Below are 68,453 nucleotides of genomic sequence, written 5' to 3'. Positions count from 1 at the left end.
TGGTCGTGGCAGGACTTGACATATCTTGCAGCAGGTTTGAGCTTCTTGACTTTTCTCCCAGTATGTATGAGATCTTGTCCTTTTGTTGAAACTGGTCAAAGTCTTTGTGTAAGTTTGTAAACTGGGGGAAGAATGTTTCTCTGATGTGTGTGTAGTTGGGACAGGAGAGGAGAAAGTGCAGCTCTGTTTCCACTTGATTGTGTGTGCAGTGTGGACACAGTCGCTCTTCTCTCGGTGTCCATGTGTGTCTGTGTCTGCCCGTCTCTACAGTGAGCTGGTGATCACTGAGTCTGTACATGCTCAACACTTTTCTTAGTTTAGGGTCTGATACGCTTGTGAGGTATTCTGACACTTTATATTCTCTCTTTAGTGACAGATAGCATTCCAGTTTACTTTGCTGAGCTGTTGCTTCTGTCCAGTGTTTGAGATATTTCTCTTTTTGTCTTTTCATCATTTGGTTTAGTCTGGCTGGGGTTTGGGGTTGACTTGGGCATGTTTGGGGTTGTAGAGTTAGTTGTGAGATCAGTTGGATGAAGGGGTTTCTCTCTGGGCTCAGCTCTTGATGACTTAAGGCTTTGTGATGGAGTGTGTCTGTGTCGCTGTTCTTAAGGTGTGTGTAGAATTTTAAAGCTCTTTTTTGTATTTTAATGATTAGAGGATACAGTCCTAATTCTGCTCTGCAGGCGTTGTTTGGAGTTTTTCTCTGTACCCGTAGAATGTTTTTACACATTTCTGTTTGCAGAATCTCTATTGGGTGTTTGTCCCATCTGGTGAACTCTTGGTGGGCGAGAGGACCCCAAACCTCACTTCCATACAGCGCGATTGGTTCTATAATTGATTGTATTATTTTCAACCAGATTACGGTTGGGATGTCAATTTTAATATTCTTTTTGATTGCGTAAAAGGCTCTTCGTGCCTTGTCTCTCAGGTCATTCACAGCCTTGTTTAAGTTTCCGGTGTTACTAATGTTTATACCGAGATATGTGTAGTTCTTGGTGTGTTCTAGGGGCACGTTGTTTAGTTTGAAACGGTGATGTTGATTTTGGCTACTGGGCTTTTTTTGGAATATCATGACTCGAGTCTTCTTAAGGTTAACCGATAGGGCCCATGTTTGGCAGAAAGTGTGCAGGGTGTCCAGATGTTGCTGTAGACCCTCTCTCTCTCTCATTCTATCTCTCTCTCTCTCTCTCTCTCTCTCTCTCATTCTATCTCTCTCACTCTCTCATTCTATCTCTCTCACTCTCTCTCACTCTCTCTCTCTCATTCTATCTCTCTCTCTCTCTCTCTCTCTCTCTCTCTCTCTCATTCTATCTCTCTCTCTCTCTCTCTCTCTCTCTCTCTCTCATTCTATCTCTCTCTCTCTCTCTCTCTCTCTCTCTCTCACTCTCTCTCACTCTCTCTCTCTCTCATTCTATCTCTCTCTCTCTCTCTCTCTCTCTCTCTCTCATTCTATCTCTCTCTCTCTCTCTCTCTCTCTCTCTCTCTCTCTCATTCTATCTCTCTCACTCTCTCATTCTATCTCTCTCACTCTCTCTCACTCTCTCTCTCTCACTCTCTCTCACTCTCTCTCACTCTCTCTCTCTCTCTCTCTCTCTCTCTCTTTCTCTGTTTGTGCGTGTGTGTGTGTCTAGTATTCTCTTTTTGCACTAGTTCTATGAAACTTTGCTTGTTTAGCATAAAAGTGCACACATGTAAGAATCCCTCACACAGAAGTTTAGAGAAACCCAAACTACAAACATAATGAAAGATTTTACTGTTAGTTTGATGTGTGTGTGTAAATTCAGACTCCAGACTGCTGTAAACACAAGTGTGTGTGTGTGTGTGAGAGTGTGAGTGTGAGTGTGTGTGTGTGAGTGAGTGTGAGTGTGAGTGTGAGTGTGTGTGTGTGTGTGTGTGTGTGTGTGTGCATAAGTACATGCTAGTGTGTGTTTCATTCTTCATCAGATTGTGTGTGTAGTGATACTGACTGACAATATTTCATATTTAGATTTTTATTCCGATAAGAAAGAGTTATGTGATTGTTCACTCACCTCCTCTTGTGTCAAACTCAGGTGACTGTCTTCCATGAAACAAAAACAATTTTAGAATTAGATTTGGTCTTCTATAGAGGAATGAAAATATCAAATAACCATGATGACACGAGCAGATACGAGTTGTTGTTTCAGAGTTCTCTTTATTTCAGTGTTATCACACACACACACACACACACACAATGTCAGACATTTGGAAAAACAAAAGGGAGAAAAATACACAAAGGAAAAAAGCAATTTGGGTTAGACAATAAAATACAAATGAGTGGCTTGTATTATTGCTGAAAATATTGTCTAGACGAGTGGAGTTAAGTGTCAGCGTTTATTTTATGTGAGGAATAAAAACATTCACAGTTTCACTTGTTTACTGATTGAAGGGGAAAGTACAGACACACATGATGAGGAAGTCTGTCTCACAGCTCTATTAAAACACATTATAATACACTTTTATCTGCTATTTCTATGAAAAATCACTGGGCTTTAAATAAAGCTGTCTGTAAATGACTGATACATCACATCATAACCAACAACAGACTTTATATCAACTCAACATGAATATGAGACATAAGAGATGAGATTATTATTGTGTGTGTGTGTCAGCAGCGCTTCAGATTCTTATACAGCAGAACACATGTCATGAGAAGTTAATCAGTGTGTGTTAATATGAACAGACAGGAATGATTCTTTTACACAAACATGAGTTTTCACTCAAATTTTATCCAATATTGGTCTTTAAAATATTTCCTCACCTCTCTCTCCCACACTCACACTCTTTCTCTCTCTCTCTCTCTCTCTCTCTCTCTCTCTCTCTCTCCCTCCCTTCCTCTCTCTCTCCCTCCCTTCCTCTCTCTCTCCCTCCCTTCCTCTCTCTCCCTCGGTCTCTCTCTCTCTCTCTCTCTCTCTCGCTAGCTCGCTCTCTCTTTCTCTGTAAGAGAGATATAAGACAGACAAGAGATGAGGTGAGAACACAAACACACATCTCTGAGAAAAGCTCTGCTGGAGGCTGATAGGGTCTGATGAGGTCGTGATGATGTTGGAGCTCAGAATACGCCATCTATCTTTATTTATGTAAAACTGTTACACAGAATTCTGCAGATTTTTCCAAAAGTGCATATTCCATATGACCCTGATATAAAGTAATGTCATATGAAATGAAAATAAACTGCACATTGTCATGTCTGTGAGTTAAGTCCATTTATTATCAAAGTATTTGTCAGTCATGCAGCGATTTTAGTGGAAAATGTCAATAATTGCATTGCAGGCTGATTTAACGCGTGACCCTATAGGGTCAGAAGAGGTTGTGGTGATGTTGGGTTCTATAGGGTCTATAGGGTGTTGAGTTCTATAGGGACTGGTGAGGTCGTGTGAATATGTAAATGTGAACAGAGTCTGTCTCATTTACTGTCATCATGGAAAATCTGTTGCAGGTTGACATGCGTGTGAAAGAAAGAGAGAGTTGTGACACCTGTCAGACGAGACTGGCTTGTTTGTGTGTGTGTGTGTTTGTCAAGTTAACTTTATTTAGCGCATTTTACAATTTTCATTGTTACAAAGCAGCTGTACATGAAACATAATGACTATAAGCAAAACATTAAAGTGATACAAGTAAAAACAAAAAGAGTGAACACACACAGACACGCACACAGGTTCATACACACACACATGCATAAAACTCCACACGCACAGTACACAATTTACACACACACGCACACACACACAGGCAGCGTGGTTATCACACATTTAAGAGAAAGCCGTGCCGCTAGATTTCACTGACTGGACCTTTAAGATGGAAAAACAGGGTTCTACAGGTGTTGGAGACGTAGCTCTCAAATGACAGATTACTATTGAATAAAACGTCAAGATTCTTTGCTGACAATGAGGTTTTTATGGAACATCAGTCAATAGTTATAAACACTATTCTTGGTTGTTACATTCGGCGGTTTTTGGTCCAATAAGTAACACTACTGTTTTGTCCAAGTTAAGTTATAAGACTTGTTACTCGTACAGTACAGTGTGTGTGTGTGTGTGTGTGTGTGCGTGCGTGCATGCATGTGCACATGACATTTGGCACCCAAACACAATATCAGAATCATTCATTCAAAAGCTGATCAGCTCATATTATGTGAAATGATTTACATTCCGCTGATATAGTTTATAAAGTGATTAAAACAATGAAGTCACACTATATAAAGTAACACTGACATATAAATGATTAAGATGTCAACTTTTCGTTCTGTTTTTGAAGAATGTGTGTATCACTCCGCAATGCAAGAGTGTTGTCATGGTGCCATAATGCGGTTGCTTTATATCTGAGTAAAAATAAATAAATGATTGATAAATGATTTTGACACGTAAGATCAGAAATAATGTAATAAGAGAAACGATGATGTCTGGTCTGAGAAATGAATTTTCAATCTGAGCTCATCTGAAGTGATAAATCATTTATTCATCATTAAAGTCACTTTGATTTATTGATATTTTATTGAATAGAAGGATTATTATTAATGGCGGATTAAAGCCGCAGAGATCGAGCTGGGTGCTTCATTAATGCTCGTGAATATTTCAAAGCTTGAATAAATTAACATTTTGTGTAATGTTAAAATGAGGTGAAGTAATAACATCACAGCGAGTGTATTTTAATGACTGAGGCAGGTGCTGAACTGCTGGAATGTATGTGTGTTGTGTGTGTGTGTGTGTGTTGTGTGTGTGTGTGTGTGTGTGTGTGTGTGTCTGTTTGTCTGTCTGTGTGTGTGTGTGTGTGTGTGTGTGTCTGTCTGTGTGTGTGTGTCTGTGTGTGTGTGTGTCTGTCTGTGTGTGTGTGTGTGTGTGTGTGTGTGTTTGTGTGTCTGTCTGTGTGTGTCTGTCTGTGTGTGTGTGTGTGTGTGTGTGTGTGTGTGTGTGTGTGTGTGTGTGTGTGTGTGTGTGTGTGTGTGTGTGTGTGTCCGTGTGTGTCTGTGTGTGTGTGTGTGTGTGTGTGTGTGTGTGTTCAGGCATTATTTCCTCCTTCTTCACTAGTGAATTGAAATAATTTCTGCTAAATCTCAGAAGTAAATAAATAAGTGTATGTCTCTACATTAAGGGTTTTAAATATGTTAGTCTGCTAGAACCGGAGAATTAGGCTGAAATTGTATTTTGCATAAAGAAAAGAAAGTCTGTTGCGAGAATTCCTTCGATTTTCATGTCAATAATTATTATTTTGTAATACCAAAAAATATTTCAACTTCACGGATCACATCCTTACATCACTTCAGTTATTTTGAGAATAAAAATAAATTACGTAATGACCCCGAAGTTGCCGTGAGGTCTAGATTTGACTTATTTGGGAAATATGTTCGACATGTTTCTTCATGTGTGTTTGATTGATCCGTTTTTTCACAGATGGTCAGATATGTTTGTCAGTGTCTTCACTTTTAGTGATGTTAATCATCTGGATCTATTTGTTCAGTTATATGTTCATATATTAATATGGAACTTCAGGTGTTCTGGGATGCAGCACACACACAAACACCTGGACAAAACTACCCACAAACCCCTGCGTGACCCTCAAACCCGACAGCCTCAGGAGCTTCATGGCACACGTGCGTGATTTGGAGATTGACACAGAATGTTTGAATGCAGAAATAGAATCAAACAATCTTTTAACAGACCTCACATTCTCATCACGTGTGCAGAAATCATTCATTAATGGAAGCATTAGTCTATAATAACTGTGTGTGAGTGTGTGTGTATGTGAAAATGACAGGATTACGTAACAGATCAATCTGCGCCGCTGTCCAATCAAAATCGAGCTCTTTACAACCATTATGGGCTTTTATGGGCACGTTTCCGGCCAAACACTGGCGTATTGTCATGGCGACGGGCGCGCGCAGGTGTGGCGCAGTTACGTGCTCAGAGGTTGATCCGCGAGCACGGCCTCTGGTCGCCCTGGCAACCGCATACCTGACAAACAAGACTTTGATAGACACATTCCTCAGGATCTCCCGGGAAAGAAACGGTTTGTTTTTTGTGTTGCCGTGGTGACGGTGAGCAGGTGCACGCGTGACTGATATCGACTCCGCCCCCACATGACGCACGTGTAAACCGCCACGAGGAACCCACGGAACGAGTCTTGTTTTGTCTGCGTGATAGTGGGGACTCCGGAAGGGAGGGGCAGGGAAAGCCCTGTGTGTGTGCGCGTGCGTGTGATTCAGGATCACCATGAGGATATTTGTTCTCATGTCACACAATGTGTGCATGTCATCATCTCAGACATCATGCTTGAAACATGAGCCTGTGTGACGTTTACAGAACAATGACAGTCGCAGTGATGTGTGAAGTTTGTGATGTGACGCGATGAGAGAATCACGTCATCATTCTGAAGCTTCTTCACACATCTCACGTCCATCTAAATGAAGCAGTTATCCTTTACAAGTTTGCATAGAATTGATCCTGTTAAGCATGTTTTAGGAAAGTTTAAACTTGACATTTCATATATCTGTGAATTCTGAAGATTATTTTGGGAAGAATGGTGGAAATGAGTGTTTTTGATGAATTTTGTTATTTAGAAAATGATCATCTACAAAGTAATGAACAATACATGATACTGTTATTTATTATATTAGGTCAATATCATATACATAAAATGAAGTGGGCCTTATGTAAACCAAACATTTCACATTTTATCAATGATTTTAAATATATGTCATAACATTGGAACAAATGGATAACAAAAAAGCTCTGATTTATAAGCAATTCACTTTATTTAGTGAACTTTTTCTGTATTGTTTCTCTTTCTTAATCTCTGGCAATGTGACTGTTGTATTGTATCTGTGGCAGTAAATAAATAAATAAAATCTCACATCCATCACAGAAACTCAAGAAATGTGATGTTTCCTTTTATTCATTCATTTATTTTATTAGTCAAACGTCAGTCCTGAACTTTTGAATACATTTAAATAAAACGTTTAAATAAATGTAAATGTTTTTTTGCAGTCAGGTACTATAACACCTGTGATGTTAAACGTGTTTCAGGGCTGAATTGACAGAAAGTGATTCGATGTAATGACATTATAGCAAATAACAAACCGTTTACTTTTTTTATATATTCATAGAACTGGTCAAAGATCTTTGAAACATTCCAGCCGGCCTTCGGTCAGATCATTGTAGGAGATCATTTGTCACTGAATATTGTCCAGATCCTCAGATTTAAGATTGAACTAAAAACATTCACATGTGACAGATATGATGACAATGATTTGAATATGCAAACGTTATTTTACATTTGCATTGATTCATATCATCACATAGATCTGATCTGATTTCATCCTTCAGCACAAAACTTCAGGACGTTTATAAAGAACTAAACTGTAAGAAATAAAATAAATAGTGATTTATTTCTGTCTGATACCTGGCACATGATCTGATGATTGTGTGTGTTATCAGATGTGTTAGTAAACGCTGCTGCTCGCTGATGTCATTTATTATTCTTCATTCTCATTTAGAGTCAAAGAATCACAATGAACCCATGAATAAAATATGGAAAAAACACGATGAGAAATCACTTCTTTGCTAAAACATCATCATATCAGCTGAAGTCAAGTTTTATTAACAGATGAGAGATGACGAGGGAAACTATCACAGATGTTTGTGTGGGATCTTTGCGTCCTCTAGTGGAAGAAAAAACTCAACACTCCAAATCACTGAAACACTTCGTTTTATTAAACCCACAAAAAGTGTCCTGTGTGGATGTCAGATCAGAGTATATCATCATTCACTCAACATTGAGACACGTTCCTCAGGTTGAATGTCAACAGAGTCCATCCATTTAAACTATAGACATCATGTTTTAATATATGACCCAAGAAAGATTTTCAGGACATTCAATTATTTGTAACATTTTTAAGCAAAAGCATTGTATACAAAAAATGTATAAAGCAAATGTATGTGTACATATGAGGAGTCTGTTTTTGTTTATTGTTCATTGCATGTAATATCAATCAAACTGCAGCTAGGTTGTTTTGAAGTAATTATAACTAAACAAATACATCTAACTTACACAAAAAAACTTCATTTCTGTTTTTGCAAATAAACTCTCTATATATACAGACTGTAACTTTATCATAAAACAAATAAATAAAGAATAAATAGAGAATCATTATTTCAGTAGTCTGTGCTTCAACAGGCATGTGATGAAAATGACATCATGACACAAACCTTCAGTCAAATCTTTACCATGAGCTGTGATGTCCGAAACCAAAACAAAAATCATTCAAAACCATTTAAATTGAACTTTTAAAACAAATCGACAAACATCATGAAATATTTGCATTTGAATATTGACTGAATAAAAGTGTATGTCACCAACACACTGAGCTCGACTGATCTGAATACATCACAATCAACTTAACATGAAACAAAAGAAAAAACAAGAGGCACATATATGTAAATGTCAAATGTAAATATACTGTAAATGTCTGTTATAGGCCAGAACTTTAAACCAGGAATTCAATGTCATCACTGTTCTGCAATTACATATAATGATACATAATCAGACGCATCACACACATGATGGTGCAACTCGACATCAGGAGACGTGCTGCATGTAAAACCTCAAACCTTTATGTTTTTTTGAGAAGACTTTGTTCAAGCATTGATGATGTCACAGTGTCTTCAGCTCCTCACCTCGCTGATAATGAGCACAGATCCTAAAGGATCACATTCCAAAGGGATCAAGCTTGACAACTCCGCTTCCACCCAAACTCAATCACAAGACTGGAATTGAAACCATGCTGATGCGTCAGAGAGTTCCAGAGATGATGATGCTGCTGATGATGGAAAAACAGGCGGCACACATTGAGAAGGGTCAGTATGTGACACTGAAGTGTGAGAGCCGCTCGACCTCACGACAATGAGACTCCAGCTAATGAGAAGCTTCAGCGTCATCATCCACATTTAAAACATGTCAAGACCCCGCAGGACTTTCTAGGAGCCCTGCAAGATTCTTCACAGGCCCATATAAACCCCGCTCACTCCACAGTCGGCAAACCCAACCCGGACGACACAGACATGAGAGGTTCATCGTATTCCCAGAAGACTCTGAGCGTCAGCGGATCCAGCAGGATGAGGGTCCAGAGCCCGTCGCCCTCTCGATGCCGCGGGTCATCTTACAGCCGCGGCCGGGCCGGATTCCAGAGTCAGGCCGTGGAAGTCGCTACGGAGATCCATCAGCATCACGCCAACGAGAAAGAGGAGATGCAGGAGCTGAACGTGCGCTTCGCCGGCTACATCGAGAAGGTCCAGGCATTGGAGCAGAGAAACGCCACCCTAAGAGCCGAGCTGGAGAGCCTGCAGGGCCGGTTTAAAGGAGGTCCTGCCGGACTCGGAGAGGAATACGAGCAGAAGTTTAAAGAGATGAAAGACCTCATCGAAGCTCTGACGGCCGAGAAGGGAGCGGCTGACATCGAGAGAGGATACATCGAGGAGGAGGTGGAGGTCTGGAGACTGAAGCTGGAGGAAGAGCTGGCCCTCAAAGGTGAGACTGAGCAGAGACATTGAACAAGGTTCCATTTGAAGAGCAAGTTTGTAACCAAGTGATTGTCTGTGTTGATGAATTTCAGAGGAGGCTGAAATCATCCTGCGCGAGTTCCGCCAGGACGTGGACAATGCCACGCTACAGAAGGCCGACCTGGAGAAACGCATCGAGCAGCTCGTGGCCGAGATCGAGTTCCTGAAAAAGCTTCACGACGAGGAAGTGGCCGACCTCCTCCGGCAGATCGAGGAGTCCAAGGTAACGGTGGAGCTGGACTCGGACAGACCCGACCTGGCTGCGTACCTGCGCAACATGCGCGCCGAGATCGAGGCCGTTGCCGCCCGCAACGTCCAAGAAGCCGAGAAGTGGTACAAGGGCAAGTTCGACACCCTGAAGGAGCAAGCCGGCAAACACGAGAACCAGATGAAGACCATGAAGGAGGAGATCACCACCTTCCACAACCAGGTGTCAGACCTGCAAAACCAGATCGACGGTCTGAGAGCGCGCAACGGAGCGCTGGAACAGCAGCTGGAGGACATGGAAGCGGCTCATCTTGATAAGGCGGCGGGTCTGGAGGGCGTCATCGCTCAGCTGGAGAACCAGTTGTGCGAGACCAAAGCAGAAATGGGCAAATACATGTCCGACTACCAGGAGCTGCTTCACGTCAAACTGAGGCTGGACGCCGAGATCGCCACCTACAGGAAACTTCTGGAAGGAGAAGAGCGACGACTGGGAATCTCGGCTGACGGAGTGGCAGGTAAAATAAGACGTGAGCCGATGTGAACTTGTGTTTATTTGTATCTGATGGCTTTGTTTTTCCTTCTCCATCCAGAAGCAGTGACGGAAGCCAGAACCACGTCCGTGTCTCGTACTGTAGAGACACACACAGCTGTTCAAGGATCCGTCTGAGGACTGAAGACACGACTCGTCCCGCTACACTAAAGTTAACCGGCCGTCTGAAAGAAAACTACACTCTTAAAAAGAAACCCTTCTTCACACTATAGACACATGTTGAGGTCCCACAAAACCTTTCAGTCATGTTTCTGATGTTTTTATAGTCTGAGGAACTTTTGGCCGCCCTGAAGAAAACTTCTGGCGATGTTTAAGTGTCCTTCTGGAACCACTCGGCCTGACAACGAGCATTTATTTTTAAGAGTGTACGCTAAATGTGTGTGACCAAAAGTATGTTGGCAAGTACTAAATAAAGCTTGATTTCAGCCCATGTGTGTCTCTGTGTGAGAGTTCTGACATTCTGAACTGCTGCTGGTTTTGGTGTCTTTATGTTACTGTAGAAGCAAACCAGAGGCGTCGCTAGGTCTCTCAAGTGAGGTAACTCAATGCAATGTAGTAACTCAATTCACACTTTTAAAAGCAACGCGCTTTAACCCTTCTTTAAGTATTCACATTAAAACGCTCTGTTGAAACTAAAATGGCTGTAACTCATGAAATCTTTGGACTATATAGAGCTACGGTTGGTCTTGTTTGAAAGAAAACAAATTGGAAGATTATTGCTAAAAATGTTTAAGGTATGTTCTTATTTTAAAAAGTTGATGTTTTTCTATAAAAAAAAAATTATCTTGTGATGGAGAAGTGTGTAGCAAAACTGTGACTCACTGGGACATACTAATGCGAAACGGAAGTGGCCGTTGTCGCCTAGACGACATGTGATCCTAAACTGTCACGGACATTATAATAAAGCTCTAACTTTCATTTAAGTATTTATTCATATATTATTTTGTATGTATGGTTTACAGTATGCTTAAATTGATTAATTTAGCGACGCATCTTTTATTTAATTTGAGTAAAGCAGTGTAGCGTCACTAAACTCCGCCCTCTCGCAGTGAGTTGTGGGTAATATCAGCCGTTCTGGATTTTCACCGGAAACAGTGGAGCATACGGGTACTTTAAGAACACTCATTTCAGCATAATATGATTTGGGACACACTAACTCTATTTTTGAATATTATTAAGGACGGATAGTATGCGAATTTGGACGCAGCACATGTTAATAATGTTGATGTAAAGTGTGTTTAAGATACTTGAATATTTCGAGCAGGGTTTCAAGAAAAAACGTAGAAAAAGTTATAGCTTCAGTTATAGTCGACAACTTTCACTCACAGAAAGAATTGACACACCAAATCATCTCTCGTCATTTATCATATACACAAAGTCATCATGAGAACAAACAGGAGAATATTAAAACACTTCTTGTATGAAGAATGAAAGAGAGGACGACGACATCATCATCATCATCATCATCACTTCCCCTTCTTCCTCTTAAGAGCTTTCCATTCTCCCTCCTGTGTGGACAGACTGCCGTACAGTTCCTTTACCTTCCTCTTCCTCTCCGAATCCCTGACACACACACACACACAAACACACACACATACACCAGATGAGCAAATTTCATGTCACGTCGTCTTCCTGCGCGCTCTGTCTTTAAGAAGTGTGGTGATGCGTACAAACCTGCTGATGATGTCATTGAGCTTCTCATGAGCCAGGAATCTCGAGTCCTTACGGATTTCTCTCAGCGCTCCTTTAAACTCTCGCTTGTATTTGTGTTTCAGCCGCTCTCTCTCCTTCTCTTCCTTTGTGTCGCCTCGCTTTTTACCGTAGTCCAGTCTGAAGAGAGAAAAGAAATGTTGATGTACAGAAACAGCGTGACACGAGACCTGTGATGTCAGACCTAACTCTCTCTCTTACTCACATCTGCACAATCTTCGGCGTGAAGAGTTTTAGTGGAATGGGCTTCTTCTTTTTAAACACAAGAGGTGCATGCTGGGAAGGTTTTTCAGAGATGGCCTCTAAAATCTCTTTCTGAATATCCTGCAGTGAACACAAGAGACGATTACAAAACATGACATGTGATGTGACTTAATACCGATCGTGAGATGAAAGAACCTGTATCTCAGAGGGGTAACTCTTGGCAGGAAGATGTTCTAGTAGCAGTGTTCTGATTGGCTGGAAGATCAGGGTGTATGAGGTCAAATCCGTATAGAGCGTCGTACATCTCTTTACTAAATCCAGACATGCATCAATGATTGACAGCCTGCATGACACAAACACAGCTTACAAATAACATCAAAACATCCTGAAGATTCTCAAGATGACCGTCACAGCGTTACACATATAATGTTTAGTATATTTATGGCCACCAAAGTATATTTGGCATCACATTTTTTGAATCCGTCCGTGCTTAAAGGAGACATCATATAAAAAACCCCCTTTTACTATGTTTAAGTGCTATAATCGGGCCCCAGGAGCATCTAGCAACCCAGAAAACGTGAAAAATAAGAACCCAGTAAGTTTGTTTTGGTGTGCCTTTCCCTGCAAGCATGTGAGAAATCCAGCCGTCCAGATTTCGCTCCAGTTTTGAAGACCAAAGCAGATTTTATTATAATGTTACCGCCCCTTAATCTACACAGTTCCACCCACCGCGCTGACGCCATTGTGGTTTTCACAAGCCACAGCGGTGTACGTGATATCAAACCTAGGAAGAGACAGCAGTGGATTTATTGAATTTTTATTGGAAATCCCTCAGAAACCGTCAGTAAAAGCCTGCTTGTTTGCGCAAATCACTTTAAACCGGAATGCTTATTCAACCTGGGACAGTACAAGCAGGATTAGCTTCAAAGTTTTTCCTCAAGAGGGATCGAGACCGACTGAACGAGACAAAACTGTCGATGTGAGTAATATTTATCAACAGTCTGAAATCATGTTTTATAAATGTTGCGAATAATTGTGGTCTATAAATAAGCGAGTGCTCGAAACAAGTTAGTGTCTTGATAGACGCTAGATTTTACTTCTGATTTGTACACGACACTGTTGTCATCCGGTTTCTACGTCTGTGAAGACGGTAACAAAGGGGAACTGACAGGCGACTGAACAGCCCCGGGTCAATGTTTAGAATGGCGAATTTCTCACAATTTACAAGTAGTTGGAAACATTTGATATGACACTAGTCTAAAGTGTTTTTTTTCTATTTTCAAAATTGTTACAAACTGCAGTTTGTTTGATGGAATAACTAGTGGATAAACAGCGCTAACACGTCTTCTCTCCTTCCTGACTTGTTTGGTGCGAGTGGAGTTGATCTCATCTTTCATGTTTGCGTGTTCTCTCTCTCTCTCTCTCTTTTTTCCGTTGAGCTCCATGTGTGTGTGCGAGCCCTCGACCTCTCGTATTTAACGGTCACTTGCATTTAAAATCAAAGAAGCGTTCGTAATACAGCACACATTGGGGAGAAAGAGCAAACAGTATATCGCTGCTCTTTAATGTAGATGTACTTTAGTGTGATTTTGTCCAATGATGTTGTGATTATACAGTAAATCTGGATTTTAGGATGTTCACACTTGACTTTTTTGATGTTGCTAGCGTCTGTTTTATATTATAATCCTATGGAGTAAACCTTGTTTTCAAAAACATCCCGAGCACTTTTTTAAATGCCAGCAGCTCAGAGTGTCTTTGGAGATTGTAAAAAGATAAACTTTTCTGAAAAAAAACGCAGTGTCAAGGTAACCAATGACAACATGTGAGGAACATGGTTGGTTTAAAAAATTAAAATGCCGGCTCAGATGATCGTTGGAGGATTGTTTAGTTTAAATGTAAGTTTAATTTACAATTTCAACAAATTCTGATAGCATTTCTATCGAGAAATTAGTAATGTTGTTTTTAAATATGTGATTAGTTGTTGCAAAGATGCTCTCTGTTTATAATTCTAATAGACTTCCGTTATGCTGCTGATGTGTCTCTGGACTGCCTTCGTGCGCAAATTCACGGCTGATAATGTAACCAAATGCTGTGAGCGTTTTATACTTAAAAAGAGCTTTTGTCAACTTTTACTAACACTAACACGACATTATGACATCACAAATATGTTGATTAGCTAGTGACATCACCAGCGCCACAAGTCTGTCAAAATCCTATGGGCGACACCGGATCATGTGTGTGTGTGTGTGTCTGTGTGTACCTGTAATGGTCTCTCTCCAGTGGACTGTCTAGTGTGTTTCTGTGAGCGGTACACAGCGAGATGGGTTTTCTGCTCCAGCTGAGAGATGAGCTTGGATCCTTCAGAACCAACAGATCACAGTGTCTCCCCTGCTGTCTGAACGGACTCACTAAAACATAACCTACACACACAAAATAAAGAGCACTCACTTGACATTGTGCTGTAAGACCTGTTCTGAAAACAGCTACAGTTTATGAATAAATAAGACATAATGAAAGTGTTTGAGTATGAAAAGAATCTGTCACGGCAGTCTGACATTAAACTGCACCCCAACACGTCACCTAACACAACCCTGAAACTATTTCTACTGCTGGTGTTAGTGCTCTCACACACAAACACACACACAGAGAAAGAGAGAATGACTGGTGTGTGTAATTGTGGTACCTGTGTAGGTTTTTTCAGGGACGGCCAGGTGAAGGAGACCCAGCAGAAAGTTCAGCATCTCAGGAAAAAACCTCTGAGAGAGAGACACAAACTCCACCGCCAGACAGCAGAGAACCAAACCCCTACACACGTCCTCCAGAGACACAACACCGCACTGAAACACACAAACTCCTACACTTATCCTCCTGTGATACAACACAACACTACACACTCACAAACCTTAACACACCGCAACACACACACAAACCCCTACACACATATTCCTGTCACACAACACTACATACACACACACACACACACTGACCTTTGTGAGAGTTTGACTGATGTAGAGGAAGGCGGGTGTGCTGACTGGATGTCTGAAGTCTGATGTGGGGAACAGTAGAGCTGTGATCTTCAGATACACCAACTACACACACAAACACACACACAAACAGTTAAACATTAGGGGTGCATGCATATATGACGTGTGTGTGTGTATTGTGAGTGAATGTCATCACACCATATCCAGATCCGGCATCGCAGCTCGACCTTTGACCTCCAGTGTCTCCTCCATACTGTGAGCACTGTCGCTTAGCAACGTCTGCATCACTTTACACGCAGCATCAGGAAACATCTGACACAGACTGTGGATCTGACTACACACACAAACATACACACATCAACATGTACTGACACTAACACTGCCCTCTGTGTGTGTGTATGTGCGTGTGTGTGTGTTACTCACGGAATGAGAATGTTGATGGTTTTGAGTTGTGGTGGATTCTGTGTTGCCAGTTCACCGACATACTCCAGCAGAAAACCAAAGACTTTCTGTACAGATGAATATAAACACTTTATAAACACTCAACCGCACGCCATCTCAACCGCACGCCATCTCAACCGCACGCCAACTCAACCGCACGCCAACTCAACCGCACGCCAACTCAACCGCACGCCAACTCAACCGCACGCCAACTCAACCGCACGCCATCTCAACCGCACGCCAACTCAACCGCACGCCAACTCAACCGCACGCCAACTCAACCGCACGCCAACTCAACCGCACGCCAACTCAACCGCACGCCAACTCAACCGCACGCCAACTCAACCGCACAAATGTTTGTACAGCTATCTTTATGAGGACATACATTGATGCAATCTCTAGCCCCTTACCCAAACCATCAGAGGTGAGTACCTAACCCTCACCCTAAACCTGATTATAACCTAAACCTGATTATAACCTAAACCTGATTATAACCCAACCTGATTATGACCTAAACCTGATTATAACCTAACCTGATTATAACCCAAACCTGATTATAACCTAAACCTGATTATAACCCAACCTGATTATAACCCAACCTGATTATAACCCAACCTGATTATGACCTAAACCTGATTATAACCTAAACCTGATTATAACCTAAACCTGATTATAACCCAACCTGATTATAACCTAAACCTGATTATAACCCAAACCTGATTATGACCTAAACCTGATTATAACCCAACCTGATTATAACCTAACCTGACTATAACCCAACCTGATTATAACCTAAACCTGATTATAACCTAACCTGATTATAACCCAACCTGATTATAACCTAAACCTGATTATAACCCAACCTGATTATAACCTAAACCTGATTATAACCCAACCTGATTATAACCTAAACCTGATTATAACCTAAACCTGATTATAACCCAAACCTGATTATAACCTAAACCTGATTATAACCTAAACCTGATTATAACCCAACCTGATTATGACCTAAACCTGATTATAACCTAAACCTGATTATAACCCAAACCTGATTATAACCTAAACCTGATTATAACCTAAACCTGATTATAACCCAACCTGATTATGACCTAAACCTGATTATAACCTAACCTGATTATAACCCAAACCTGATTATAACCTAAACCTGATTATAACCCAACCTGATTATAACCCAACCTGATTATAACCCAACCTGATTATGACCTAAACCTGATTATAACCTAAACCTGATTATAACCTAAACCTGATTATAACCCAACCTGATTATAACCTAAACCTGATTATAACCCAACCTGATTATAACCCAAACCTGATTATAACCCAACCTGATTATGACCTAAACCTGATTATAACCCAACCTGATTATAACCCAAACCTGATTATAACCCAAACCTGATTATAACCTAAACCTGATTATAACCTAAACCTGATTATAACCCAACCTGATTATAACCCAAACCTGATTATGACCCAACCTGATTATGACCTAAACCTGATTATAACCCAACCTGATTATAACCTAACCTGATTATAACCCAACCTGATTATGACCTAAACCTGATTATAACCCAACCTGATTATAACCTAACCTGACTATAACCCAACCTGATTATAACCTAAACCTGATTATAACCTAACCTGATTATAACCCAACCTGATTATAACCTAAACCTGATTATAACCCAACCTGATTATAACCTAAACCTGATTATAACCCAACCTGATTATAACCTAAACCTGATTATAACCTAAACCTGATTATAACCCAAACCTGATTATAACCTAAACCTGATTATAACCTAAACCTGATTATAACCCAACCTGATTATGACCCAAACCTGATTATAACCTAAACCTGATTATAACCCAAACCTGATTATAACCTAAACCTGATTATAACCCAAACCTGATTATAACCTAAACCTGATTATAACACAAACCTGATTATAACCTAAACCTGATTATAACCTAAACCTGATTATAACCTTAACCTGATTATAACCTAAACCTGATTATAACCTAAACCTGATTATAACCCAACCTGATTATGACCTAAACCTGATTATAACCTAAACCTGATTATAACCCTCAAACAGCCCTTTAAAGGGGTCTCAGAAAGTGAGGACCGGCCAAAATGTCCTCACTTTACTCTCTTAGTCCTCACTCTGCTGGTCTAAACCTCAAACTGGTCCTCATAAAGATAGATGTACAAGTACAAACATACACACACAACCACAAACTCAAACACAGACACACACACACACACACACACACACACACACACACTGACCTGTAGTTTAGTTTTATTCCCGGCACACAGACTGGGATGAGTGCATTTCACTGTTCTGTCCACTATGAGACGCTGTTCATCACAACAGTGACCCTGCAGGAGATTCTTCAGATCTGTGTACGTGTCTGGAGCTGAGACACACACACACAATGACAGAACATGTGATATTTCTACAACTGTGCAATTATTCTGGATGTAACATCAAACTGCTCTGCTGTGTGTGTGTGTGTGTGTGTGTGTGTGTCTGTGCGTCACCTGTGAATGTGTAGGGCAGTTCTGCTATCGCTGCAGTCTTCATCTTCTTTTCATTCACAGCTGGAGTCACTTTAACACTGAGCTCCTCTTCATCACAGCCCTGATCTTCATCACCTTCCTCAGACTGGAGATCAGAGTGACCTTCTTCAGCTTCATCATCCTCTTCTTCTTCAGTCTCAACATCATCAGACTCTTCTTCTTCATCATCCTCATCCTCTTCATCATCCTCATCCTCTTCAGCTTTATCAGCCTTCTTCTCACTCTCATCCTCTTCATCTTTAAGGTTCCATTTGCCGTCCTACACACAGACAGAAAGTTAAACTCATCTTCTCACAGAATCTTTAGGATTTAAAGGTTACTCTTCTCTCACACAGAGCGTTTCAGTTTCTGGATTACTCTTCACAGAAAACAAAAATGATTGACAGTTAGCACACAGTCTAGATTGGAGGTACGGTTCTGTTCTGGGGAAGACTCCCCGCCCGTCCATGCACCCAGCATGAAGAAGAGCAGGGGCGCAGCCATGACCCACTCAGAGTAAACACAACAGAATGAGCAGATGTCAGAAGTTCTCTCAGTAGAAGTGTAACACATCATTCAGTGTTGTAGAGACGTGTGAAGAGGAATAACAGAAGTGGAGTCCTGATGGGATTGTGAGGTGGAGTCGGGGATGGAGGAGGGTCAGATAAGCTGCTGTTAGCTAAATGAATATCAAAAGGGATGCTAGGATAGTGTCATATTTCTATAGGTAGAGGAGGATCAGCGACCTTGCATCACATGACCCGCCAGAACTAACACAAGACACTTGATTTGTAGAGTTTAGGGTGAACTGACCCTTTAATCCACCTAACTCATGTAAATATTGATCATTTATCTTTGTTTTGTCTGTTCTCTGTAACACTCCGCCTGAAATCAAAAACACCTGCATTACATCTGTGAGTGTGTGTGTGTGAGACCTTATAAGACAGTGTTTTACGGTCATCACTGTCCAGTATGAATCCATCATTAATATCATCGGCTGAGATGTGTGTGTCTGTGCGAGCAGAATCTTCCTCAGTGTCTCCCTTCATCCTCCTCAGTCGGTCCGCCTAATTCACAAACAGTTGTTAATGACATCATCATCATTATTATCATCATCATCATCATCATCATCACGTGTGAGAGCAGCAGGTGTTTGCACCTCCAGTGTCTGAAGTCTCTCTCTCTCCTCTCGAGCGAGTTCTTTTGTGCTCTTCAGCCTCTCTGACGGCTGAGCCTTCATCTCAAAACCCAGCTCACGCACCATCACGTCATACTCGTCCACCTGACACACACACATCAGAGTCATGAACACACATCAGAGATACACACATATCAGAGATACACACAGACACACAGAGCTCTGAACACACAGATGAGTGAGTTAATGTCACCTTGGTTTTCTCGGGCAGGTCTTTCTGTTCTGGTTTTGTGGTTTTGCGGGACAGAAGGTTCTGGATGGATCTCCAATCCTGATCCAGTTTCTCTGTGAGCACATGCGCTTCCTCTTTCTGAATCTGACGCTCTCGCTGGAAACACACACACACACAAATCACATCTTTGTGCAGATGACAAACATTGATCATTACACCCGACAGTATTAAAAATAAATTAGTATAAAAACATTTCACGAGCACTTAAGTCATAAAGAGAGCAGAGAAATAAACAAACATCACAACACATTCACAATCTCCAGCTGGACTCATGTGTGTTTTATTTGACATATGATGAGACTTTTGAACCTTCTCTTGTTTAGATTTCAGGATGAGTTCTTCGATCAGCTCCTGTCGTGATTTGGGTTTGTATTCTTCATCTTCATCTCCAGAGTTCTTCATCCTCAGTAGACCTCCTCCTCCTCCACCGAAGTGTGACGCCGTGAGTTCAGCTGCAGGCACAGAGAGACACTCATCAGAATTCAGTACCGGGCGTCACATGTGTCGGATGTTTCAACATGCAGTAAAAGTGTCACCTGACAGAAGACCGTTCTCCTCTGTGTCACTGCCACTGTCAACCACATCAGTCATCTTCTCCATCTCAGCCAAAGACTGACCGAAATGAGTCAGCTCCTCCTCCTCATTCAGATTATACTTGTCCTTCTTCTCCTGTGTGCGCTACACACACACATCACACACAGATCACACACACAGATCACACACACAGATCAGACACGATCACACACAGAGATCACACACACACACATCACACACACACACATCACATCACATCACATCACACATCACACACACACACATCACACACACACACACACACATCACACACACACACACACACACACACACACACACACACACACATCACACATCACATCACACACTGTATTTACTGCATTATTTACAGACATCACGGAACAGTTAAGAGTCAAGATATGTTGCTGAAAAAATGTGATGGTGGTTTAGATGTGATGGTGTTGTTTTCAGTGTGATGATGATGGTGTAGATGTGACGGTGCTGATGTTAGTGTGGTAATGATGGTGTAGATGTGACGGTGCTGATGTTAGTGTGGTGATGATGTAGATGTGATGGTGCTGTTGTCAGTGTGGTGATGATGGTGTAGATGTGACGGTGCTGATGTCAGTGTGGTGATGATGGTATAGATGTGATGGTGCTGTTGTCAGTGTGGTGATGATGATGGTGTAGATGTGACGGTGCTGTTGTCAGTGTGGTGATGATGGTGTAGATGTGACGGTGCTGTTGTCAGTGTGGTGGTGATGATGGTGTAGATGTGATGGTGTTGTTGTCAGTGTGGTGATGATGGTTTAGATGTGACGGTGCTGTTGTCAGTGTGGTGATGATGATGGTGTAGATGTGATGGTGTTGTTGTCAGTGTGGTGATGATGGTTTAGATGTGACGGTGCTGTTGTCAGTGTGGTGATGATGATGGTGTAGATGTGATGGTGCTGTTGTCAGTGTGGTGATGATGGTTTAGATGTTACGGTGCTGTTGTCAGTGTGGTGATGATGATGGTGTAGATGTGATGGTGTTGTTGTCAGTGTGATGATGATGGTGTAGATGTGACGGTGCTGATGTCAGTGTGGTGATGATGGTGTTGTTGTCAGTGTGGTGATGATGGTGTAGATTTGACGGTGCTGATGTCAGTGTGGTGATGATGGTGTAGATGTGACGGTGCTGTTGTCAGTGTGGTGATGATGGTGTAGATGTGATGGTGTTGTTGTCAGTGTGGTGATGATGGTGTAGATGTGACGGTGCTGTTGTCAGTGTGGTGATGATGGTGTAGATGTGACGGTGCTGTTGTCAGTGTGGTGATGATGGTGTAGATGTGACGGTGCTGTTGTCAGTGTGGTGGTGATGATGGTGTAGATGTGACGGTGCTGTTGTCAGTGTGGTGATGATGGTGTAGATGTGACGGTGCTGTTGTCAGTGTGGTGGTGATGATGGTGTAGATGTGACGGTGCTGTTGTCAGTGTGGTGATGATGGTGTGGATGTGATGGTGCTGTTGTCAGTGTGGTGGTGATGATGGTGTAGATGTGACGGTGCTGTTGTCAGTGTGGTGATGATGGTGTAGATGTGACGGTGCTGTTGTCAGTGTGGTGATGATGGTGTAGATGTGACGGTGCTGTTGTCAGTGTGGTGGTGATGATGGTGTAGATGTGACGGTGCTGTTGTCAGTGTGGTGATGATGGTGTAGATGTGACGGTGCTGTTGTCAGTGTGGTGGTGATGATGGTGTAGATGTGACGGTGCTGTTGTCAGTGTGGTGATGATGGTGTAGATGTGATGGTGCTGTTGTCAGTGTGGTGGTGATGATGGTGTAGATGTGACGGTGCTGTTGTCAGTGTGGTGATGATGGTGTAGATGTGATGGTGCTGTTGTCAGTGTGGTGATGATGGTGTAGATGTGACGGTGCTGTTGTCAGTGTGGTGATGATGATGGTGTAGATGTGATGGTGCTGTTGTCAGTGTGGTGATGATGGTTTAGATGTTACGGTGCTGTTGTCAGTGTGGTGATGATGATGGTGTAGATGTGATGGTGTTGTTGTCAGTGTGATGATGATGGTGTAGATGTGACGGTGCTGATGTCAGTGTGGTGATGATGGTGTTGTTGTCAGTGTGGTGATGATGGTGTAGATTTGACGGTGCTGATGTCAGTGTGGTGATGATGGTGTAGATGTGACGGTGCTGTTGTCAGTGTGGTGATGATGGTGTAGATGTGATGGTGTTGTTGTCAGTGTGGTGATGATGGTGTAGATGTGACGGTGCTGTTGTCAGTGTGGTGATGATGGTGTAGATGTGACGGTGCTGTTGTCAGTGTGGTGATGATGGTGTAGATGTGACGGTGCTGTTGTCAGTGTGGTGGTGATGATGGTGTAGATGTGACGGTGCTGTTGTCAGTGTGGTGATGATGGTGTAGATGTGACGGTGCTGTTGTCAGTGTGGTGGTGATGATGGTGTAGATGTGACGGTGCTGTTGTCAGTGTGGTGATGATGGTGTAGATGTGACGGTGCTGTTGTCAGTGTGGTGGTGATGATGGTGTAGATGTGACGGTGCTGTTGTCAGTGTGGTGATGATGGTGTAGATGTGACGGTGCTGTTGTCAGTGTGGTGATGATGGTGTAGATGTGACGGTGCTGTTGTCAGTGTGGTGGTGATGATGGTGTAGATGTGACGGTGCTGTTGTCAGTGTGGTGGTGATGATGGTGTAGATGTGACGGTGCTGTTGTCAGTGTGGTGATGATGGTGTAGATGTGACGGTGCTGATGTCAGTGTGGTGATGATGGTGTAGATGTGACGGTGCTGTTGTCAGTGTGGTGATGATGGTGTAGATGTGACGGTGCTGTTGTCAGTGTGGTGATGATGGTGTAGATGTGACGGTGCTGATGTCAGTGTGGTGATGATGGTGTAGATGTGACGGTGCTGTTGTCAGTTTGGTGATGATGATGTAGATGTGACGGTGCTGATGTCAGTGTGGTGATGATGATGTAGATGTGATGGTGCTGTTGTCAGTGTGATGATGATGGTGTAGATGTGACGGTGCTGTTGTCAGTGTGGTGATGATGGTGTAGATGTGACGGTGTTGTTGTCAGTGTGGTGATGATGGTGTAGATGTGACGGTGCTGTTGTCAGTGTGGTGATGATGGTGTAGATGTGACGGTGCTGTTGTCAGTGTGGTGATGATGGTGTAGATGTGACGGTGCTGATGTCAGTGTGGTGATGATGGTGTAGATGTGATGGTGCTGTTGTCAGTTTGGTGATGATGATGTAGATGTGATGGTGCTGTTGTCAGTGTGATGATGATGATGTAGATGTGATGGTGCTGTTGTCAGTGTGATGATGATGGTGTAGATGTGACGGTGCTGTTGTCAGTGTGGTGATGATGGTGTAGATGTGACGGTGCTGTTGTCAGTGAGGTGATGATGGTGTAGATGTGACGGTGCTGTTGTCATTGTGGTGATGATGGTGTAGATGTGACGGTGCTGTTGTCAGTGTGGTGATGATGGTGTAGATGTGATGGTGCTGTTGTCAGTGTGGTGATGATGGTGTAGATGTGACGGTGCTGTTGTCAGTGTGGTGGTGATGGTGCTGTTGTCAGTGTGGTGATGATGGTGCTGTTGTCAGTGTGGTGATGATGGTGTAGATGTGATGGTGTTGTTGTCAGTGTGGTGGTGATGGTGCTGTTGTCAGTGTGGTGATGATGGTGTAGATGTGATGGTGTTGTTGTCAGTGTGGTGGTGACGGTGCTGTTGTCAGTGTGGTGATGATGGTGTAGATGTGATGGTGCTGTTGTCAGTGTGGTGATGATGGTGTAGATGTGACGGTGCTGTTGTCAGTGTGGTGGTGATGGTGCTGTTGTCAGTGTGGTGATGATGGTGCTGTTGTCAGTGTGGTGATGATGGTGTAGATGTGATGGTGTTGTTGTCAGTGTGGTGATGATGGTGTAGATGTGATGGTGCTGTTGTCAGTGTGGTGATGATGGTGTAGATGTGACGGTGCTGTTGTCAGTGTGGTGGTGATGGTGCTGTTGTCAGTGTGGTGATGATGGTGCTGTTGTCAGTGTGGTGATGATGGTGTAGATGTGACGGTGCTGTTGTCAGTGTGGTGGTGATGGTGCTGTTGTCAGTGTGGTGATGATGGTGTAGATGTGATGGTGTTGTTGTCAGTGTGGTGATGATAGTGTAGATGTGTTACCTGTCTCTCGAGTGTAAATCTCTGCAGTATTTTCTCCTCTGGTGTGATTTTATTATCATATTCACCAAAGCGTCTGTCAATGAATTTATTGCTTTTGTCTTTCAGTCGGAACTCCTTCAGTAAAGTTTCTTTCCTCTGCGAACAGTTTACATCAAATTAAATATTCTTATGAAACTCCAAAGAATTTACTGTGGAAGTACTACGGTATATTATTTGTAATATTATTGATACAGTAAGACCAAGGGTATACAGTGGTTGTTGATTAAATGAAAAGTAACAATACTGATGTTGGTTTCAAAAACACGTCAGCCCAGTATGTCACGTGTTTAATAAACACATTCAAATAAACAACATGTGTGACAAGAAGTCCCGCTACAGAGCTCGATGTGTGATATTTATCTGGACAACAACAGAGTAAATGTTAAATGCTTTGTGTGATAGAGAAACAGACATCAGTTCATTACTAGACTAGAAAATATATGACAACAATCCTGAAACTCGCGTCACTGGCTCTCGTGTATCTCTATCCGTGCAACGAACGTGAGGGAATCCTCTGGTATTCTGCTTCAGTGTCCTGTAAATGTTACCTTATTGATGGCTTTGGATCGTGACACTCCCGGCAGACCAACATCGTGTTTACTCTTGCGACCCAGAACATCGAACTTCTTGCGGTTGATTTTGACCTCAAACGGATTATTCTGGATCTCAGGAGCAGCTTTAGATTTGCGGACTTTATCCGAGACACTTTTGCTCAACTTTTGCTTCTGTTTTCCCATCATAACACTCAGATTCTCATCAGGTACTGAAGAAATAAATCATAACTCACTGATATAACGTGATGTTTAAATCTCACAGCTCCATCAGACACGCACACGCACATGGACACACGCACAGAGAGAAGAAAACACACACACACACACGACCTCTGATGATCGCCACCTGCGGTCAGGAGGGGAACTACACACACGCGCGCACACACACGACCTCTGATGATCGCCACCTGCGGTCAGGAGGGGAACTACACACACGCGCGCACACACACGACCTCTGATGATCGCCACCTGCGGTGAGGAGGGGAACTACACACACGCGCGCACACACACGAGAGCGTATTGTGATGATCGCCTCCTGCGGTCAGAAGAGGAACTACACGCACACATACATTGTGTGAACTCCTCATAGACATAAAACATTTTATACACTACAGACTCTTTATTGCCTCTTAATTCGAACCAAGAAGAGAACGAAACATAACAGCCATTTAAATTCCTTTAAATTTGAAAACGTTTGTCCTCGTGTCTCTGAAGGAACAGATTGAGTCAGTGTGTATTGTCGATATGGATTATGGAGTATAATTATTTATATCAGCTCATACGTCATTGTTTTTAAATGTGAGTCAGTCTCCAGTGGACTTTTGGGTTCCTCGCCTTTGCACACTGTTTGCCTGGTCGGGGGTTCTAAAAACGAACTTTAAAGTTTACTTAACTTTTTTATTTAATATTGCATATAGAAATTTATAGTCTGTTTAATATTTGACCTGTGTTTCTCTCTCCTTTATCTTAAATGTATGCGCCTCTGTTATAACCACTGTGGGTGTGTGTTTGTGTTACGTGTGTATATTGTGTTTGTGGAGTTGTGAGTCCGTGATTTATAAGTGGGTGATTTCACCTTTTTGTTTTTTTGGTAAGTGTTTCGCTTATAGTCAATATGTCTCCTGTGTAGCTACTTTGTAAGAATGAAAATTGTGAAAAGCGCTCTATAAATAAAGTTGAGTTGAGTTGGTAATTATCTGATGTCATTTAATTGTGTGACCAACTAACATATTATCAGTTTTCTGCTTGAAACGATCTGTTCCGTCGGTTACTGTATAACACACACACACAAACACACACACACACACACAAACACACACAATCTGAACGGTGGAGTTTACAGACAGACAGACAGAATAATAATGTTGACATGAATGTCAGCTGTTTCTGGACAGAAGAATACAGAAATGTGTGTGTGTGTGTGTGTGTGTGTGTGTGTGTGTGTGTGTGTGTGTGTGCGTAATGGTCTGTAGTGGGGTCAGTTTGTGTGTTATAGTCTGTAGTGGGGTCAGTTTGTGTGTTATAGTCTGTAGTGGGGTCAGTTTGTGTGTTATAGTCTGTAGTGGGGTCAGTTTGTGTGTTATGGTCTGTAGTGGGGTCAGTTTGTGTGTGTGTGTGTGTGTGTGTGTGCGCGTTATGGTCTGTAGTGGGGTCAGTTTGTGTGTGTGTGTGTGTGTGTGTTTGTGCGTTATGGTCTGTAGTGGGGTCAGTTTGTGTGTGTGTGTGTGTGTGTTATGGTCTGTAGTGGGGTCAGTTTGTGTGTTATAGTCTGTAGTGGGGTCAGTTTGTGTGTGTGTGCGCGTTATGGTCTGTAGTGGGGTCAGTTTGTGTGTTATAGTCTGTAGTGGGGTCAGTTTGTGTGTTATAGTCTGTAGTGGGGTCAGTTTGTGTGTTATAGTCTGTAGTGGGGTCAGTTTGTGTGTTATAGTCTGTAGTGGGGTCAGTTTGTGTGTTATAGTCTGTAGTGGGGTCAGTTTGTGTGTTATAGTCTGTAGTGGGGTCAGTTTGTGTGTTATAGTCTGTAGTGGGGTCAGTTTGTGTGTTATAGTCTGTAGTGGGGTCAGTTTGTGTGTTATAGTCTGTAGTGGGGTCAGTTTGTGTGTGTGTGTGTGCGTTATGGTCTGTAGTGGGGTCAGTTTGTGTGTTATAGTCTGTAGTGGGGTCAGTTTGTGTGTGTGTGTGTGTGTGTGTGCGCGTTATGGTCTGTAGTGGGGTCAGTTTGTGTGTTATAGTCTGTAGTGGGGTCAGTTTGTGTGTTATAGTCTGTAGTGGGGTCAGTTTGTGTGTGTGTGTGAGTGTGCGTTATGGTCTGTAGTGGGGTCAGTTTGTGTGTTATAGTCTGTAGTGGGGTCAGTTTGTGTGTGTGTGTGTGTGTGTGTGTGTGCGTTATGGTCTGTAGTGGGGTCAGTTTGTGTGTTATAGTCTGTAGTGGGGTCAGTTTGTGTGTTATAGTCTGTAGTGGGGTCAGTTTGTGTGTTATAGTCTGTAGTGGGGTCAGTTTGTGTGTGTGTGTGAGTGTGCGTTATGGTCTGTAGTGGGGTCAGTTTGTGTGTTATAGTCTGTAGTGGGGTCAGTTTGTGTGTTATAGTCTGTAGTGGGGTCAGTTTGTGTGTGTGTGTGTGTGTGCGCGTTATGGTCTGTAGTGGGGTCAGTTTGTGTGTTATAGTCTGTAGTGGGGTCAGTTTGTGTGTTATAGTCTGTAGTGGGGTCAGTTTGTGTGTGTGTGTGAGTGTGCGTTATGGTCTGTAGTGGGGTCAGTTTGTGTGTTATAGTCTGTAGTGGGGTCAGTTTGTGTGTTATAGTCTGTAGTGGGGTCAGTTTGTGTGTGTGTGTGTGTGTGCGCGTTATGGTCTGTAGTGGGGTCAGTTTGTGTGTTATAGTCTGTAGTGGGGTCAGTTTGTGTGTTATAGTCTGTAGTGGGGTCAGTTTGTGTGTGTGTGTGAGTGTGCGTTATGGTCTGTAGTGGGGTCAGTTTGTGTGTTATAGTCTGTAGTGGGGTCAGTTTGTGTGTGTGTGTGTGTGTGTGCGTTATGGTCTGTAGTGGGGTCAGTTTGTGTGTTATAGTCTGTAGTGGGGTCAGTTTGTGTGTTATAGTCTGTAGTGGGGTCAGTTTGTGTGTTATAGTCTGTAGTGGGGTCAGTTTGTGTGTTATGGTCTGTAGTGGGATCAGTTTGTGTGTTATGGTCTGTAGTGGGGTCAGTTTGTGTGTTATAGTCTGTAGTGGGGTCAGTTTGTGTGTGTGTGTGTGTGTGTGTGTGTGTGTGTGCGTTATGGTCTGTAGTGAGGTCAGTTTGTGTGTGTGTGTGAGTGTGCGTTATGGTCTGTAGTGGGGTCAGTTTGTGTGTTATAGTCTGTAGTGGGGTCAGTTTGTGTGTTATAGTCTGTAGTGGGGTCAGTTTGTGTGTTATAGTCTGTAGTGGGGTCAGTTTGTGTGTGTGTGTGCGTTATGTTCTGTAGTGGGGTCAGTTTGTGTGTTATAGTCTGTAGTGGGGTCAGTTTGTGTGTGTGTGTGTGTGTGTGTGTGTGCGCGTTATGGTCTGTAGTGGGGTCAGTTTGTGTGTTATAGTCTGTAGTGGGGTCAGTTTGTGTGTTATAGTCTGTAGTGAGGTCAGTTTGTGTGTGTGTGTGAGTGTGCGTTATGGTCTGTAGTGGGGTCAGTTTGTGTGTTATAGTCTGTAGTGGGGTCAGTTTGTGTGTTATAGTCTGTAGTGGGGTCAGTTTGTGTGTTATAGTCTGTAGTGGGGTCAGTTTGTGTGTTATAGTCTGTAGTGGGGTCAGTTTGTGTGTTATGGTCTGTAGTGGGGTCAGTTTGTGTGTTATAGTCTGTAGTGGGGTCAGTTTGTGTGTGTGTGTGTGTGTGCGTTATGGTCTGTAGTGGGGTCAGTTTGTGTGTGTGTGTGTGTTATAGTCTGTAGTGGGGTCAGTTTGTGTGTGTGTGCGCGTTATGGTCTGTAGTGGGGTCAGTTTGTGTGTTATAGTCTGTAGTGGGGTCAGTTTGTGTGTTATAGTCTGTAGTGGGGTCAGTTTGTGTGTGTGTGTGTGTGTGTGTGCGTTATGGTCTGTAGTGGGGTCAGTTTGTGTGTGTGTGTGTGTTATGGTCTGTAGTGGGGTCAGTTTGTGTGGTATAGTCTGTAGTGGGGTCAGTTTGTGTGTTATGGTCTGTAGTGGGGTCAGTTTGTGTGTTATGGTCTGTAGTGGGATCAGTTTGTGTGTTATGGTCTGTAGTGGGGTCAGTTTGTGTGTGTGTGTGTGTGTGTTATGGTCTGTAGTGGGGTCAGTTTGTGTGTTATAGTCTGTAGTGGGGTCAGTTTGTGTGTTATGGTCTGTAGTGGGATCAGTTTGTGTGTTATGGTCTGTAGTGGGGTCAGTTTGTGTGTTATGGTCTGTAGTGGGATCAGTTTGTGTGTTATGGTCTGTAGTGGGATCAGTTTGTGTGTTATGGTCTGTAGTGGGGTCAGTTTGTGTGTTATGGTCTGTAGTGGGATCAGTTTGTGTGTTATGGTCTGTAGTGGGGTCAGTTTGTGTGTTATGGTCTGTAGTGGGGTCAGTTTGTGTGTTATGGTCTGTAGTGGGGTCAGTTTGTGTGTTATGGTCTGTAGTGGGATCAGTTTGTGTGTTATGGTCTGTAGTGGGGTCAGTTTGTGTGTTATAGTCTGTAGTGGGGTCAGTTTGTGTGTTATAGTCTGTAGTGGGGTCAGTTTGTGTGTTATAGTCTGTAGTGGGGTCAGTTTGTGTGTGTGTGTGTGCGTTATGGTCTGTAGTGGGGTCAGTTTGTGTGTGTGTGCGCGTTATGGTCTGTAGTGGGGTCAGTTTGTGTGTTATAGTCTGTAGTGGGGTCAGTTTGTGTGTGTGTGTGTGTTATAGTCTGTAGTGGGGTCAGTTTGTGTGTTATGGTCTGTAGTGGGGTCAGTTTGTGTGTTATGGTCTGTAGTGGGATCAGTTTGTGTGTTATGGTCTGTAGTGGGGTCAGTTTGTGTGTTATAGTCTGTAGTGGGGTCAGTTTGTGTGTTATAGTCTGTAGTGGGGTCAGTTTGTGTGTGTGTGTGTGCGTTATGGTCTGTAGTGGGGTCAGTTTGTGTGTGTGTGCGCGTTATGGTCTGTAGTGGGGTCAGTTTGTGTGTTATAGTCTGTAGTGGGGTCAGTTTGTGTGTTATAGTCTTTAGTGGGGTCAGTTTGTGTGTATTATGGTCTGTAGTGGGGTCAGTTTTTGTGTATTATGGTCTGTAGTGGGGTAAGTGTGTGTGTGTGTGTGTGTTTTGGTTTTTGTAGAGGGAAAGTTGATGATTAATCAGCTGTGAAACACGTCACACACTGACCTGAATTGTGATGATGAAACGCACACACAGACACACACATCCTCTGATGCTGCCAGGGGGCACTGACCTTCAGAATGTTTTGCAGGAAATTCAAGTGAAAAACAGACAGCAGACGCTCAACTGTATTGTGTCATGGCTTCTTTATTTGACAGAGACGAGCGGAGATATAATGATTGAACAAGACAGACACACTCACACATACACACACACACACACACAGTTGGAGTGAGTACATGTCTTTGGCTCTTTGTGCTGTAAGACATGATCAATGAAGATGTGACACTGAAACTCTGACATTCATTTGGCACTTCATCTGTGAACACAAATCCATCATCAACACAAAAATACTGATCTGAGTTCAGTTCTGCAATCCCACTGACAAACACACAAGAAAACAGACACAAATACTCTTCACCACGGTGCACACAGAAAACTTCAATAAGAGGAGAATGTGAGCGATTCTGCTCAGTGGTTTCAGGTGTGATGGAGCGAGACTCTCCTGCAGAAACATATTTACATTATATACACACATATTTACATCAGCTGGTAAACAACAGAGACTGACGCTGGGGTGGGCGGGGTGTGCTCCAGTCTTTAATCATCTCTTCTACAGCAGACAGATGAGACTCTTGCCCTCTCCTATCTCCTCCTGGACTTTATCACTGGACGTGGCGATCTCAGCCTGAGCAGAGAACACGGCACAGATGAAGGTGAGGACGGTGCCGCCCAGCGCCGTGTAGAACGCCCAGCCCATAGAACACAGGCCCAGTTTATAGGGCGACGCGTCCGCACCGCAGTATAGCTGGACCTTATCAGAACCCCAACCAGCGGGGTACAACATCAGACCCAGTATCAGAAACAGACCTGCGAAGAGAGAGACAGACAGAGAGAGAGATTGTGATGTAGTATGTGGACTTTTTTAAAATCAGCAAGAAGGTTGTAGATGGAAATTATGTACAGTTCTGTTTCTCATTACGGTTTTATTGTTTGTGTGTTTTCAAAGTGAGCGGTAGTTTGTGCAGATTCCTCATTCTAATAGAATATATAAAACACTACAACCGTCATAACCGCACAAACAGAGACACAATCCAGTGACTAGATCTCCTGCAGAAGTCTCGCTGAACTCGTCCTGTGATATAATCATCTGATGATTGATGAAGCTGTGAGGGTCTGATCTCATCTCAAGTGTGGGTCTGTTTGCTCTAAACCTCACACAACTTTTCACATTATATCTTTGAGTGTGTGTCTGGTATAATATGAGGAAATGAAAAGTAGGTCATAAATTCTTTCCACATGTACTGAGGATCTGACACACACACACACACACACAATCTGATGTCACTATAAAGTCAACATTTCTCTTAAATCAGACATTTTACTTTCATCAGGTTCAGAGGTCACACTGACACATCAGCAGAAAATCCAGAAAAACAGACATGTGACCTCATCATCCCATGTGACCTAATCAACACACACAAAGACAGACTGAAACCCTGAGCTTCTTCAAGAGCACAAACAGTTCCTGGATTCTGATCTGTTGTTCAAGAACATGGCACTATAAAATACTTGTTATACACACACACATGTTGGGTTTCCATGTTTTATGGGGATATCCATAGACCCAATGGTGTTTATACTGTACAAACTGTATATCATATTCCCTGCCCCTAAACCTCACAATCACACAAGAACGAGTTCATTCTGTATGATTTATAAGCATGTTTTTTTCATGAGGACCAAAAATGTCCCCACAAGTACAAGAATTTTGGATATTGCCATCTTTGTGAGGACATTTTGTCCCCATAGCAAAGTAGGGTTTACTAGGTACACACACACACACACACACACACACACACAAACAGACACAAGAACTGTGTGATAAATCAATAATGCATGAGACAGTCAGTGTGTAACATTTATTTTATCTCTCACTCGAGTGTGCCATGAAGACTTTAGTCAACAGATGCTTCATGTGTGTGTGTGTCACCGGTGTGTGTGTGTGTGGGTGCGTGTCTCACCTGCGACAGCCTGCAGAAGTCCACACACATTAAAGATGCTTTTCTTAAGGATACTTTGGAAGCACATGGTGAACACAGATATAAAGGCAACGGCGCACAGCAGCAGAATTCCAGTGGCGAGGAAGATCGATGTGGCCTGCCAGAACCCGCTGGCGATCTCTCCAAAATGCACAGCATACGGTCCACACATAACGCCACGCCGATGGTGAGGCAGCCGGATACATCGGCCGTAGATGCCCAGTGTGGGGCGGTACGCCTCGCCCGCCGCCGTCGCCCCGTGGGCGGAAAACACAGCGTCCGGGGTCCGCGGGAATCCCACCAGCCAATCGGTGCTCATGAAGGCAATGAGCTCGCTGAACGCGGCCACGATGCTCAGCAGCGTCCACAGCATCGAGCGACACGTCACAATCACATGACACATGGTGAGGGTCAAAGGTCACTGTGAGTTTCTCTGACAAATGAATAGAGAGATTGAAACTGTCTCTCCCTCTCTCTGTGTTTGCGCCGTTCAGACGTCGGGTTCCTTCCTCTCTGTGTTTCTCTTCCTCTGCGTCTGGATTCTACATCTTACTGCGGAAGTCCCACCATCACCTCACAAACACAACTAGAGAAAAAGAGAACGACACGTCACTAAACGAGTAACAAAATCACTAAATAAAGAAATACTGGCCAAACCAAAAAAACTGAGATGTGATATCAAACGCTGGCACTCCATCATGAAACATTAAAACAGACACAAGAGATCTGCACAATCACACACAGAAAATACAAAACACACTTTTCAAAGACAACAAGAATCCAGTCAGACATTCAGCTCTACACATAAAGAGCTCAGAGTCTCCAGAACCCCCCACAGACAGCAGAAATTAAAACCAAATGCTCAGATCACATGACCTTCTGAAAGCCTTGACCTCTGAACTCTGACATGTGCTGACTGCAGCCGATGAGAGATACAAACCTCACGACAGCATGTGTCAGTGTGTGTGAGAGAGAGAGAGAGAGAGAGCGAGAGAACACAACTAGACACAGTGAGACATATGCACACACACACACACGCGCGCACACACACACGCGCGCACACACACACACACACAAGCGCACACACAAGCGCACACACACACACAAGCGCACACACACACAAGCACACGCACACACACACACGCACAAGCACACGCACACACACAAGCACACGCACACACACAAGCACACGCACACACACACAAGCACACACACACACAAGCGCGCACGCGCGCACACACACACACGCGCGCACGCAAGCACGCACGTACACACACACACGCACACACACACAGGTTAATCCCAACAACAATCACAAATACCTGGTGTTGTTTGATTTGGAGTTTAATCATCTTCTCTGAGTGATCACACACACAACAAATCAATCCCAGCTGTGAATGAGCTGAATGAGGATCTGTTCCTGTGACATCATCAGCTCTGACCCCTCCCATCTAATGCTCAACCCTCAGGCTCCGCCCCATCTGAGGCCCTTCCACAGAGCAGAATCTGGGTTACAATAACAATCTCTCTCTCTCTCTCTCTCTCTCACACACAGATGTGTGTTAAGTTCTGTGATCCACTGAACTGTAATGGTGCTAAAGTTCAGAACTCTCGTCATTCATCTGATCATAAAGCAGTAGAGCTGATAACATCCTGATGAATCACTAAGGAGCGGCTGATTCTAGATCAGCTTTACTGACGTCATCCATTCAGCTAGTGGACACATGTGTACACAACAGAGCAGTTCTGTGATGAGAGACAAGCGTCTGGTTTCTACCTGTTCTGTTCTGTCACACTGGGTCTATTAAATGTTTTGATTGGCTGTGATTTCTCTTCCAGTGAACACAGACACACAACGTGATATATCTTAACATGTATCATAAAACACTGATGCGGTACACTACTGATGGATCATCACTGTTACAGAGTTCAACTCCTGCTCTCACACACACTCGCACACACACGAACGCACACACACACACACACACTCGCACACAAACACACACACACACAACCTGACATCCACACAACTCCTGCTCTCTCTCACACACACACAAATACACACACACACAACCTGACATCCACACAACTCCTGCTCTCACACACACTGGCACACACACAAACACACACACACAACCTGACATCCACACAACTCCTGTTCTCTCACACACACACACACACACACACACAGTGATAATCACACATCACAGGTTCAAGGTCTGCTCACAACATGAACAAATAAAGTGAGAGAAATGAAAGATTTGTTCACTCTCTCCAGGAGCCCTCCAGTCATTCCCTCACTAGTGTGCGTGTGTGTAATATGACTCAGCCAAAAACAATCAGTCAGGTCCAGATGGGTTAGTTCTGGAAAAAGAATCAGGATCTCTGGATTCTCCGGTGGATAAAGAGTCTCTAGGAGAAATTCACCACAACATTACAACAACATTCAATGATGTCATCTTCATTCAGCCTGAGCTCATTCAGGAATACTTCCAAAGCAATAAAACAAAGCTCACAAATGTTTGAACCGCTCCAGGACGCTTCTTCACCTCACCCGTGTCATCATCACTACACGTGTCACACATGTACACCTGAGAGACCACACTAACACGCAATCTGCACAGGAATCACTCAAACTATGCTCTTAGACTCACACATCTCTGTGAAATAAAGAAAGGATGATTCAAGAAGAAACTTTGAGATGAAAGATAATGCTGCATACTGCGTGTAAACCAATGTAGACCAACTAGACAGCATGCATAAGGCAGGGGCTTTCAAACTGGGGTCCGGGGACCCCCGGAAGGTTGCAAGGGGTCCCCCAGAAAAATGATAAAAGTCCACAGTGTTTATCACCTTTCTTTGCTATTTAAATCTTTCTAGTGAGATTTTCTCACTTTAGTTTCTTTTTTGGGATTCAAAGTGAAATTGTTGCCGACTATTTAGATTTAGAAACTTTAGAAAAGAAAGTTGGATTTAGAGATGGATTTATTTGACCTCTTGATGATGAATTGGGTGGAAGAGTAACTTCCTGCGGTCAGAGAGCAGCAGAGAGGGTCACATGACACACAGCCAACAGTAAAGGCTTCAGACTAAGTGGGTGGCCAGCCAGAACCAGAACTCCCTCAAGACCTGCACACAGCGACTGTATTACACACACAAACACACACAAAAAAAGAAAACAGACTGCATGTGTGTGTGTGTGTGTGTGTGTGTGTGTGTGTGTGTGTTTGTTTGTGTGTGTGAAGTATTGGGGGTCTCTCAGTGACCCTCTCAGAAGCCCGGCAGCAGCAGCAGGACATCCGCCTCACTATTGTTCAGAACAACTGTTTGTCACTTTAATCTAAAGGCCTTCCCACACAACACAAGCTTCACAAAACCCCACCAGGATAACCCTAACACACATATACACACACACAGATATTACTTTGGGGTTTCCTTCATTCAATGCTCATGGCAGGTGGGCTCTGAACAATCCCTCACATCCCATTGTGTCCTAATATTATAACACAAACATCTCTCCCTCTAAAACACACACAGAGCGATAAGATAATGATCATGTTTTGAATGAACTACACACAGAGAGTGTGTTTCCAGCATCCTACCGAAGCGTTCTGAGCACGGGCTGTAACGCTTACAGTCATGTTTCCATGTGATCATAGTTCAGCTCGATTACAAACTGTTCTCGGAGTTTTGAATCGTGCTAATGAATGAGTGCAGAGACATAATAGCTCAGTCTCTTGTGTTACCAAGGCAGCGCGTTACACGTTTGTGTTTACATTATCAGCCCTGTGGTGGAAAATAAAACCATTTCCGGTACGGCTGGCCTGGATCAGCACAGAGTGAAATGATGAAGCAACGAGAAGGATTGGGCGCGATGGTGGAAAAGAGCTCAAAGTTTCATCTCAACACAGACACGGAACACTGTACTGATGTCTGTCTGTGGGTCAGTAAAGCAAAGACTTCTGGGTAATCTGTTAAGCACACATTCTCTGGTGGTGCCTGCTTGTGTCTGTTTTGATCACAACAGAAGGACGGTTGGAGTATCTGCACAATAAAGCCTCCGCCACGCACACCTCATACTGACCGATAGTTTATCATGTCAGTCAGGTGACACGTGTCAATGTGAGTATAACAGTCATCCTTTAAATGCTTCACAGCACAAGTCACAAACTCTTCGCTCACTTGTTCACTTTCCCTAGTTCCCTAGCGAGTGAATGCTAAACAGTCCACATACATAATTTTAGATACTGACGTAATATATCCTGCGTCTGACAGGACTGCCGCAGACATTCGTCATAACATATATATTACACCTGTGTGGCTTTAAAGACTGTTTTGTAAAATGGTAAAAAACTTTCATTTTTACATTATTTGTCATGTTTATTGTGTTTGTTTTTTAAGGAGAACAAAAAAATTGTTTGCGACGTTTATTTACTATTACATTCACTATGTTTAATTAATTGCTTAATATATTTAAAATAAAACACTGCTAGATAATAACATTCATTTCATCTGTTTAGTCTCAAAAAGTTGAAAATAACTGTGAACAACAACAAGTGTATAAACGCACATGCATGGTATTAACGCTCACTCTCCTCCAGCTGATTCAGACGCTTGATTCACGTTGTATCATGGGAAATATGGGATGTAGACTCAAAATCAGAATGCATTGTGGGTAAAAAGTAGTGAAAAAATGTAGGGAGTGAGTTGTTTATTCAGAATTTGGACAAGACTACAAAATGGTGGACACCTGATATAGTGCACTATAAAGGAGATGGGGCGGATTCAGACACAGCTATGAAGTTAGTCAGAATACTATATGGAGATGGTGGTCTAGTGGGTTAAACCACTGAACTGGTAAATCAAAGGTTGCTCGTTCGATCCCAGCACCCACCACCAGTGTGTCCTTGAGCAAGACACTTTACTCCATGTTGCTCCAGGGGGATTGTCCCTGTAATAAGTGCACTGTAAGTCGCTTTGGATAAAAGCGCCTGCCAAATGTCTAAATGTAAATGTCTGTGTGCTCATGACATCATCCACATGAACAATACGCCTCAAGTACATGACATTTATATCTTAATTTCTGTCCTCAGATACTCACAAATGTGGGTCATGGAGATATTCACAAACACACTTATCTTGTTAGTTGTGTACACACCTACTGTATAAGAACACAAATTATGTTTTAATCATAATCTTCAACTCACAGTTTATCAACAGATGTTCTCTAAGACAAATATTCACCTTTAAAAGAAACCGATAAGCAGAAGAAGCTGTATACACAGGAGCGTTTTCAACTGAAAACGCAACAAAAATGTATGCGTCTTGGCCGATCATTTAGACGGAAACAGTGTTTTGGGGACTGAAAACACAATTTTTTAGAAGACGGGAAAACGGCGCTTTTTTCATATCCATGTAAATGGCCAGTCGGAACTTACCATTAGGTCGTGCGAGTTTAGCCAAAACAATATGGTGGCTTCCCGTACTGTGAGCTCTCGCTGCTGGAGTATGTATTAACGTTTCCTCAGCAAAAACTCACGAACACACAAAAATTGTCTCATATTTACACACAAATCACAATCACACTACTCCATCTCACACAGGTAATCTGACCAACACAATCAGCCAATGATCGGACAATTCAACAGTAATTATCCAATATGCATGCATGACTGTCTGTCAGCACCCAATCAGAGAGCAGCAAGGAACAGACCAACAGAAGTCTTGACCAATGGCACGTGTGATTAGGGTTGATGTGGCACAGTGATGAATAATGCAGGACGCCTCCAGAGGAGCCCGGAACACGAGCGTCCCCTGAGCACGGCCCCCCGCCAAACAAAAGACACACAAAAAGAGAGTGTCCTGAAGTGTAGCGGGGGTTTGGGTGGGGGTGATTAAAATCCACCCTGCTGCTTTCACAAACACAAATGAGAGACGTCCTGTCCGCTGTTAAATATACACTTTTTAAACAACACTCTTGTTACACATGCAGCTCTGCTTGGAATGATTTCCTTACACACGTGTATGACATATTAAAAAAAACACTGAGAGAGAGACAAAGAGAGAAAGAGAGAGAGTGTGGTCTCTTATCAGTGTGCATGACTGCTCAACACACAGAAAAACACTGAGAGACACACACACACACACACACACACAATGATCCACTGGTCACTCTTAACACAAACCAGACAAAGAAAAAACTACAAACAAGGGTAACAGCTCCACCTCGCTCTTTCATCATTCAGATAACTCACATTCAGACTAATATTCTGTCATCATTTACAGACCCTCACGTCTTCATTCTGCACAGATGTTTAGTGTGTGTGTTTATCATAAAATTTGAAGGTGTGAAAAAGCCACATTAAGTGTCTGGTGCTGTATATTGTGAAGTCACAGGGCAGCTGGTGAATGTTTTCGTGTGCTCTGTTGCTCTCAGATTGATGTGTGATGTTTGTTTCTGGACTCAGACGGTGGGGCCGGCGGCGCTGAGAACTGGGCGCTGGGTTTAATTCAATCAAACGTGCTCCTTTTGGGAGCGCCGCATGGAAAACTCCAGCACATAATGTGACCCAATTACAGCCGAAACGGCCACATAGACCAACACACAACTCCATCAGAAGAAGATCTTATTCATGATCTACTGACGCGTGTGTCAACCATAGAGACAAAGGTGAAGTGTGTACCGAACAAAATCATGTGAAAGTTTTTAGGTTCCTCCAGCTGTTTGACCTCTAACCTCCACCCTACATTCATTTCAACACAGAAGGGTTTCCATTCTCAAACACACAGACACATCTGAGATCTTGTTACATCTTACTGTAAAAACAGACACAATCATGAGCTCGCCTCACAGGAGACTTTTATCTGTCTCACCGTCTGCTGATGACACAGATCCTGAGCAGAACTCCAAAATAATCTCACAAAACAACAACAACAACATGTTGCTAAGCTAACAATACAGTCATCATATCTAACACAATATCAGCGGTGTTGAAATGTGTGCAGTTGTGTTTCTCTAAGCCACTCTTCCAGAATTCTCCTGAATTGATTTTCCATTGAGCCTGCTGCAATGCATTCTGGGATTGACCTATCTGTGAAGGATACAAGCAATGCTTTTTAGACTAAATAAACCTGTCTAGATAAACCTATTGAAACAGAGCAAACATAGCCTTTCTCTCTCTCTATCTCACTCTCGCTATCTCTCCCTTTCAATCTCTCTCTCACTCTCTCTCTCACACACTCTCTCTATATCTCACTCTCTCTCTATATATATCTCACTCTCTCCCTCTCTATCTCACTCGATATCTCTCCCTTTCAATCTCTCTCTCACTCTCTCTCTCACACACTCTCTATATCTCACTCTCTCCCTCTCTATCTCACTCGCTATCTCTCCCTTTCAATCTCTCTCTCACTCTCTCTCTCACACACTCTCTCTATATCTCACTCTCTCTCTATATATCTCACTCTCTCCCTCTCAATCTCACTCGCTATCTCTCCCTTTCAATCTCTCTCTCACTCTCACTCTCTCATACACTCTCTCTCCCTCTCTCTCTCTCTCGGCGGTGGATCAGAGGGACGGTGTGTTTTCTCTTGGCTCAAACAGTCTGTAATGAAGCGTCTGCTTTTCTTCCACAGTTTTTGTGGCAAGAGCGGAGAAAGCGGTCGAAGGCGTCCAGCTGCATGCTCTTATTCTTAGCTTCCATAAAGTGAACGTTCGCTCATGATGGAGGGCTGCTAAACCATCCAACCTCAAACAGATCTTAAAGGGCCAGCACAGGAAAAAACAACATCATACTGTAAGATGTCCTAAAGACAGCTCATAAGACACAGACTGCAAATGTCAACATCCATCAATAACTTCATCCAAATCCAATCTTCTCAAGTAAAACCATACATCTCTGAGATGTGACGAGTAATATTTATCCATCTATATGTTTATATCAGTGGTTCTCAACTTTCTCATCATGCCCCCCCCCCTCTAAAAACAGACCTACAAAAATAAAATAACCTCACACCATTTAAAGTAAACCAAATACATAGTAAATTGTACATGCTGGAACATCACTATTATACAAGACATCAATTGGATAAATAAAATGAAAATATGAAAACATTTTCTCTCACAACACAAACCTATACTTTCACTTCAGAAGACACTCTTATTTAGATGATTATGTATACTATGATTATGTATTATTATGATGAATGATTGTGCTTTTTGGAGCTTCAACATTTTTAGGGCCATTTATAAAAGCATCATAATATATTATATACATCGAAATGACATGAGGATGAGTAAATGATGAGACTATATTTATATTCTGTTGAACTATAATCAGATTTCTTTAAACCAGGACTGAAGCATTATAAAAGTTCCAATCTTATATTTTACAAATGTTGACAATGTCAGCTTTAACAGAAAAGCACCATTTACACCACACGTGATCATGTGAACTCTGACGTTTTTACATGTGTACACATCATCTCACTGTCTTGAGAGCTTTCAGATCATCAACATACATGAACTCAGAGTCATCGTCACGAGAGATCTCTTAAAAACCTCCCTGAGACCGACTAGAGACCATACTGAGACAAATCACACATTACGGTCAATCTACAAAAATATACAGTATTACCATGGTAACTCCCCCCAAAAAACGTACTCCCAAATCTGTCCACATTCGAGAGATATATCGTTTTTCTTTTTTGAAGCTATTTCTAGAGATGAGTAAAGCCTTAGTATGAACGAATAAATGTGACGAGTCAAAGAAACACTAAACACTATAAATAAAACAGCAAATCCACACGAATCATGTTAGTCGCAGAGTAAACGCAAATGTGGAAGAAAGAGAGATAGAGAGAGAGAAAGAAAGAAAGAAAGAAAGAAAGAAAGAAGGAACTCGTCATTTCTGCTGCCACGACTTTCCGTTCTGAACACAATGAGGAGAAAAACCGGCCCACATTAAAGCCGTAAACTCTCACTAAACTCTCACTCGATAAACTCTTTCTTTCGCATGATTTTACACACGTGTCGATTAGTACAACGCGATCATTATAAATGCGAAGTCATTTCATTTATCTCATTTGTTAAAATAAGATCATTAGATACATGTTTGAATCTGAGGTAAATGTGAGATACTCACGCTCGCGCTCGCGCTCCTCAGCTGAAACCGACGCGATGCTTTTGAAAGATGAAGAGAATCTAGATTTCCGTTAAACTGACCGAGAGCTCGTGAGCTCATTCTCTCTCTCTCTCTCTCTCTCTCTCTCTCTCACACACACGCTCTCTCTCTCTCTCTCTCTCTCTCTCTCTCTCTCTCTCACACACACGCTCTCTCTCTCTCTCTCTCTCTCTCTCACACACGCTCTCTCTCTCTCTCTCTCTCTCTCTCTCACTCTCTCTCTCTCACTCTCTCTCTCACACACGCTCTCTCTCTCTCTCTCTCTCTCTCTCTCTCTCTCACTCTCTCTCTCTCACTCTCTCTCTCACACACGCTCTCTCTCTCTCTCTCTCTCTCTCTCTCTCTCTCACTCTCTCTCTCTCACTCTCTCTCTCACACACGCTCTCTCTCTCTCTCTCTCTCTCTCTCTCTCTCTCTCACTCTCTCTCTCTCTCTCACTCTCTCTCTCTCTTTCTCTCGTCACCACGGCAACTCTCTGGCGCGTCCACGCGGGTTTAAAGCTTAACGACGTTACACACAAATTGAATGAATGAGTGAAGAACAGTGAGTGTGTGTGGTGTTGTGTTTTAAAACGTGTGCTTTCCTCGGTCTCACAAGTTGTTTGCAGTTTAGTTGTGTGTGCTGGTATTTCAGTGTGTGTTTTGCAGTTCACTTGTGTAGTTGTGTGTGGTGGGGGTGTTTATGTGAGATTTTGTAGTATGTCTTTGTGTTGTTATGTGGTGTGTTTATGTTTTACAGAGTTGTGTTTAGAATGGCTGAGTGTGTGATGTCGTGGGCTGAGATGTGTTTGTTTGGATGACACACATTCTTCACCCGCTGACAGACCACCAGCATCACTGAAAGACCCCTAAACAGATCTGAGATCTACTTTCATCACACATACTAACACTACACAATAATGTCTCAAACACACACACAGCTGAAGAAATAAGAGGTGTGACAATACACACTCAGTGCATTTGAAACTTCTCCATCATGTCTCGTTCCTAAAATGAGACACAAAGTGTGTAAGTGTGGGATGTTTAGTTGAATCTTAACACACTGAGAGTGTGAGACTCTGAAGGAGGTCTAGAGGACACGAGTGACACCATCAGAGACATTTGATCTCCAAAACTGAGACTTAAACAAACATCTCCAGACTTCTGCAATTTAAAACTCACAAGTGATCACACACACACACACATATATAGACACACACTCACACGGATGTTCTGATCATTAAAGCTCTGCAAGTAAATGAACTGTAATGTGTGTGTGTGCGCATGCATGTGTTTGTGTGTGTGTATATGTGTGTGTGTGTAGCAGTATTTGGGATAAAACATTAGAGCAGTTGTGTACTGTCGTAGTCTATATGAGATCAGTGGAGGTTCTGTGAGCTTCTCTTCTTCTGCCGATAGTGTTTGAATATTAACATGTTTGACCTCAAGTCATCAGATAATTGTCAAGTGTTTCACAGAGAATGCTTCACTCCTCCCGTACGCTACATGATGAAGTTTAAATACAAGTTTACAACTAGAGGATGAGCTTTACTCGCCCTGACTACACACCAGAGGACCCACTATAATCACTCATGCTATGTGCGTGGGTAAGTAATCCATGTTATTGTTTGTCTGTTTACTCTTTGGTTTACACGTTAGTATACGTTAGTAAATGTTTTAAGTAGGACCAACTATAGCTGTTGTGCGTGTATCGCTTAACACAAATAAATGACCCTTTCGATGACAAATAATAAAGTGTACTGCAATATCTCTTTTCATTTGGACTGCCACCTTATAAATGTAAATAAACACTATTAAGATATATGTTTTGACCTGTTTTAAGCCGAGCAGTGATGACACGTTTCCATAACGTCAAACGCTTTGTTTCTGAGTGTGTTGATGCGTTTGACTCAGTTGTTCTGTTGAAGTGTGTCAGTGTGACGTCAGGATGAGCCACTGCTGCTTTATTCTTCTGCTCATGTGTCCTGACAAAACCTTTCCATCTCTGAGATCCAAACGAAACCTTCAGGAAATCCACAACCTGCCTGAAGCAAAACAAACAACCTCAGGAGAAGATGACAGATCATGTTTAATTCTGTTTAAATAAAGAACACACACACACACACACACACACACACACACACACTCTTCATGAGCTGGGGAGGTTCACTTGTAAGACACTAAAGGAATGAAGGAACTCATGTTGGTAGACAGTTCATCCGTTCTGACCTGTGATGGACCTCACACTGTTTCCACCAGTGTCTCTGTGTCACTGTGTGTGTACGTGTGTGTGTTTGTGTGTGCGTGTGTGTGTGTGCAGGTCAAACCGAGGGGAAATTCTTTCTAATAAAAATAATTTGCTGCTTGTGTTGAGACAGCAGTTGTGTCCCGTGACAAACATCAGGATTCAAACACTGTATCATCAGATCAAACTAACACACACACACACACTCCTCTGATGAAAGTGTGTAACTCTGGGACACCACACAAAACTAAAAACCATCATCTCTCAGTAGCACAAAAATTTGAAATAGAAAATGATCTTGTGAGAATCAGCATAATAAAGTACACAAACATCTGCTATACAAACACACACTTTCATCACTGCATCAGATGTGCCGAAACTCATTTTGTGAAATTTGATTTTTGGACTTTTATATGGACATCTGCAGCTGAAGATGAACCCAACGTCTCACTTTATCATTTTAATCATCTTCATGTTCTCATCAGCTATCTGATTGAATTCTTCAGTGTTGTCACATCATAAATCCCTCACCAGCTTCAGTGATGTCATCTTCATCTCTCTCATGGTTACGCTTGAGGTCATGTGATCTGCAAACCACAAAGCAAACACACAATCTGGATTTCATTAAACACACACGCACACGGTTACTTTAAATTTCCTTTTGGAGATTCTTAACATCTGTGATTTTGTATTTCTAGATGTCTTCTAGTCTTAAACATACAGTATATTATTTATTCATCTGCCACTTTAAAATCAACACAATGAATACAAATGTTATTTATAAAGGAAGAACATCTTTTCAACTAGAATAAATAAACATTTCAGCACAGACTTGTAAAAATGAATGTAAAAAACATTCAATACTTTCATTCCTCCTCCCAATGCAAAAGAGAAAACAGACAGACAGATGGAGATGTCTGGCCCTGAGCTCCAGCCAATCACAGATCTCCATTCCACAGGCACAGGAAGTGCAGAGGAGGGCAGCATCTAGTTGCAGGAAGTCTCTGGAAAACTCTTGTCTCCACCTCTAATGTCTTTTCAAGCTGTCCCGTGTCTCTTTCTCTCTCCGTCAAAGGTTTTCTATGTTTCCTACAGTTCTCGGAAATGACTCGTACTTCTCAAGATCATCTCCTGTTGAACACTCACTCTGTGTTAGAACATCAGGAATGTCATGGGAACGTTTGCCAAATGAAGTGAACAACACAGAAGATAAAACAGTGACAGATGTCAGAATAAAATCATCAACACGTGACATCACAGACGCTGTAAACGCTCCAGAACAATCACTCACAACATTCATTCTACACTGTCATCTGTCCCGTGAAGACGCTTCCTGACATTACCAACATCACAAACCAACCTTCACTTGTTATTGACTCATGAACACAATAAACTAAAATGTCACGCTAACAGATCACATCTAACATTTCAACAACAGTGATCCAACAGCAACACATTCATCAAAATAAAACAACAGCAGCTCATTCAGTGGCATTCTGGGTAATGATGGATGATTTCTACACACCGTTGGAATATACATGAATATTCCATAACACGGAGATGCAGAGTTTACATTCTTCAGACTCCAGATTGAGTGTTGTGATGTCTCCAGATGTTTTGTCTGTGTGTGTGTTCACCTGTAGATTGTGCAATTCCTCACAGAAAGCCCTCAAGAAAGGCAGGATTCTATCTGACAAAACATTTTAAAAGCAGCTACTTATGAAATATTTCATTAGAACACAGAATGCTTCATCAGCGTCAGAACAGTCACATGACTTATATAAACACTGGTTTTACAGCGCTTACATATATAATTAAATCTTAAATATGTTAAGCATTTTGATTCGGTTATAAATGGTCTGTTGGTTGTAAAAGGTTTAAATGTTTGTGTCGTGTTAAAAAACTAAAACGGGAAGTTCTTCTGGACCAATGTCGTTTACATCTATAAGTGCTTTTAGTGGCGGTTAGAGTTCGCTGTGCTTCACATCTGTTACATGACTGTGCAGATCTGAACATGTATTGAATTCCACAATAAACACGAGAGATTTGATCAATCCTTATGAAAGTCTCGTACACCTTCTTTCATTTAAAATGTTGTGCTCAGAGACACAGGTTCACAGATCAGAGAAGAACACATGCACACAAAGCAGTACGACTTCTAAACATTTATTATTCATATTTCAACATGACAGATAATCATTCGGACTAATCTGATTGAAAAACCCTTATAAACAAAATATATAAAACATGTTCTCTTTCATAAAGTGGATTTATCTGTTGATTTTTCTGATGAGATATTAAATTTAGTCACTTAGCAGATGCTTTTATACAAAGTGACTTACAAAGTAGAGGAAAACAAAAGAAGCAATTTGTGCAATAAACGCACAGGTGCAGAAAAAACTGGTCTCAGGCAGCCCACCGCAGTGTACGAAGATAAGAGTGACATTTATTCACTGCAGAACAGACCTGCTGCTACAGTGAACACAACTCATCATCACACACACATACAAAGACACACACGCACAAAGACAAGCACACTCACACAGGTCTGGTTTATTATCTCTGTGGGGACAGTCCATAGGCATAATTTTGTACAGTTTTTTATACTGTACAAACTGTATATTTGATCCCTTACACATAAAGATCATAGAATATTTTTGCATTTAAAAAAAAATATATTGTTCTGTACGATTAATACGCTTTTATCCGTGGGGATCTCAGTTTTGGTCCAGGTGACACAGGTCCCCATGAGTTGGTGTGTATTCAGGTTTAGGTCCCCAATGGGATATAAAAACAAGGCCACACGTGACACACACACCGACACACATCATCATCTTGCTCACTGCCAGGGTCCCCAGGCTCCGGAGGGTCCAGGGTCACAGCGGGGGTCATCAGGAGGGAAGGTGATTGGCTGGGCCTCTTTCTGGTAATACTGCAGACGTCTCAGAAGGAAATTGACGATCTCTGGGTGCTGATGAGAAATCTCCACACGCTCCTCAGGATCCTTCTCCACATTAAACAGCATGACCTGGTTCAGCTGCTCAGAAACGTTCATCTGACCACCACCAGGGGGCGCAAACCAGAGTGGACATCCTACACAACACACACATGTGTACTGCTGAAGGGTTTGTGTACTGATGCTTCACATAAACCACTTAAACACTTCTAAACTGTGAGATCACATACACCCCTCACACGCTGTTGACTGACATGATCACATGATGACAGAGATGTTACCTGGGTAACCTGTGAGAAGTTTCCAGCTCTTGTGTCGAATGGCAGCGTGAACCGACACGTTAAATCCAGAGAGGTCCTCAAGAGCGACCGGCCGAGGTGCTGAGTGCCGCAGAGACTCCTCCAGGAAATCACCGGACTCCTCATGACCTGCAGACAGACGGAGAGACTTTATTCTTCACGCTTTCATCAGACTCTCCATTTAATCCTGTGGATGTGTCACTTACAGGGAGCGATGTCTACATACAGCGGGTCGATGTTGTGCAAGAGTTCAACTCGAGGAGACGCTTCACCACGACTAAACAAACATCACAAACAGAATTAGTAACATCCCAAACTCAAAGACCACTGCTGACCCCTCTCTCTCTCTCTCTCTCTCTCTCTCTCACCTGATAGTGTCCCACACATTAAAACCGTCCAGAGGTTTACAGCCATTGGTCGATGCACCGGCCAGACCCGCAAAAGTAGGCAGCCAATCAGAGATATGAATGAGATCTTGACTGACAGTTCCTGGCCGCTCGATCAGTGGTCCGGCCGCAAAGGCCACACCTCTGACTCCACCCTCCCAGAGTGACCACTTCCTTCCTCGCAGAGGCCAGTTATTTCCTCCTGTGAGCGTCTGACCACCATTATCTGAGAATCAAACAGCGCCACCTTATGGACATACAACTGACACCAACTGAACTGTTGCTTAAAGAACTTATTCAGCCTCATGTGGTTAGAAACCTGTGTGAGAGTCTTTCTTCAGTGGAACACAAAAGAAGATATCTCGAAAAATGTCTCAGTGGTTTTGTGTTCATACAAATGAAAGTCAATGGAGTTCTGTGTTGCTTGTTTATTAATGTTCTTCAAAATGTCTTCTGTAGAAGAAGGAAACTCAAACAGGTTTGACATGACGTGAGGAAATGATGATTCTACATTTTTCTCTGAACTGAGTTCAAGCAGACAAGAAGCTGTAGATTCTTCAAAAGCAACAGTTCAGAGTAAAGCAATGATGGCAGGGTTGTTTGGGTAAACTCATGCTCAGAGGTCTTCATGTTTGTGAGAAAGTTTTGAATCCAGAGTGAGATGTGTGTGTGTGTGTGTGTGTGTTCAGGGCTCTAGATGACACACCTGTTGAGAACACCAGCACAGTGTTGTTCCACAGTCCTGCATCCTGAAGAGCTTTGCTCAAGTTCCCCACGGCTTCGTCCATCACAGACACCATCCCTGCGTACTCTCGCCTCAGTTTATTCTTGATGAAACTGTAGGGGGTGACGTAGCGCTCGGGTACCTGCACGGGCCCATGAACCGCCTGCAGCGCCAGATACAGGAAGAGAGGCTACAAGAAAACACCAAATAATAATCCCCATCAAACCCAAAACACCCGAGGAAGAGCCGGACATCTCCTGACACGTGCACAGGTCGACACGGCTGTTAAATAGGAACATTTGTGTGAGTGACCTGAACACACCACCTCATGGAAACTCGTATCACCAACTCATGAGGTCCACATGAGCAGAAAAGTTTTCAAAATATTTTTTTAAGTTTTCTATGATCTTCAGGTTTAGGGGATAACATGTACAGTGTGTACAAATGATCACGTCCCCACGGAGATAATAAACCAGACATGTGTGTGTGTGTGTGTGTACTTTGTCAGGCGTGTGCTGTTGAATGATGTCCGTGGCTCTCTGTGTGAAGAGTTCTGTGGAGTATCGGCCCGTGTAACGTGTGGTCACATTTTCACCGTCACGCAGGTCCAGAGCGCAGCGAGTGATGTTCAGAGGAGAGATGAAATAACATCTCTGATGGGTGTAATAATCTTCAGAACCCGTCAGGTAACCTACACATCCACAGGTCGCTTTAAAACAACGCAAACCAGACAGACGGCAAGCGTTTGAAGTATTTAGGGAATCTGCATTTGAAGACTCGTGATCACATACCAAAAAACGACTGAAAGCCTCTGTGTGTGGGCAGACAGTCTCTCTTGAACATGCCCAGGTGCCATTTGCCCACCATGTGTGTGTTATAACCGGCGTCACGCAGGATCTGTGGCAGGAGTCTCTCCTCCAGAGGAACACAGTACGGCTGACACGGCCAGATGATCTGATGCTGGAGACCCGTGTGAATCTGACACACAACAACATACAGCCCATAATATAAACAACAGTGTTACTCGGATGTGAACTTCAATTCAAACCCTCTGATGTCATCACTCTCGTCACGTCACTACCGTGGCACAGCTCGTTGAGGATTATTTACTCTAACTGTACCTGATATCTTCCGGTCATCAGCTGGTTTCTGGACGGAGTGCACAGCGGCTGCACGTAATAACCCTCGAGCCGAACCCCCTGAGCCGATAACCGGTCCACGTGAGGAGTTCTGATCTCAGAACCGTGATATCCCACATCATTCCAGCCCAGATCATCCGCCAATATAAGGACGATATTCGGCTGTTTGGCGACAACACGAGCGAGAATAAAGATGAAGATAAAACTGACTTCCCTCACATTCATCTCGAGCTTTAGCGCAACTTCCGCTCACAGAAACACGGAAGAGGTTCTACTGAAAAAGAGCACGAGACACATCGACAACTTTTGACTGACTGAATACTGACAACACGAACATAACACTTTAAACTGTATCATTAGTTTATAGTGACGTTCCTCAGCGACCGTCCAATAGCGGATCAAATATGGAATATCACGTGACGTAATTCATATTAAGTATAAATTAAAAGCAAGGAAAACTATAAAGGTTTTTAATAAATACAAGCTTTTTATGTAAGCATTTCTTTCTTTTTATGGTCAGGGTTTATGTACTCTTGTTTGTATAAAACTGTTCAAATTGTTCTTCGTTAAAAAAAAACAAATCATGCAAGACACAATTAAACAAAGTGTATTTATTCATAATGAAAATTCACAGTACAAAGATAAACAGAACGTCTCATCAAACAACAGAGGAATCATTTGATGTGTAACTGTGAGAATTATTTCACTTGATGTGAACATGTGTCAGACGGAGTTAAGAGTAAAACATGAAGACTTTGTGTTTCTACAGCAGTGTTTTAAAACCCTGTTTAGTGATTTTGTTCCCATAAAGATCACTTGAGAGTTTAGTGTTTCATTCACAGATGAAGTAAATCAAGTTTTCTTTCCTAACAGCTCCATCAGACCAGAAACTAAACGCGGTCATCGCTCAGTCCTTCACTCCGTCTCTCTCGCTCTTCTTCTTCTGCAGTCGTGTCCTGGTGGGTTCTGTGAGGACCAGCGGCTCCTGACTGACCGTGGCCGGGTATTTCTTCCCCAGAAGTTCCACTTCCACCTTCTGTCCGATGTTCAGCAGATCCACGGGCAGATAACCAAACGCCAGACTCTGATGTGTGCTGTAACTGTACGATCCTGATGTCGTGTTTCCAACCACCTTCACGAAGAACAAACACAAACATCAGAAATAAGTCTCACACATCAACTGATCTGGAATGTTCTGTAACTTTGTTTGAAATATTTCTGATGATTGAACACTGAATCATAGCTCAGTGAATCTGAACCTTCAGTTCTTCTGATGATCTTTAACACGATTAAAAGAGAAGCAGTGAAATGCTTGAGAAGTGTAAAGAAGATGTGTGCTGGTGTGGTGAAAACAGCCCAACGAGTTTTTGTGTTTCATAATCGAGATGTGAAATATCCTGACTGAGGAAAGTGGGTTTCTGCTTTTCTTCAGATCACATTTACACGTCTGGAGTGCTGCTGATGTGATGTGTTCATTCTTTACTTTGCCGTTGTGCCAGATGGTTTCATTGCCCTCGGGGTCGATGTCGTCCGTATGTAGTGTGAGGAACGCCAGTTTACGCTTCAAACCCTGAGACTTGATCTCCAGCAGAGCCTGTTTCCCCATGAACTCTGCAGACTGATACACAACAAACACACAATCACATCACACATCTCTAAATTCATTGGGTTTTTAATAGCAGTGAGACCTCAGCTCAAGTCTAAAAAGAGCCCATTATTCTCATCTGCAGTTTCACAACAACAACCCTTCATCAAAATCTTTCAGGTGCTCACAGTCATTCTACGGGTCTGAACTCTTCACTCATTTGTCTTGTCTTGGTTTGAAGAGGTTATGACGTGAACACGTGTTGTTCTGTGTGTTTGGTGTGTTATAAGTTGCCCATGCATGTATTGGACACATACAATTGCAAAAATTAAAGTGCTTGAACAAAAGAATCTATCTAACTAACAGTGGCAAAAATGTCTGGAACGCCTGGTGTAGCCACACCCCCACAAATCTACATCAGTTGGTGGTCTGATGTGACTAAGACCACCCAAATGTAGACTCAAGTAAGGTGGTGTACCTGTCAGTACAATTGAAGAGGAACCTGATGTTCCAAATATGGTGAGAGGCGTTACATTTCCCTCACACGCTTGCATTATTCAACCAATCACTACACACTGATGAACTGGCCAATCACAGCACACCTCGCTTTTCAGAGTCATGAGCTCTGTCAAAAATCTGAGCGGTTCAGAGAGGCGGAGCAAAGAGGAGATACAAACATGAACGGTATGAGGAAAATATACCTTAAATCCTGTATACACATTGAGTTACATCAAAAAACAAACCATAATATTCATTTACCCGTGTCATATGACCCCTTTAAAAACCCCTAAAGAATGAAATGTCAAATGAAGAAATGTAAATGTGAAGAAAAAAACACTTGTGTTTATTCACGTAAAGAAATGAGATTCAAATGAAACATAATTGAGAAATGACACGTCTGTGTGTGTGTTTGTGTGTCTGTGTGTGATCTGACATCACCTTATTGAGTTTAATGAAATAATCCAAACCAGCTTCAAGAGGATTTGTGTCACAGTTCATCTGAAATCAAAACATTATCGGTCACTTCATACATTCATACAGTCTGTGTGAGAGAGAGTGCGTATTAATGTGTGTGTGTATTAATCTGTGTGTAATTATGTGTTTGTGTGTTGATCTGTGTGTAACACCTCGGCGCCCCAGGCTCTGAATCCTTTCTCCAGTCTCAGGGAGTTCATGGCATATGTGCCGAAGTTATCAATCCCCTCGTCTTGTCCGGTGCCCATGAGCGCTTCATACACCACTGACATGCTGCTCATGTCCATGTACAACTCCCACCCCAACTCCCCTACAACACATACACAATATAACACACAGGTTAACACGTGTACACAAACACTGTATATATTGTCCTGTTCATCAAGGGTTCATTAGCATGACCGCTCACCCGTGTAGGAGATCCGGACGGCCCGGACCGGAATGCCGGCCAGCTGAATGGATTTACACTGCAGGAATCTGAACGCGGCATCACTCATGTCTTCATCTGTCAGCTTCTGAAGAACCTTGCGGGAGTTTGGCCCGGCGATGCCCAGAACACCCATCTCATCCGTCACATTAAAAACACTCACACGATAACCCCCATCAGACACCTGCCGCTCAATCCATCTGTCACACACACACACAATAACACCGGTCAGCATCACCAGAGTGCCGTTGTCAGGGTGTTGCTATGCAGTTCCTCAGGTCTGTATGACATTGTGGTTCAAATCTATGAATGAGCAACAGTGATGTCTCTTTACAGTGTAAATGCATTTCATTTATCCAGTAGGGGGCGCTGAGAGCGTGTTTGTGTTGAGAGGGAGCGTGCTGCTTTCTGATTGGTTGATATAAAGGGGCAGACACCAGACAGCTGTATTACACACACACACACACACACCGCAGATCGTGCAGCTCTGATCCTGATCCTGTGATGAGCAGGAACTCTCCAGGTGCATGCTGGGTAACCGTGACCTCAGCATAGACACGCCCCCGCGGGGTCAACATGTGACTGATGTTGGTCTGACCCACCTGAGAATGAGAAGTAAACAACATGACAGATCTGAGTGAGAAGAAAGTCAAGCGCAAGTGTTTATTGAAGCGATCAGACCTTCGGCAGGCTGTTAGCCATCAGTCCATCCAGCAGCTTGTGTGAATCTTCCCCTTTCACTGTGAACTTCCCAAAAGGTGAAAGGTCGATCACGCCCACTCTCTCCATCACCAGTTTACACTCACGCCCCACCGGTCCAAACCAGTTAGTCCGTCTGAAACTGGGTCTGATAGAGAGATGATGAATCAGGAAAGAGGGGTTCTCAAGGGGTTGTGTTACAGAAGTGATGTCTGGAGGTCATCATTACACAATCAGAACAAAAAACACTCAACTCACTGCACAAAAAGAAACCACAGTGTCTCAGAGAATGTGGGTTTGATTGTGACATTTAAGAAGTAAATCAATCAAACATGCAGAGAGTTCTGTCAGTTATGATTATTATGTTGACGCCAGCAGTCGGTCATTCCTCTCTTTCAGAACGGTACGGTTTGCTCATGTGTTGTGTGACATTTCTAAAATCTAAAGAATCATTCTTCTAATAATAACAGAAAGTCTGTCCGTGTGAAATAAGCTTAATTTCAGTCATGTAGAAAAGTCTCCGGCAGATTTGTTGTCTTTTTCTCATTATTAAAAGGAAAATACAATAAAACACTATTATCAGAAGAAAACTGCATCTCCAGACAAATATCAGTATCTAGTGTGACCTGACTGCTGCACGCTACTGTATGTGTCTCATACTTCATGAAAACATGGACGCTGCTGTATGTGTGTATATGTGCGTGTGTTTGTGTGTGTGCATGTGTGCGTCTCACTTGTATCCAGTGTCGTCTCCTGGTTTGCAGAAGTAATGTGGCTGCTCCCAGCCCGCGTGGAAACCCATTGAACATTTCTCCTTTAACAGCTCATAAACACCACTGACTCTGTTAGTCGGCCGCCCTGCAAAACGCTCCTCTTTAGGGTAACCCACTGAAACACACACACAGATGGGGTGAATTGACACTTGTTTAGATGTTTGTTTCAGGCACACACACAGCCTTACAGAAAGAAAATATATTTCCTAATATATGAAGTAAATATATATTAAACGACATAAGGGTTAATCAGATTTTTTTTTTAAATATATTTGACAATATTTTCTTATATGTCACAATATATTTAAATTTGCATTCAGTAATATACTTTATAATATATTGATGTACATGTGGCAAGATATGGTACTGTATGCGTAATAATATATTGAAGATAATATATTTCCTATAGACACACACATATGGAAATGTATATCTCTTATGTTTTAATAACCATTTTCAATATACACGTTTTATATTTCAAACATATTTAATTTATCATAAGCACACCTGCTTAAACTAAAGCACTTAGTGACAGACAATCACTGCACTGAGAAGCACACAGTCAACACATTTCACATAAAGTTATATATTAATCTTCATGCTATCTGGCTAATCTTTATCCTAACCGACTCTACTCTTCATCACCACGGTAACCCCACACATTTAATTACTAGAAACCCTTATGAACTTCAGCGTAATACAACATTAAACATTATCAGATCTCCCCTGTATTCATATTCAGCAAAAAGACATGAAATAATACCTACATTCACACATTATTACTCTCCTTTAGCAGTCAGAAGCAAAGCATGCTGGGAACTAGAAATCTGCTTTAACTCATTCTGTAAACATGTCCATAAATGTGTATAATATACAATCACATTTATATGGGAACATCTATGTGCAATATTTACTCAATAAAAGATAATGTGATGAATACTAAGATTTATTTTTTTCTTGGTTTTTAAATATATTTATACATTCAATATAAAGCCACATATTGTCAAACATATCTTGCTGTATATCAAAAATATTATCACCAACTTCCAATATATAGAAATGTATTATGTAATATATCACATTATATTTTGCAGTATATTCCCACTTATTTTTGTTTGGTAAAGACACACACGCGCACACACGCGCACACACACGCACACACACGCGCACACGCACGCACACATATGCACGCACACACGCACGCACACACGCACGCACACATGCACACACACATATGCACGCACACACACACACACACGCACGCACACGCACACACACACACACACGCACATGCACATGCACACACACGCACACACACACACACACACGCACGCACGCACGCATGCACACACACACGCACACACACGCGCGCGCACACACGCACAGACACGCACGCACACACACACACGCACACCGGTTTCTCAGACTCACCAACATTATTGAATCCGTAAGATTCTCTGGCTTTGTCACACAGGTAGTGTGCGCTGGTCCAGTGACCGTAGCGGTTCGGGTCACATTCGATGAGGTCATACGGCGGCTCTCCACTCATGATCCAATCACTGAGAAACTTCCCCACCCCTCCAGAGTGAATGATACCGTACCTGTCAATCAAATGTTTGAAGATCTGAACAACTTTCACATTCAGAACTTGTGGCATAATGACATTTCATGTGTGTGTGATGTGTGTGATGTGTGTGTGTGTTGTGTGTATGAGTGTATATGTGTACCCAAAGCCAATGGCAGTCCAGTAGTTGCGTGCGCCCTGGTGCGGTCCGATCATAGGCAGCAGGTCAGGAGTGTATGTGATTGGTCCAGATACGATGTTAATGATGTCAGCGTTCTTCAGAACCGGCACCATCTCCATGGCCATTTCCACGTGATCCATGATCCGGTCCAGATCAGACTCAAACAGTTCCTTACCGAAACCTTCACAACACACAGAAGAATTTGTGTCACAACAGTTCTGAGAGTGATTCTACCTGATCCTACGGTTCTTTGCGTGATGTGTGTCATCTATGGTGCGTTCACCTGGAGGAACGCCGTCTCTGATCCACGAGTCCTGCAGAACCATCTTCTCCTCTGTCTCGTAGGGTCCGAACAGAAGGCCGTCACGCTCCTGACGCAGATAATACGAGCCCTCCAGATCTCTGATCACAGGAAGTTCTTTCTTCAGCGCTTTGACCTCAGGAACGGTTGCCGTGACAACATACTGGTGATGTACAGGGACGGTGGGATGCTGAAAACCAATCATCTGACCCAGCTCACGCGCCCAGAAACCTTCAAACACGACAGAAAGAGACGACAGGAGTTATTGTTCATGCATCAGGAGACTTACAATGAGTTTAAAAAAAGACACAGACGAGCACACGTGACACATCACAGGAAATCAAATGATGTACAATCACACAGTCTGACATCTCATGTGAAACACCAGTGTCTTAAAGAAAGAAGAGATCCTCGTGCACACATTCCACAACCTCTGACCTTTGACCTCTTTCTGTCTGAACCATCAGAACCACAAACAGGACAGATGATGATCTCCAGTAACTCCACATCATCTCTGAGTATTAACAAAACACACGCACGCAAGCACGCATACACACACACACACAGACATATTCACAAGCGCACACACACACACACACGCACACATATTCACAAGCACACACACACACACACACACATATTCACAAGCGCACACACACACACACACACGCACACATATTCACAAGCACACACACACACATATTCACAAGCACACACACACACACACACACACACACACACAGACACATATTCACAAGCACACACACACACATATTCACACGCACACACACACACATATTCACAAGCACACACACACACACATATTCACACGCACACACACACACACACACACACACATTTTCACACGCACACACACACACACACATATTCACAAGCAAACACACACACACACACACATTTTCACACACGCGCACACACACACACACACACACACACACTGAGAGCAGATGTAGTGAGAATGCAGTAGTTTTATTTGCATGTCACATTTGTGTCTCTCAGCTCAAATTCTCTTTTACTAATTATAAACTCAGGCGTAATGTAACACACACAAACACACACACACAACGAGGGTTCACACAAACTGAACTCTGATAATCAGTTGAAACACAAAATAAAGTGTCCAGTGGGTTAAGTCCAGTGAGAGGCGTGTGACACAACACCTCTGACCATTGGCTGAAAACTGTTGGCGAGAGCTGATTGGCTGACCGCTTGTGAGAGAAAGAATAGCAAAACAACTCTGCGGAAACCAAAACACACAAACACATCTGAATCTTAATCAGCACTCTACACAAATCCTCTCATTTAGAGAGTCGGAATAAACATCAGAAACGACTGCAGAAATAATCCACTAACACACACGGGCACACAAACACACACACAGAGACATAATGATGATGATGATGATGATGTTGTGTGTCAGTAAACTCCAGACTGAAATCTAGTTGTTTGTAAATAACACAGACAGTGATGTTGACACAAACAGACGGGTCAGAGAGAGAAACCTGCACATGTTTCACACACTATGAAGAGTTTGGCATTTTTGAAATCTATCTCATTATTATCACACATTAGACTGTCTGAAGGTTAAACACACACACACAGACGCACAAGCAGAGGGTCAGTTTGTGTGTTTGGGTTTGTTATTGGTCAGTGTTGACCTTCAGACCCTGTGTGACTGCGCAATGTGTGTCTGAATGTCTTATCACCGCTGGATAAACAACAGCACAACTATACAAAACATCTGTGCGACACACACACAATGTGTTGAGTGACATCATCATATGCTTAACAATGAAGGGTGTGGCCTAACCTGTGGCGTTGACGATGCGATTGGCTCGGATGCTTCCGTGTGGAGTCTGGATGTCCCATCTGCCGTCAGTGGTCGGCGTGAGACCCGTGACCGGAGCCGGGTGATAGATCTGAGCGCCGTACATCCGGGCACCTGCCGCCAGAGCCATGGTCAGAGAATACGGATCAATGTGACCGTCGCCGGGGTTATAGAGACCAGCCAACACCTGAGACCAACACAAGACAGAGATGAGAGACGTGCAGAAGGAGCAGAGACTGAATGAACACATGGTAGGTCACCGTGCCTTGTTGATGTTGAGCAGAGGGAAGAGCTCATGGATCTGATCGGGGGCGATGAGAAACTGTGGTGTGGGGTGCCAGTGGGTTCTGCTCATCTGATATTTCAGCTCATCCACTCGGACCGGAGAGGAAGCCAGTCTGATGCTACCGGGCTGATGGAAACCCACGGCCTATGACACACGACACACATCCACCAATCCCACAAGCCCAACACAAATTCTGAGACATCCTGATTTCTGAAAGCTCACCTGTCCCGTCTCCTCCTCCAGCTGCTCAAAGAGTTTAATGCTGTAATAATGAATCTTCTTCAGATTGATGCCTGGATGATAATATGTGGTGAGGCCCGCCTATGGATGACATTATCATTACACACATGACCACACTGAAGATTGATATATATATATATATATATATATATATATATATATGACATCATTGACATGTACCGCGTGCCATGTGGACCCGGCCGTCAGCTCGGACTTCTCGAGCAGAACCACATCCTTCTGTCCGGCTTTAGCCAGATGATACGCCACACTGACCCCCACACAACCTCCACCGATGATCACAGTCTCTGCTGAGTCCTGCCACCGCCTGCCCAGAGCCGCACGATCTCCACCTCTGACAACAACACAACACAACACTTATACACAACACACAACCTCCACCGATGATCACAGTCTCTGCTGAGTCCTGCCACCGCCTGCCCAGAGCCGCACAACCTCCACCTCTGACAACAACACAACACTTATACACAACACACAACCTCCACCGATGATCACAGTCTCTGCTGAGTCCTGCCACTGCCTGCCCAGAGCCGCACAACCTCCACCTCTGACAACAACACAACACTTATACACAACACACAACCTCCACCGATGATCACAGTCTCTGCTGAGTCCTGCCACCGCCTGCCCAGAGCCGCACAACCTCCACCTCTGACAACAACACAACACTTATACACAACACACAACCTCCACCGATGATCACAGTCTCTGCTGAGTCCTGCCACTGCCTGCCCAGAGCCGCACAACCTCCACCTCTGACAACAACACAACACAACACTTATACACAACACACAACCTCCACCGATGATCACAGTCTCTGCTGAGTCCTGCCACTGCCTGCCCAGAGCCGCACAACCTCCACCTCTGACGACAACACAACACAACACTTATACACAACACACAACCTCCACCTCTGACAACAACACAACACTTATACACAACACACAACCTCCACCGATGATCACAGTCTCTGCTGAGTCCTGCCACTGCCTGCCCAGAGCCGCACAACCTCCACCTCTGACAACAACACAACACAACACTTATACACAACACACAACCTCCACCGATGATCACAGTCTCTGCTGAGTCCTGCCACCGCCTGCCCAGAGCCGCACAACCTCCACCTCTGACGACAACACAACACAACACTTATACAAAACCCAAAACCCAACACACAACCTCCATCCCTGACAACACTTCCCTTATACACAACACATCACACAATCTTCATCCCTGACAACACACAGAACCTTCATCCCTGAACACAACACACAACCGCCATCCCTTAATCACATCATCATCTCACAATAACACTGGAAAACATTTACATACGATTTATCACTTTGTATATATGCGGCCACACACACAATAAAATGACCGTAATTTGTATGACATTCTAACATCTGTCATATATTTATTTTACTGTAAATAAAAAAAAACATCATGAAACGAAACAATATTATAACTAAGTGTATCTCGTGTTTCTCACCTGTCATCTGTCGCGACGCTCCGCGCAGAAATCCTCCACGCCGCACTTCTGCTGGACGCGGGAATGATGCGGGAAATGAAAGCGTTTAACACGCGCGACATTCTGCGTTGAAATAAACTTTCTTTGCTTCAGTGTGACTTCAGTGCTAAAGAAAACACGCGTGGACCCGCCTATCAGCACCACGCGTCACACACAACGACGACGCTCACAGTTCGGCTCTCGCTGACCATTCACGCGTTTTGACGCGACGCTCGCAGCTGTGTGACAATCAGAACATATGCGTTATAGTGTTTACGCACCGCTCGCGTCTTAAAGAAGTGTGATCGCAGCACATTCCTGACCTACATTCATTCATGCTCAAGTGTCCAGTTCACACATGTCATATAGGACACACACATGTAGTGATCAACAAACACACACACAGAGAGACGCACACTGTGAGTTCATAAACACACTATGATGTCACTATTTCAAATGATAGCCTTATTAAAACACACAATGTAGTCGGTGAACTCTTACGGTCAAATAACATAAAATAAAATATATTTGAACGTCATTCGATGCAATTTGTGTGTGTGTGTGTGTGCATGTGTGTGTCTGTGTGTGGACTTGTGTGTTTTATGTAATGACCTGCAGTAGCGTCTCTTTCATCAACAGTCTGATAGAATCAACGATATAGTCCACAAACAAGGATTGCGACAACTCTGAACTGTGTGTGTGTGTGTGTGTGTGTGTGTGACTCAAATGTGTCAATTCAGCACAAAAACATTATCAAAGCGCATTACAAACATCTGATGTAACACAATTCAATGATATTCAGACCCACATAAACTACACAAACACACTCAATATGACTAATGAAGCGGTGTACTTAAAAAACATTTCATTGAATATTCAAATGTAAAGATTTACGCACGCACATATATCATTCTGATCATATTGTTTCAGTAGAGTGTTTTATCTGTGGAATGTGATGCGTCAGCTGAATAATTTTGTTATTCAAGAGTTCAGATTGATCTGAAAGATTTCTTTATCTGTAGAAGTTGAGTAAAAGGGGCCGAACACGTGCGCGCGCACACACACCCCCGACCTGCTTTATAAGAGCTCGTCTCTTCTCAAGTGCATCTCAGTCCAGTCTCAGAGCTCTCCAGCAGGTCTCAGACTCTACAGCAGTGATATAAATCATCATGGCACCATCCGGAACCAAGAGGGTGAGTTACAGATCCAGAATCACAACATGTTTACTGTCGATCATCGTCCTGACGCGCTGTGTGCACGCGCTCGTCAGATTATGCACAAGATTTAGTTTGTTTTTGAGTGTTAACTGTCAGTTTTGATGTAAAGTCTTAATGTAACGCGTCTAAAAACATCTCTCTTCTCGTGCGCGCAAAATCCGTCAGCGAAGAAGCAACAAACAGAGCTAACAGTGTGTGTGTTTGTGTGTTGTAGGGTATTCTGGAGCGCCTGAGTGCAGGTGAGGTGGTGATCGGTGACGGTGGGTTTGTGTTTGCTCTGGAGAAGAGAGGTTATGTGAAAGCTGGACCCTGGACACCAGAAGCTGCTGCTGAACACCCGGAGGCTGGTGAGTCTCCTCATGATCATGTTTTACACATAATCACTTTATGATGTGCTCTGGACAAGCATGACATATCTAGAAGACAAAATGACATTATCTCATTTTCTCTTGTCTATCGTGCTTGTTGCACAAATATTGTTGAGTTCTTATTTTCATCTGTAACTCAGTTCTGTGATGCAGAAGACGCAGTTGTTTTTGCTTAAACGTCTGCATTAGTGAAACCGATGGATCTGACCGTTCCACTAAATGATGTAAAACTCTCTCGTGTACAAGAGCTGATGTTAAAAGTGTTCTAATGCTCTCATTGTTCAGTCTTCCTTCATTTGTAGAACCAAACAATATTATAATACAACTCAAATTATTCTCAGTTAGAAATACTGTTGTACTTTTCATTCTGATTGCAAATCCTTTTTCTATTTTTTACTTTATTTTTATATAATTTCCTCTGTAGTGTCTCTTTTTCCACTTAAGTCATGAAACATAAACTGCACGTCTGGTTTCATTTGCTATCTGTTTCACTGAATGTTTAATGCTTTTTACCTTCACATACCGTCATGTATATGCATTTTCCTGTTGATCATATTTAAGACACACTAACAACTCTTATTGTGAATTATTTTAACAGTTTGCTAATGTTAAACTTCACTAGAGCTCTGTGTGTTTGTCTCTCTCTCAGTGCGACAGCTGCACAGGGAATTCCTGCGAGCCGGGTCAAATGTCATGCAGACTTTTACTTTCTATGCCAGCGATGACAAACTAGAGAACAGAGGCAACAAACTCTCTTTCACCGTAAGCTGCACACACTTTTACTCAGTTTGATACTCTCACTTTCTTCTATGAACCGCATGTGTATGTTTTGTACTTTGCAACATGTCCATTCAAAACTGACACTCTCAGAAGAATCGAGCAGTTTCTTCTCCGTTAACCTTCAGATTCCAAAAGGATTTCTATAGTGCCGTTCATAATGAATGATTTGGAAATAAATCCCATTACGGCTCTTGTGAAATGACTTAAATCCGCTTGTTGACTGATGATTGACAGGGCCAGCAGATCAATGAAGCCGCCTGTGATCTGGCCAGAGAAGTAGCCGATGAGGGCGACGCGCTGGTAGCGGGTGGAGTCTCGCAGACACCTTCATACCTGAGCTGCAAGAGTGAAGGTGAAGTGAAGAACATCTTGAAGAAACAGCTGGATGTCTTCATCAAGAAGAATGTGGATTTCCTCATCGCTGAGGTGAGCTCTCAGATGTTTCTCAAAGAGATCTCCGTCTGTGTCAGAGCGACGTCCCAGTGTTCAAGTAAAAGAGAGCTCTCAGAGTACGTTTACACAAGAAAAAAAACTTTTTGAAAAGTTTCATGTTCACACGACAGCGTTATCAAAACTGTATTTACACAGATATGGGAAAATGAATAAAAACGTTCTGTTCTGGATGGTAGGCCAGTGGATGGTGCTGTTGCTCTATAAAGAAACCCCACCTGCTTGCGCTCATCCGTATTTAGTTTTAATCTAAAAGCGCTTTTAATACACTTTGTAACATGTGTACATATAAATACTATGTCTCCTCTGGTTGCAGTTTTTCTACTGTTTGCTGGAGAAATGATCAAACCTATGTCACGCGACACACACATGGAGGCTGCCATTATTGTTTGGGGAATGCCTACAGACTGAACGTGTAATACACATGCTTACGATGTCATCGTTGTCTTAGTTCGTGTGTTGTCTGGGTTTACACGGAAACGAAAACTTTCAAAAACTTGTACTTTGAAACCAGTTTTTAAAAGTTTGCATTTTCTGTCCCCCGGATTTCGTGTAAACAGACAATCAAAACACATTTGTAAAACGGGTTTTTAGTTGGAAACAATCTTGTGTAAATGGCCTCGATGTCTGCGCTCTGCTCGGTGACGTTTGATTGATTGATTGATTGATTGACTGATTGATTGGCAGTACTTTGAGCACGTGGAGGAGGCCGAATGGGCCGTGCAGGTTCTGAAGGGAACGGGAAAGCCTGTAGCGGCTTCTCTGTGTATTGGACCTGAAGGAGACATGCATGGAGTGACACCTGGAGATTGTGCAGTCAGACTCGTCAAAGCTGGTGCGTCTTAAACACAAACACACACCTGTACTCAGAATAACAGCGTTTGTGAGCTCATGAGATAAAGCAGCTCTTCAGAGACTGTCATGTCTGTGATAGTAAGCGTTACCGTACATCAGATGTTGTGGATGCTGAAGATGATGTTTACACTCGTCAGGTGCTGATATTGTGGGAGTGAACTGTCACTTTGATCCCATGACCTGTGTGAAGACTGTGGCCATGATGAAGGCTGCTGTGGAGAAAGCCGGACTGAAAGCTCATTATATGGTCCAACCGCTGGCGTATCACACACCCGACTGCAGCTGCCAGGGATTCATCGACCTGCCCGAGTTCCCCTTCGGTACACACAAACACACACACACGTGTCTCAGATATCCACAACTAAACAGCAAGAGATTCTGACTCTGTGCTTGATTTAAAAAGTCAGAGACCTCAAATGAAACTTCTCACCATCCATCCACACTCAGATTATTTTCTAAGATATCTGAAAGGCTCTTGTGTGTTGTGAATATGAAGCTGATGTGAACGGACACACCGTGTTGTGTTGTTGTTCGTCTATCAGGTCTTGAACCCAGAATCCTGACGCGCTGGGACATGCAGCAGTATGCCCGCGAGGCCTATAAGGTGGGCATTCGCTTCATTGGAGGCTGCTGTGGCTTTGAACCGTATCACATCCGTGCCGTGGCCGAGGAACTATCTCCTGAGAGAAAAGTGCTGCCCGAAGCTTCTCAGAAACATGGACTGTGGGGCAGCGGACTGGAGATGCACACCAAACCCTGGGTCAGAGCCAGGTGAGAGAGAGAACACCTGCAAACAATCTCACAGACTCTGAACACACACACACACACACATCGTCTTTGTGTAAATGTTAGAATATCTCAAACACCCCATGCATCTATGAGGATATACACATATAAACGTCACGTGTGTAATTCACAGAGCCCGTCGTGACTACTGGGAGAAACTCAAACCAGCATCAGGACGTCCACTCTGCCCATCCATGTCTGCTCCTGACGGCTGGGGTGTCACCAAGGGTCACGCCGAACTCATGCAGCAGAAAGAAGCCACCACCCAGGAGCAGCTGCGCCCGCTTTTTCAGAAAGCCGACACCAAATACTGAGAGGGTCAGAGGTCGGCCTGTCACCCGAGTGATGCGTTACTAACAGGGGACAGAAGAAAAAGAGAGACATGTGCAGAAAATATCTGCCCGTCTCTCTCGCGTCTTCCTCCTTAATGTACGAACCACAAAGTATTAAACATGTTGACCGTTTGAGTCCGCAGGACCAGAACACCCCTGAAAACAACAACACACTAAATGTTTTTGTTCTTAATTTCCCTCAAAGTGATCTAACCCTTACCTGCAGAGAGTTAGAGAGAGTGACATGTGTGTGTCTGCAGTTGGTGAGACGTTATGATCACTGAATGTGCTGCATCCCACATGTTTACATCAATCCAGTGTTACTGCGGTGTTTCCACTCAAGTCTTTCTCAAGCTCAATAAACTCTGATATTAATCTCAACGTCACGTGTGTTGTCTTTTCATTAATGTACCTAACAGCCTGAGATTTGAATGAGCGAGCATGGGATGTTTTCAGTGCATCATCGTCACATTACACAGGTCATCGGTGTCCTCTAGTGGACGAATGTCAATCTGCTGTGAGTGACGCATTTCCTGCTGCCACATGAGGGCGCTGTGACCCACAAATGAGCTTCACAGGGTCCTTAAACAACCAAACAAATCACGTCACAGAATAATCATGTGAGAATCATGAAGAGTATAAGACAAGTTTATCAATTATTGATCAGACAGTTGATGTTCGATCGCTTTATGAGACAGGCAGAAAGTCTGATCGTATTGTGCGTTTATTTCACACTTTACATTATTTACGTGGATGTCGTACTATTTGTGAGAAATACATTACAAAACACAAAAGAAAAAGTGAAACGATATGCCAATTGAAACTATTTTAAGTACTTAAGGCATTCAATAACTAAACATTCATAAACGGGTTTTATAGTTACGTTGAAAGCCAAAATACTGCGCATGCGTACTGCATTAAGAACTTTGAATTCAATTCAATTGTGTGTAAAACAGTTACACGGAAACAGAACATAAAATATAAGTGTAAAAATGTTGACGATAAATGAAAACGTCAACTGTCTTTTATTAAAATTGAAGCAGCTCTACCAATAAAAAATTATTACATCGAGATTTGCCCATGAAAACAAAAAACAGTGCGCCCCTCGCCTGTGATTGCGTCATGACGCAGCCTGAGTGCGTGCCCCACGTGCAGATGTTTACGTCCTCCTCTCCGTGACGTAAGCAGACAGTCTTCGACTAGTCGGATGAGAAACATTCGCAATGTTAAAGATGCGGATTAGCGCACAAAACGCGAAACTCGCGTCGGATGTCACTGCGGCAACGCGGGAGGGAGACGCGCAACGTTCGTTCGGGTAGAATCGCGTTGTAGTAAATGAATGCGGCAGCTTGTAAGACGCGTTGCGGATTTTTGAAGGATTTGAGAGACGGACCCCCTTCAGTCGCCGCACGCGTTTGACGCTTGTAAACAGAGACGCGCACGTGACCGCGCACAAAGGCCTCGCGAGCGAGCGGCAAGTGACGCGAGGCACGCAGGTGTAAATAAGCGATGCGTCATTTAACGGACACGTCCAGACACCCGACGAGTTTGAAGGAAAGAAACCCGCGGTTGTTTAACTATTAACGGTCGATCCGCGCGTCCGAGTGCGTGCGTCCGTCCGTGAGCGCTCGTTCATTTAACTGAGCGCCTTTGTTTCTGTTCCGTCCCGGGAGCGACGGGACATGTCATTCGCGATGGAGGACACTTTAGAGTCCGGCTGGGTTTCGGTTCGGCCGAATGTTTTCGAGGAGAAAGAGAAGCACAAGTTCGTCTTCATCGTCGCATGGAACGAGATCGAGGGAAAGTTCGCGGTCACGTGCCACAACCGAACCGTCCAGAAACGGACCGCCGTGCGGTACTCGCTGCTCGAGACGGCCGAGGGCGACGTGACGGAAGACAAACAGCGGGTGGGTTCGCCGAAGAGTCCCAGCAGAGACAGGCCTCCTCAGAAGAGCCCGGCCCGAGAGAGGACTGACGTAACGGTATCCGGTTTGGGAAAAGACGCCAAGTCGAGCCAAAGTCCGAGCAAAGCGGCCGGGACCTCCAAAAGCGGTGACGTGGAGCTGCTGGACCCGCTGCCCGGCGCGGCGGACGAATCTCCAGAGGTCCTGTACGATCAGGACCAGAACTTCCGAGAGGACTCGAGCTGGGCCGGACTCTTCTCGTTCCAGGACATGCGCGCCGTGCACGTGCAGCTGTGCGCCGTCACGTCGGACCTGGAGCCGTGTCTGCCCGCCTTCCCCGAGGAGCAGGCGGCCGTGTGGTCGGTTCTGTTCGGGGTTCCGAAGATGAGCGCGCGCGACATGGAGGCGCTCTGCTTCCAGCTGCAGGTGTATCTGGGTCACGCGCTGGACACGTGCGGATGGAGGATCCTGTCTCAGGTTCTGTTTCCGGACAGCGACGATTCTGAGGAGTACTACGAGAGTCTGAGTGAACTGAGACAGAAGGGCTTCGAGGACGCGCTTCAGAGGTCCAAAAAACACCTGCACGAGGTAAAACTCGCGCACAAACACTCTTAACAGTTAGCGCTGGCTGTATGTGACGTCATGTTTAAATATACTCTCAGACATCTCTTCTGATGAGTCTTTACTTGCATGAAAGGGCACGTGTGTGAATGTTTTCGTTGTTTTTTGGACTATAACTAACACACGCAACACATCAAACAGTATACTCACACACACAGTACACAGCAGACAAAAACAACACAGCACGTGCGCGCGCGCACACTCACACAGCATACACACACACACACACATATAAAAACACCACAGCACACACACCAAACACAAACAAACAACACAGCATACGCACGCACACACACACACACACAGGTCTCACTGTGTCAGGAGCTTTTCTGTTGTCATTTCCAGAAACATCAATGGTTATTGTTGTCTTTATTGATTGTCACATTACACTGGGCTCACACACAAACACACACACACACAGACAGAGTTGTTTATAACCGTCAAGGTTTATGGATTTTTGAGACTGAACTTTAAAAATGTGATGTAAAGTAGAGGTGTGTCATGTCACGTGTGTGAAGGCAGTTTGAGAAACGACCCCCGACCCCTCACCCACCCGGGTCACTGCCACCTGTCATCTGTTGTACCCTGAAACCTGATCTACAGTCATCACTTAAACCTGCTCACTGATCTGAGACCTGTCTGGAACCGGGATCTCTGGGTCCTTCCATCCTGGTTCTTGAGGGTTTGAAATTAAAAGTCTAAGCCCGCTTATTAACTCCTATGTGCATATGTTCAGAAATGTGCTTGTGTTCACAAGTGATCTGCTGATATCTCATTTAAAGCTCTTATATGTATTTCTGTAACTGCACTTTAACTGGTGTAGTGCAGATATGGTCATACAGATGGAAATAAAACAGACAGAACATGTTTTCTGTGAGTAACACACATGTGAAGATGAGATGTGGAGTCTGCTGGGAGAAGTTTCTCTTTGTTCTGTGACTGACTGACATTGAATGATCATTTGTTGCACTAGCTCATGTTCCTGTCAAGTTCTGTTGCCATGGTGACCCCACCTGACCCCTCACAAAGCTGTTAAACTGTCGAGCCACCTGTCTGTCTCCAGTGCGCACACGCACGCTTGCACACACACAGAATGAGATTGTGTAGTGAATAAAGTGATAGTAAACTCATTTGAATACAATCCTCCGTTACATCAACACAACACAACACAACACAAGAGGGATTCACTCAGTCCACACAGAGACCGCAGTGATGGGTCACTGAAACACAGATTTCCACTCTGGTTGTCGTGTAGCCAGTTTTTAGTCTACCTGAGCCGGTGTCCTGACATGTTTTTCTACCTGTGAGATTGTCCTGCCAGGCATGAGCACATAAATGTTGCGTTATTTGTTTTTGCCCTGAAAAATCACCCTACCTGTTTATTTTATACTGCTACAAATATCTAATCATTCTACAAATTTATTTACTACTGCTAGGACGATCTCACAGGCTATTTTGCTTTGTAAAAAT

At 43.3% G+C, this 68,453-nt stretch overlaps 7 protein-coding genes across 9 annotated transcripts in view; 3 read left to right on the top strand and 4 right to left on the bottom strand.

Annotated features, from left to right (window-relative positions):
• Positions 1 to 7,762: 7,762 nt before the first annotated feature.
• On the top strand, positions 7,763 to 11,557 carry LOC130407773 (vimentin). Its single transcript, XM_056730988.1, has 3 exons — positions 7,763 to 9,540; positions 9,626 to 10,294; positions 10,370 to 11,557. Exons 1-3 carry the CDS (start codon positions 9,075 to 9,077, stop codon positions 10,444 to 10,446), a joined length of 1,212 nt encoding a protein of 403 aa, XP_056586966.1. The 5' UTR covers positions 7,763 to 9,074; the 3' UTR covers positions 10,447 to 11,557.
• A 119-nt stretch (positions 11,558 to 11,676) lies between these two features.
• On the bottom strand, positions 11,677 to 25,312 carry nop14 (NOP14 nucleolar protein homolog (yeast)). The gene is made up of 18 exons (XM_056730987.1): positions 25,000 to 25,312; positions 24,413 to 24,547; positions 20,219 to 20,360; positions 19,992 to 20,134; positions 19,644 to 19,778; positions 19,412 to 19,534; positions 19,188 to 19,319; positions 18,235 to 18,532; positions 17,980 to 18,110; positions 15,651 to 15,736; positions 15,426 to 15,561; positions 15,231 to 15,332; positions 14,927 to 15,080; positions 14,504 to 14,663; positions 12,439 to 12,586; positions 12,245 to 12,363; positions 12,004 to 12,159; positions 11,677 to 11,892 (listed from the first exon to the last, which is right to left on the bottom strand). The coding sequence occupies exons 1-18, from the start codon at positions 25,189 to 25,191 to the stop codon at positions 11,796 to 11,798; spliced, it is 2,589 nt and encodes an 862-aa protein (XP_056586965.1). The 5' UTR covers positions 25,192 to 25,312; the 3' UTR covers positions 11,677 to 11,795.
• Positions 25,313 to 30,441: 5,129 nt separating this feature from the next.
• On the bottom strand, positions 30,442 to 41,648 carry lhfpl2a (LHFPL tetraspan subfamily member 2a). 2 transcript variants are annotated; one of them, XM_056731925.1, is made up of 3 exons: positions 41,500 to 41,648; positions 32,339 to 32,942; positions 30,442 to 31,184 (listed from the first exon to the last, which is right to left on the bottom strand). In XM_056731925.1, the coding sequence occupies exons 2-3, from the start codon at positions 32,757 to 32,759 to the stop codon at positions 30,928 to 30,930; spliced, it is 678 nt and encodes a 225-aa protein (XP_056587903.1). In that variant the 5' UTR covers positions 32,760 to 32,942; positions 41,500 to 41,648; the 3' UTR covers positions 30,442 to 30,927. The 2 variants fall into 2 exon arrangements, with proteins under 2 accessions (XP_056587903.1, XP_056587904.1); XM_056731926.1 differs by lacking the exon at positions 41,500 to 41,648 and adding an exon at positions 33,679 to 34,720.
• A 4,263-nt stretch (positions 41,649 to 45,911) lies between these two features.
• LOC130407733 (arylsulfatase B-like) lies at positions 45,912 to 49,717 on the bottom strand. Its single transcript, XM_056730913.1, has 8 exons — positions 49,248 to 49,717; positions 48,918 to 49,104; positions 48,627 to 48,817; positions 48,109 to 48,316; positions 47,385 to 47,628; positions 47,223 to 47,293; positions 46,999 to 47,145; positions 45,912 to 46,854 (listed from the first exon to the last, which is right to left on the bottom strand). The coding sequence occupies exons 1-8, from the start codon at positions 49,488 to 49,490 to the stop codon at positions 46,601 to 46,603; spliced, it is 1,545 nt and encodes a 514-aa protein (XP_056586891.1). The 5' UTR covers positions 49,491 to 49,717; the 3' UTR covers positions 45,912 to 46,600.
• A 144-nt stretch (positions 49,718 to 49,861) lies between these two features.
• On the bottom strand, positions 49,862 to 60,430 carry dmgdh (dimethylglycine dehydrogenase). 2 transcript variants are annotated; one of them, XM_056730911.1, is made up of 16 exons: positions 59,653 to 60,430; positions 58,326 to 58,497; positions 58,128 to 58,226; positions 57,885 to 58,049; positions 57,602 to 57,806; positions 55,753 to 56,001; positions 55,452 to 55,650; positions 55,156 to 55,325; positions 53,686 to 53,839; positions 52,934 to 53,099; positions 52,724 to 52,854; positions 52,235 to 52,452; positions 51,978 to 52,135; positions 51,790 to 51,849; positions 50,749 to 50,883; positions 49,862 to 50,397 (listed from the first exon to the last, which is right to left on the bottom strand). In XM_056730911.1, exons 1-16 carry the CDS (start codon positions 59,751 to 59,753, stop codon positions 50,173 to 50,175), a joined length of 2,607 nt encoding a protein of 868 aa, XP_056586889.1. In that variant the 5' UTR covers positions 59,754 to 60,430; the 3' UTR covers positions 49,862 to 50,172. The 2 variants fall into 2 exon arrangements, with proteins under 2 accessions (XP_056586889.1, XP_056586890.1); XM_056730912.1 differs by lacking the exon at positions 58,326 to 58,497 and having other exon boundaries at positions 59,653 to 60,422.
• A 274-nt stretch (positions 60,431 to 60,704) lies between these two features.
• Positions 60,705 to 64,839, top strand: bhmt (betaine-homocysteine methyltransferase). The gene is made up of 8 exons (XM_056730914.1): positions 60,705 to 60,863; positions 61,102 to 61,234; positions 61,905 to 62,017; positions 62,270 to 62,461; positions 63,173 to 63,320; positions 63,478 to 63,660; positions 63,883 to 64,111; positions 64,260 to 64,839. The coding sequence occupies exons 1-8, from the start codon at positions 60,840 to 60,842 to the stop codon at positions 64,438 to 64,440; spliced, it is 1,203 nt and encodes a 400-aa protein (XP_056586892.1). The 5' UTR covers positions 60,705 to 60,839; the 3' UTR covers positions 64,441 to 64,839.
• A 149-nt stretch (positions 64,840 to 64,988) lies between these two features.
• The window catches only part of jmy (junction mediating and regulatory protein, p53 cofactor), a 14,152-nt gene continuing 10,687 nt past the window's right edge, over positions 64,989 to 68,453 (top strand). The window contains exon 1 of the mRNA XM_056730910.1: positions 64,989 to 66,950. Coding sequence (XP_056586888.1) covers positions 66,141 to 66,950 — 810 coding nt within the window. The 5' untranslated portion in view covers positions 64,989 to 66,140. The remainder of the gene's footprint in view (positions 66,951 to 68,453) is intronic.

The sequence above is a fragment of the Triplophysa dalaica genome, chromosome 19 (assembly GCF_015846415.1).
Source record: "Triplophysa dalaica isolate WHDGS20190420 chromosome 19, ASM1584641v1, whole genome shotgun sequence".
Taxonomy (NCBI): domain Eukaryota; kingdom Metazoa; phylum Chordata; class Actinopteri; order Cypriniformes; family Nemacheilidae; genus Triplophysa; species Triplophysa dalaica.
Note: the sequence above shows the minus strand (reverse complement) of the source record. Positions and strands in the feature narration are given on the sequence as shown.

What these genes read in the sequence shown, in the direction of transcription:
- lhfpl2a (XM_056731925.1), bottom strand. Translation starts at nt 32,759, where the DNA reads ATGTGTCATGTGATTGTGACGTGTCGCTCGATGCTGTGGACGCTGCTG. An exon ending in ACTTCTGCAGGCTGTCGCAG is followed by an intron (nt 31,185 to 32,338) that starts GTGAGACACGCA and finishes CTCTCTTCGCAG; the next exon opens with GTCTGTTTCTGATACTGGGT.
- nop14 (XM_056730987.1), bottom strand. Translation starts at nt 25,191, where the DNA reads ATGATGGGAAAACAGAAGCAAAAGTTGAGCAAAAGTGTCTCGGATAAA. An exon ending in TCAGTCAAACTCTCACAAAG is followed by an intron (nt 15,081 to 15,230) that starts GTCAGTGTGTGT and finishes TGTGTGTTTCAG; the next exon opens with TGCGGTGTTGTGTCTCTGGA. An exon ending in CTCAATGACATCATCAGCAG is followed by an intron (nt 11,893 to 12,003) that starts GTTTGTACGCAT and finishes TGTGTGTGTCAG; the next exon opens with GGATTCGGAGAGGAAGAGGA.
- dmgdh (XM_056730911.1), bottom strand. Translation starts at nt 59,753, where the DNA reads ATGTCGCGCGTGTTAAACGCTTTCATTTCCCGCATCATTCCCGCGTCC. An exon ending in GGAGACGACACTGGATACAA is followed by an intron (nt 53,100 to 53,685) that starts GTGAGACGCACA and finishes TCTCTCTATCAG; the next exon opens with ACCCAGTTTCAGACGGACTA. An exon ending in TCAGAGCTGCACGATCTGCG is followed by an intron (nt 52,453 to 52,723) that starts GTGTGTGTGTGT and finishes TGTGTGTGACAG; the next exon opens with ATGGATTGAGCGGCAGGTGT.
- LOC130407733 (XM_056730913.1), bottom strand. Translation starts at nt 49,490, where the DNA reads ATGAATGTGAGGGAAGTCAGTTTTATCTTCATCTTTATTCTCGCTCGT. An exon ending in AGGCTTTCAGTCGTTTTTTG is followed by an intron (nt 48,818 to 48,917) that starts GTATGTGATCAC and finishes GTGGATGTGTAG; the next exon opens with GTTACCTGACGGGTTCTGAA. An exon ending in ACTTCTCACAGGTTACCCAG is followed by an intron (nt 46,855 to 46,998) that starts GTAACATCTCTG and finishes TGTGTTGTGTAG; the next exon opens with GATGTCCACTCTGGTTTGCG.
- bhmt (XM_056730914.1), top strand. Translation starts at nt 60,840, where the DNA reads ATGGCACCATCCGGAACCAAGAGG. An exon ending in GCAACAAACTCTCTTTCACC is followed by an intron (nt 62,018 to 62,269) that starts GTAAGCTGCACA and finishes GATGATTGACAG; the next exon opens with GGCCAGCAGATCAATGAAGC. An exon ending in AAACCCTGGGTCAGAGCCAG is followed by an intron (nt 64,112 to 64,259) that starts GTGAGAGAGAGA and finishes TGTAATTCACAG; the next exon opens with AGCCCGTCGTGACTACTGGG.
- LOC130407773 (XM_056730988.1), top strand. Translation starts at nt 9,075, where the DNA reads ATGAGAGGTTCATCGTATTCCCAGAAGACTCTGAGCGTCAGCGGATCC. An exon ending in GGAAGAGCTGGCCCTCAAAG is followed by an intron (nt 9,541 to 9,625) that starts GTGAGACTGAGC and finishes GATGAATTTCAG; the next exon opens with AGGAGGCTGAAATCATCCTG. An exon ending in CTCGGCTGACGGAGTGGCAG is followed by an intron (nt 10,295 to 10,369) that starts GTAAAATAAGAC and finishes TTCTCCATCCAG; the next exon opens with AAGCAGTGACGGAAGCCAGA.